General features: G+C 30.1%; 5 protein-coding genes across 6 annotated transcripts; 1 reads left to right on the top strand and 4 right to left on the bottom strand.

The window, feature by feature from the left end:
* Positions 1–6,947: 6,947 nt before the first annotated feature.
* On the bottom strand, positions 6,948–18,943 carry LOC142220702 (acyl-CoA synthetase short-chain family member 3, mitochondrial). Its single transcript, XM_075289975.1, has 6 exons — positions 18,784–18,943; positions 15,398–15,702; positions 14,489–15,171; positions 10,694–11,004; positions 7,655–7,800; positions 6,948–7,577 (listed from the first exon to the last, which is right to left on the bottom strand). The coding sequence occupies exons 1-6, from the start codon at positions 18,821–18,823 to the stop codon at positions 7,068–7,070; spliced, it is 1,995 nt and encodes a 664-aa protein (XP_075146090.1). The 5' UTR covers positions 18,824–18,943; the 3' UTR covers positions 6,948–7,067.
* Positions 18,944–27,858: 8,915 nt separating this feature from the next.
* Positions 27,859–31,852, bottom strand: Dis3 (exosome complex exonuclease RRP44-like protein Dis3). Its single transcript, XM_075289974.1, has 9 exons — positions 31,636–31,852; positions 31,220–31,548; positions 30,708–31,155; positions 30,068–30,646; positions 29,514–30,010; positions 28,660–29,124; positions 28,387–28,590; positions 28,189–28,327; positions 27,859–28,119 (listed from the first exon to the last, which is right to left on the bottom strand). The coding sequence occupies exons 1-9, from the start codon at positions 31,687–31,689 to the stop codon at positions 27,871–27,873; spliced, it is 2,964 nt and encodes a 987-aa protein (XP_075146089.1). The 5' UTR covers positions 31,690–31,852; the 3' UTR covers positions 27,859–27,870.
* A 1,822-nt stretch (positions 31,853–33,674) lies between these two features.
* On the top strand, positions 33,675–41,244 carry ear (ENL/AF9-related super elongation complex transcription factor). 2 transcript variants are annotated; one of them, XM_075289972.1, is made up of 4 exons: positions 33,675–33,808; positions 34,187–34,428; positions 34,493–37,491; positions 40,010–41,244. In XM_075289972.1, exons 2-3 carry the CDS (start codon positions 34,248–34,250, stop codon positions 37,462–37,464), a joined length of 3,153 nt encoding a protein of 1,050 aa, XP_075146087.1. In that variant the 5' UTR covers positions 33,675–33,808; positions 34,187–34,247; the 3' UTR covers positions 37,465–37,491; positions 40,010–41,244. The 2 variants fall into 2 exon arrangements, with proteins under 2 accessions (XP_075146087.1, XP_075146086.1); XM_075289971.1 differs by having other exon boundaries at positions 33,680–33,872.
* On the bottom strand, positions 37,479–55,325 carry LOC142223891 (uncharacterized). Its single transcript, XM_075293727.1, has 5 exons — positions 55,231–55,325; positions 44,341–45,654; positions 42,709–43,360; positions 37,725–37,789; positions 37,479–37,569 (listed from the first exon to the last, which is right to left on the bottom strand). The coding sequence occupies exons 1-5, from the start codon at positions 55,323–55,325 to the stop codon at positions 37,479–37,481; spliced, it is 2,217 nt and encodes a 738-aa protein (XP_075149842.1).
* On the bottom strand, positions 39,398–57,122 carry LOC142220700 (uncharacterized). Its single transcript, XM_075289973.1, has 2 exons — positions 53,904–57,122; positions 39,398–39,787 (listed from the first exon to the last, which is right to left on the bottom strand). The coding sequence occupies exon 1, from the start codon at positions 55,765–55,767 to the stop codon at positions 55,378–55,380; it is 390 nt and encodes a 129-aa protein (XP_075146088.1). The 5' UTR covers positions 55,768–57,122; the 3' UTR covers positions 39,398–39,787; positions 53,904–55,377.
* Between the last annotated feature and the right edge of the window lie 4,154 nt (positions 57,123–61,276).

Genomic DNA, 61,276 nt, shown 5'->3' with positions numbered 1-61,276 from the left:
AATATTGTTTGTATTGTTCAAACATATTATGTTTCACCTTATGGCATATTTAATACAAAAAAAAATTAATGAAATTTTCTTTGTGTGGATATATTTTAAAGGCGCCAATTTGTTACTTCCATTATTTTACTTGCAGCATACTCTCTAGGTCTCTCTTTCAGGCTTGTAGACATTGGTATCTGACATTTTCCTTTTAATAACATAATACCATAGACCAAGGAATGTATAGACATCTCAAGTGAATTCACCATGGTTTTGTTTATTTGCAGAGCGCAGTCATTCCACTCAATTGCGCAGTCAAGTGACTCAATTTCTTTTTGGAAAACAAGAATTACCGTACAAATCAGTCAATTTGCATTACAAAAAAGGTGTGGATGTATAGAATTTTATATGCTTTTACAATATTTGGTGTTTCATCAAGAAAACAAAGGAAAGAAAACAAATTAAAGCCAAATTAAAAAATCACTCAATTGCAGACGTAAAAGAGCCATCTACGGTGTGCAGACAAACTACAGCGCTGTGCATTCATTTGAGATGTCTATACATTCCTTGGTCTATGATAATACATAGTACCAATTCCTTAATCTTCATGTGCAAGTAAATAATTTGGACGGAAACCCAGCATGCATTGATATAAGGCAAACATTAAAATAATTTTTTATTAATTGGTAAGATTTGATTATATATAATTCTATAGAATTTGATCTGATCAGATCTCAGTATTGGCCTAGATCTGATGCCTTATACATATATAATTATTTATTGCCCTATATGTAGATATAACTGGTGTTAGATCTTGTTGTATATCTACTTACATCTAATTATATCTCATCATATCGGGTTAGATAAAAAAGGACAATTTAGAGATCTGATCATATCTAATTGGATCCCCCATTTTTTATACAGGATTTGAAATTTTTAAGTCGAAAATTTTAATGGGGCTTAGCATTAAACTTCCTTACAAAAAAAAACCTTTTATCGCGAAAATAAATTTCCAAACGTTGTTCGTTGGTCTAAAATTTCGTTTGGGATGAAAGTATATCTTTTTCGCGTGTGTTCTCTAACAAGAAAAATATTCATTTGAACAATTCTTCGACTCCCAAAATGATCGTTTTACTTAATCACACCCTACATCGAAAAACAATTCCGTAGTTAAACTAACGCTAAATTTAACTTATTTTGATTGCAAACAAATTATTTGTTTGTAGTTAAATTTTATTATTTTTTTAGAAATTTTCCAAAGCTCAATGAAATTTTCCTTTTTTTAAGAATTTCTCAAACATTTTATGAACTAAACGTGGGTAAAAAGTTCAATGACCATACACATAAGTTCAATATAAACTAAAGCAGAAGAAAATGTTCGTACACCCAAAGAAAAAATATTTTGCTCCGGAACGAAATTTTAGACAAACGAAATTCCCTTTTCGTATAAATTATTTTCGTTTAGAGCAAATTAATCTGAATTTATCATAAGCGTTTAAACGAGAAGAAAACTTTGATTGTCTAAAATTGCGTTCCTCAGAAAGATAAACTCTTTCAGTGTACGATTCCCAAAAATAGTAAGAATGAAAATGGTCATAATATGGCGCCAATGGTTTTGTTCTTTACTTTTAGTTCATTTTTTCTTCTATGAAAGGATGTAAATTCGTGAGTTATAGTTAATAAGTACACCAAGGCATTAACGATTTGTGGAAATCTCAAAATATGGAGTATAATTTAGTTCAATTTTCACAGGACATAGTTCATTCTTGCTATAATACAGTTTACTTTTTTAATGACAATGACCGCTCACCAAGCATTTTAATCGAGTTCGGCATCAGCAATGGAAGGATTATCTTTTAAGGAACATTGTTTTAGTGCCAAGAGAAAACTTCTTTTTTGTACAATTTCATTCCTCAGAAAATTATTATTATTAAATCATAATAAATTATGAAAATAAATATAAAAAAATGAGGGCACTAACAACTAAGGTTTTCGACCTAATACCTCAGAAAAGAAAAATCTTCTTTCTTTATATGCTTAAAGAAAATACATCATACACTCAAAAAAAGTTTTCGTCTATCCAAGATTTTGACCTTCCCTTAAGGATTTTGGTATTGATTCCGAGCCAAAGATGTGGCTTCTGTAAAATAAAGAAATTTTTAGCGACCTATCTGAATTTAAATCTAGGACCAATAAAATTGAAATTAGGATACAGATTTCATTTATCAAATTTTCATTCTCTTTTCGCGGTTAATTAATAAAGGTACTCACGTACAAACAAATGCCAGTTCAAAAATCCAAATTATAACGGATACTTCAAAGTAAAAACTGTTTTCTTAATTCCAAAAAAAAAAACTATAAAGCGAAGACGTTAAATCCTCCCAATAAGTCTTAGCCTATATTTGAAGCGTTTTTATGTTAAATCTAAAGTTTCTTTATTTCAGTTAATTTAAGGATAATTTCTTTAAATCAAAAATGTGTTTCTTTACTTTAAGCAAAATTAGTCTTAGTTCAAAGACATGCAACTTTAAATGAGGAACGCAAATTTACAAAATTTGTGTCCTAAATTTAATGAAAAATATTTTTGAAGCAAAGATTTTTATATTTTAAAAACATTTTTCCTTAATATTTTGTAAATTAGGCATCCTAAAATTTAGGTTGTGTAATCTTTAATATAGGTTGCGTAATCTTTAATATTTTTTTCAGTGTAACACAAGACACTTTTGTTTGTTTAAAATGTTGTCCTTTTTTCTTTATCAATTGATAATTAATATCTCATGTTACAATAGTTTATTATATGCAATAATCCGATACTTAAACAACAGGTATTCCATATACGTTTACTGGTCTTCATGTCGGTACTTAAAGTTTTACAATATGTGTTAACTATTTATTAAGGATAACAAGAAGATTTTCCATTTTTGGGGGGGGGGGGGGGGGTGGGGAGGTCTGTGGTCTTGATGTTCCTTGTTTCATAACATGCCACCACTAGCTCCTTATGTCGACATTAGATAATTGAATTTTGTCTAAATGTGATGATGTCTTGCCATAATCAAATTTACTATCACATATTTCTTGATCTGTTGGAGTTTTTTTTTTATACATGTCGTCCAAGAGTATTTAGTCTTTTGCTTTATAGAAACAAAAGAAAAATTTCAAAGAATATCTTTCAGATGGAATTTGTTATTGCCGTCTTTGCGTATATAGTAAAAAAGTTGTGGAATAGATAAATAGAAACAAAAATGTATGTATTGTTGTACACTCTCAAAAAAATAATGTATTTTGCAAAAATTGCGAAGGGGTGTTACAAAGGACAAACTCTCCCATTTTTAGATTCCGACCTCTTGTTATGCATTGTTATATGCTAATGAAATCAAGAACTGTTGTTTCAGTCTTTGATGGATTTACGCCTGCATCATTCTTATTTCTTATGGGAGCCACCGTGGTGCAATGGTTAGCATGCCCGATTTGCATACACAGAGTCGTGGGTTCGAAAACCAGTTTCTATAGAAAATTTTGTCAAAATTTGTTTTGTATAGAAAATTTTGTCAACATTTGTTTTGTATAGAAAATTTTGTCAAAATTTTATTAGTAGAGAAAATTTTGTCAAAATTTTATTTCTATAGAAAATGTTGTCAAAATTCTATTTCTATAGAAAATGTTGTCAAAATTTTATTTCTATAGAAAATTTTGTCAAAATTTTATTTCATTCGTTTTGTTTGTTATTGTTGGCTTCTCTTCAATCGTTATTGTTGTTTTTGATCTCAGCTTAAAGCCATACATTGACTAAACTACAAGTGTAGCTTAACCAACAGAGGAAAAGTATGCTTGTCAAATTTATTTGGGCAAAGCCCTATAGACTGCAAGATGGTTGGATGTACAGCTGTTTCGGAATTACCACATTCCTCATCAGCATCCTCTACTTGCAGCAAAACTATCAACCAATTATCAGAATAAATTCGGGTAATTCACTCAACCCAAAGTGAACTACACTTGAACCTCCCGAAAAAGGGTTTATTTCTATAGAAAATTTTGTCAAAATTTTATTTCTATAGAAAATTTTGTCAAAATTTTATTTCTATAGAAAATTTTGTCCAAATTTTATTTCTATAGAAAAATTTGTCAAAATGTTATTTCCATACACCCTCAAAAAATCGCTTCTGTAACATATACCCCAAACACATTTTGCTTCAAGCATATATATTTTCAGGATTGGTTCAAATAAAATATTGTTTGTATTGTTCCAACATATTATGTTTCACCTCAGGCATAAACTGGTAGACAAAAATTGTAATGAAATTTTCTTTGTGTATATATGGTTTTAAGGCGCCAATTGGTTACTTCCATTCTTTTACTTGCAGCATACTCTCTAGGTCTCTCTTTCTGAACACATATATGTTTGTAGGCTATTTCTAAATTAATATATGTTTGCATCCAAACATATTATATTAACAAAATTTTTATGTCCCAAACATAATATGTTCTAACATATTAACATATATGTCCCAAACATGTTATGCTAGTTTATGAACAATATATGCTTGTACTTAAAAATAGTGTGTTAAAAAATTTGAGTTCCCAATATATAATTTTTATACCCAAACATATGAAAAACAGTGAGCTTAAGAGAGAAGTTCACCACTGCGGTATCACAATGGACTGAATAATCTAAGTAAGCCTGAAATATCGGGCTGCCACTATACGAGTACCTTACCTAACCTTCTTGTTTTTCCATTTCCCAATCATCTGGAGGGCTCTCTCCCTCTGTATGATATCTCTAATTGTATGGTGGAATTTTTCCCTGACTTTCAGTATCACATCATTTTCGTAAGCCCTTTGATTTCACAGTGAAACACAAAAAATCCAAATAAAAAATCACTTATCCCAGCCGAAATTACTCGATAAAAGGAGAAAAGAAATTTCTGAAGTTTGCTAGATTGGCTGCCGTTCGTTTTTTGTGAGCCTCTAAAGTTTTCCGCCAAATTCGATTTTAAGCACTTTTTTGCAATTTTCGCATTGTCATAGCTCGAATAATGCTATGATCTTTTGCAGTGTTCAACAAAGTTGTAGCTCTTGATTCGGCCAACAAAAGTGCTGAATATATAGTCGGAAAAGTTTCATCTTCAAAACCCTAAAAATATCGAAAAAAATCTTTAAAATATTGAAAGTTTAAAAGAAAGTTTATAATCTTCGAATCAAAATATTTTTCATTAAATATGGGACAATAATCTTGTAAATTGCTGTCCCCCCGTTAAGTTCGTATGGCTTCCAACTAAGAAAAACATTTCTTAAAATAAAGAAAAATATTTTTGATTTAAAGAAATCGTCTTTAATTTACTGATATATTGAATCTGTAAATTTAAGATAAAATACTTCAAATGTAGGCTAAGCCTTTTTTCGAGGTTTTCGCTAACATAATTTGGTTTAAAGATTTTTTGGAATTAGGAAAACATTTTCTATTTTGTATCTGTTATAATTTAGATTTTTAAACTGGCATTTGTATGTACGTACACAGAAAAAAATATCACCAAAATATTTCCAATTAAAAAGTTAATTGAAGTTGAAATTTTTTTCAATTAATAAATTAATTGGTACAATTAACTTTTTAATCAAGATAGAAACATTAAGTTAATTAAGTCAATGATTGAAAATTTTAAAATTTTTAATTAAAAAGTTAATTGATGCAATTAACTTTTAATCAAATTCGGAAGACTAAGTCAGTTAAAAAAACGATGAACATTTTTTTTTAAATTTTTAATGAATTTTTTTTTCAAACAATCAATTGTTAATCCAAATAAAAATTCTAAGCCAATTCAGAATGTAATTGAAAATAGTTACCTTTTTTTAATTAATAAATTAATTGAGTTTTGCAATCAACATCAATTAAATTTTTAATTGAATCAATTAAAAAATTAATTGATATTTGGTAATGAAATCAATTAATTTTTTAATCAAGAATTTTTCTATGCCCAATTAAAACTGTGATTGATACTATCATTTTCGTGATTGAAGACATTTCAATTAAAAAATTAATTGGATCAATTAATTTCGTGATTGAATCAGAAAAAAAAAATTTTTGTGTGTAAATAGCCTTATTAATATATCGCAAGAGAAGAATGCAAATTCGATAAATGAGATCTGTATCCTAATTTCAATTTTATCGATCGTAGATTTAAAGCTAGATAGATCCCTAAAAAATGTCTTTATTTTAAAGAAGCTGTATCTTTGGCTCGGAATCAATACCAAACTCCTCAAGGGAAGGTCAACATCTTTGCATCCAAGTAAACTTTTTTTTTTTAATGTAGGGTTTTAATTATTTTTTAAATGTATTCAATAAAACTTTTTATTAGTTTATTAATTATTGTAATAATTTTATTTTTTCAATGTCTGTGATTGCAGTAGATTCGATTAAAATTTTATTATAAATGAATTAAGTTTTAAACAAATCCTCTGATTAAAACTTAATTGACTTATGGATACAAGCTCAAAAACACTTTTTTTGTGTGTAGAGGAAAATGTTCCCTTAGAGCAAAATTTTCCCAAATATATATGCATTTTGTTGTGTGTAATTTAATATTTGCATAAAATTAGAATAACTAAATTGCTTTACACTATTTTGTCGTCATATGCCTTACGTTAATAGAGAAGCACATTCAAGCGAATATTTTTTTTTGGGGGTTGGAAGTTTATAAAGCCCATATTTAGTATAGTGTATGAAACAAAAGGAAACTATGTAAATTATTTGGAATATTTTAAAGTACATACGGCATGACTATAAACATATTGGTCAAATTAAAAATCAATTTCCATAGGTGGTCTGCGATAATCGAAAATTTTCAATAGAAATTGACTTTACTTTGTTAAGTGTGTTTTGCGTAGGTTCGTAGGTCTAATCGATTAATGTGAAAATTAATTTAATTGGTTTAATTGCATGTATGGGCACATATAAATTAACGATCGTTGAGTTGAATGTACTGTAGAGTTAAATTTATTTATTTATTTTTTTGTTAACATTATAATGGCTATTAATTAAGAATGAATGAATTATAACTAGCAACTAAACCCATTACACATGTAAACTATTTTTATTTCTTATTCGACATTACTGGATCGGGTGTTTGCATGGCATAACCCAAACATTGTAGGGCTCTTCGAATATCTGTGAACACGGTCGGATCCTCAATTGTTGCTGGTAATGTTATCAATTCATTTTTGGCAAAATCAGCCATAAGTTTGCGCATGGTTTTACCTGAACGGGTCCGTGGCAAAGCCTTTACCGGCGCAACTAATCGAAATGATGCTATCGGTCCAACAACTTCACGAATTTTCTGTATTATTTCCGCTGAAAGTTTTGCAGGAGTTTTACGACAATCATCCCTGGGTACATAGAGACATATGGGCACTTGTCCCTTTGTCGGTTCGGGTGCACCAAATACTGCAGCATCTGCAACATCTGCATGACGCAATACTGCATCCTCTAAAGCTAATGTAGATATTCGATGGCCTGCAACATTGATAATATCATCTGCTCTGGCTGTAACAAAAACATATCCTTTTTCATCCTTGTAACCCGCATCCATGGTATCATAATAACCCTAAAGATAGAAATGATGATAAAAAATCGAACTACCATTATTCTTTGCTGTGTTAATCGTCTTTTAAATATACAAACCGGATACTTGGTGAAGTATAGCTTCTTAAACAATTCATCATTCTCATAGAGAGTAGTCATATTGCCAGGTGGCAGTGGTAATTTTATAACAATGCGTCCAAGTTCTAGGGGTTCACATTCCGTTCCATCTGGCTTAACTATTTTAACTGAAAACAAAAATTGGAATATAAGAAATTATATTAGACCCCATTACGTGATTTTCGATTTGAACATGAAATAAAATAATATGAAAGAAAAAAGCAATGAGACCATTCCATTCAAAAAGACCGACATAATTACTGCCTTTTCGGAAGGCCTCTAATTCTTATCATTTTATTTAAACTGTAGTCCTAGAATATAGAATTTAATTTAATAGAATTTAATAGCCTTTTGACACATTTAAATTTAATTTAATTTAATAAAAAACAAAATTAGTTCATTTTAATTAATAATTAAATTTTAATAACCTTTTTATAGCTTTGCTTATTTACACTGAAAAAATATTGTCATGTCCTCAAAATACAAATGCAAATTTTGCTTAGCATAGAAGATGAATTTCTCTTATATAAAATTTATTTCCTTGTCCAAAATCCGATAAACTTTTCAATGATGTCGTTTTATTCTTATGGTTAAGAGATTTGATTAAAAACTGGATATATTTATATGAAAGAAAAAAAATTATTTATATAGAAATTTTTGTCAAAATTTATTTCTATAGAAGATTTTGTCAAAATTTTATTTCTATAGAAAATTTAGTCAAAATTTTATTTCTATAGAAAATTTTGTCATAATTTTAGTTCTATAGTACATTTTGTCAAATTTTTTTATAGAAAATTTTGTCAAAATTTTTTTTCTTTAGAAAATTTTGTCAAATTTTTTTTTCTTTAGAAAATTTTTTCAAAATTTTTTTTCTTTAGAAAATTTTTTCAAAATTTTATTTCTATAGAAAATTTTGTCAAAATTTTATTTCTATAGAACATTTTGTCAAAATTTTATTTCTATAGAAAATTTTGTCAAATTTTTTTTTTCTATAGAAAATTTTGTCAAAATTTTATTTCTATAGAAAATTTTGTCAAAATTTTATTTCTATAGAAAATTTTGTCAAAATTCTATTTCTATAGGAAATTTTGTCAATTTTTTTTTCTATAGAAAATTTTGTCAAAATTCTATTTCTTTACAAAATTTTGTCAAAATGTTTTTTCTTTACAAAATTTTGTCAAAATTTTATTTCTTTAGCAAATTTTGTCACAATTTTATTTCTATAGAAAATTTTGTCACAATTTTATTTCTATAGAAAATTTTGTCAAAATTTTATTTCTATAGAAAATTTTGTCAAAATTTTATTTCTACAGAAAATTTTGTCACAATTTGTTTCTATAGAAAATTTTGTCAATTTTTTAGGAAATTTTGTCAATTTTTTTTTAGAAAATTTTGTAAAAATTTTATTTCTATAGAAAATTTTAACAAAATTTTGTCAAAATTTTATTTCCGTAGAAAATTTTGTCAAAATTTTATTTCCGTAGAAAATTTTGTCAAAATTTTATTTCTATAGAAAATTTTGTCAAAATTGTATTTCTATAGAAATTTTGTCAAAATTGTATTTCTATAGAAAATTTTGTCAAAATTTTATTTCTATAGAAAATTTTGTCAAAATTTTATTTCTATAGAAAACTTTTTCAAAATTTTATTTCTATAAAAAATTTTGTCAAAATTTTATTTATACAGAAAATTGTGTCAAAATTTTATTTCTTTAGAAAATTTTGTTAAAATTTTATTTCTTTAGAAAATTTTGTTAAAATTTTATTTCTATAGAAAATTTTGTCAAAATTTTATTTCTATAGAAAATTTTGTCAAAATTTTATTTCTATAGAAAATGTTGTCAAAATTTCATTTCTATAGAAAATTTTGTCAACATTTTATTTCTATAGAAAATTGTGTCAACATTTTATTTCTTTAGAAAATTTTGTCAAAATTTTATTTCTATAGAAAATTTTGTCAAAATTTTATGTCTATAGAAAATTTTGTCACAATTTTATTTCCATAGAAAATTTAGTTGGAGAAAAATATTTTGCAAAATCTACCAAAACATCAAGAATTCTACCAATCTGCCAAACAGTACAAAAATCGACCATTTTTGGTAGAATTCTACCAATTATGGTAACCGTGATCGTAACAACAGACATCGGACATCGCTAGATCCACGCAGAATTTCACTACGATCCAGAATATATGCACTTTATGCGGCCTGAGATCAAGATTTCGATGTGTTACAAACGAAATGACAAAGTTAGCATAACGCCCATGCTATGGTGCAGGGTATAAAAAAAAAACAATGTACAGTGAAACCTCTGGAAAGTGGACACCCACGGTCGCTTAATTTTTTTCCATAATCGAGAGGTGTCCAGTTATGGTGGGTTAATTTTAATATGTTAATATAGCAAACGTCCCCAGACAACTGTGCACTTTTGGGAGGCATCCGGTTTTCAGAGTGTGCCAGTTTGATAGGTTTCACTTTATTAAGAATTTTTTCTGTAAGAAAAATTTTCCAACTAAAGGCAAAATAATAATAAATAAATGTAAAATAAATAATTATAGATAAACAATTGATTGCCTCAATTAAAGATTTAATTGAGTTTTGCGGCCAAAATGAATTACATTTTTAATTGAACCAGTTAATAGTTAATTGAAATTGCCGAAGAAATTAATACATTTTTTAATCAAGCCTATTTTTTTATTTGTAATTATTTAAGCAATTTAAATTAATAAACTAATTGGATCAATTAATTTCGCAATTGCAATTTTTTCTGTATAGATTTCATTTTTATCCGGCCAGTTTCTCAATGTCTTGTTATTATTTATCGTGCCAATAAAGCTGATCGCATACGAAAATTTTATTAACCGGTAGATTATCCTCCGGCCAACCACTAATCGGAGGATGAGAAACGTCCATTTGTGAGTTTCCTTTTGTTTCAGTCAGAAAATAATGTTCCTTATCGTTGAAAATTTAATCAAACTATCGTCATTGACATGAACATTTCACATAATTTCCATATTACTTACTGTTATATCCCATATATGGAAGTCCTGTGGTAAAAGGCGGCGTATCTAAACTGTGATTGAACCCAAGACATGTAGCAGTTATAGCTGATCCGGTTTCTGTTTGCCACCAATTATTAAGAACAGGTACCTTAAATGTCTTTTCAATCCAATTTTTGGTCTCCAAATCACAATGTTCTCCAGCAACAAAAATGGCTCGTAATGATTTGAGAGAATATTTTTTACCAAATGTACATTCTGGATCTACACGACGCAGGACACGAAATGATGTTGGCACAGAAAATAACGCAGAAACGCCATGTTGTTCGATGATGCTATTGGAAAAGAATGAAATTGAAGGAAATTAGTACAAAAGTTAGAAACATTTTAATTAAATGGAAATGAAATAGAAACATTAGATGATTGGATCTAATAGTCGTATATGGTATCAGATATATTTATATCATCATTAGAAGCCGCAACTTTAAGCAAATAGTCACACTACACTTAAAAAAGTTTACTTGGATCCAAAAATGTTGACCTATCCTTAAGGATTTTGGTATTGATCCAAAGCCAAAAGCCAAAGATGCGGCTTCTTTAAAATAAAGACATGTTTTAGTGACCTATCTAGGATCAATAAAATTAAAATCAGGATACAGATCTCATTTATTTTTCCAAAATTTGTGTCCTAAATTTAATGAAAAAAAAATTGAAGCAAAGATTATAAACTTTATTTCAATTAAAATTTCATTATTTTAAAGAAACTTGTAATATTTTGTAAATTACACGCCCTAAAATTTAGGTTGCGTATTCTTTAATAGCGCGTAAAATATTTTTTTCAATGTAGAGATTGTAGTCGGAATATCGCTACTTTCTATACTCTAAAGCACTATGTGGTCAAGATATAATAATTTTGACAGCCACGTGGTACATGAGGGAGAGAATGTAGATGCAGATCTTTTTGATCGTATGCTGAAAAAAAGCTATTGACGTAATATGTATGATTATGCAATCTAAATATTAGGACACACAATTTACATAATATTAAGGAAAAAATTATTTAAAATAAAGTAATTTTAATTGAAAAAAAGTTCATAGTCATTTCTCTAAAAATGTTTTTCTTTAAATTTAGGACACGAATCTCCTCAAAATAAATAAAAATATTTTTAATTTAAAAAATTATCTACATTAACTTAGATATTTATTTATTTATTTATTCAGTCTTTGGATAATTCACAATATAATCCTTACAGACTCGCTAATTTCTAATTTGTATATATTGAATCTGACATTTGTACATGAACAAAGTTTTCATCTGCACAGAAAAAATATTTTTTGAATTCGATATAGGGACAATTGTTTTGGTTGTGTTTACTGCACTGAAAAAAATATTTACTTGATATTAAAGATTATGCAACCTGAATTGTAGGATGGGCATTTTACAAAATATTAAGGACAAATTTCTTTAAAATAATGAAAACTTAATTAAAATAAAAATAATCATTGCTTCAAATTTTTTTTGTTATTAAATTTAGGACACAAATTTTGGAAATGTTCGTCCCTCCTTTAAAGCCGTATATTTTTTAACTAAGGAAAAATTTCCTTAAATTAAAGAGTCACATTTTGGTTTTAAGAAATCAACCTTAAATTAACTGAAATATTGAATCTTTAGATTTAAGATAAAATGGCTTCAAATATAGGCTAAGATTTATTTTGCGGATTTTGCATCTTTAGTTTAAAGTTTTTTTTTTTTTGGAATTAAGAAAACATCTTTTACTTTGAAGTATCCGTTACAATTTGGATATTTAAATTGGCCTTTGTTTGTACGTGAATAGCTTTATTAATATACCGTGAAAAGAGAATGAAAATGAAAATTCGATAAATAGGATCTGTATCCTAACTGCAATTTTAACTTTATTAGATTTACTACCATTTTCGTAAAGCTCCGTTAGGCTTTAACTGCCAGTTAACAGAAATTAAATTGCTAACCCGTGTAAAAATTGGGGGATCTGATTTGATATGGTCAGATCTGAGCAGATCCGAAAAATGGTTATATCTGGTCAGATCTAAATACTATGAAATTGGATCTGATCAGATCTCAAAAATGAGACACATCTAATCAGATCTAATTTGATATAATTGTATATTATTTGATACAATCGTATCTTTCGAGATCTTTCAACACATAAAAGCCCATAATTTGTATATAAAATGAGATCAATTGTTTTATTTAATAATACAGACAAAAAGTATGTGCATAATAAATATGTTTAATTTAAATTGATCCATCAAAGCTATTTAAGAGTATTGACAGTTGAGTTAGAGTGTTGTCCAAGGGGTTTTTCGTTTGTTTCTTCTGCTTTGGACTTAGACAAACGACTAAAGTATTACAGCGTTAAGGCAATCTGCAATGAAATTAAGTAAAAAAACAATTATTAAACAAATATAGGAATAAACAAATATGGGAATATATTGAACTATGTAAGCAAGTATTAGTATTGTTTTGGATCATTCTTCTTTAAGTTGCAATAAAAATTGCCATATAATTTTATGTTGCTTTTAATACTCACATTTAAAGTGTATTCGGGATTAGGTTAGGTATAGCGATAGGCTGTTATTTTAGGCTCATACATACTATTCAGACCATCATGACATCACAGTGATCAACATCTCACTTATCACTGACTGCTGCTCGATTCAATAATTAGCTCAATAACATGGGACCTCCTTGTTATAATCGAGTCCTATCGGCATTTCACGTTGCGCTGAAACAACTTAGAGAATCTTTGAAGCAGAAATGTCACCAACATTACTGCGAGGAGATAATCCACCGCCGAAATAATTTTTGGTGTTGGTCGGAACTGGGATTGAACCCGTGACCTTTTGAATGCAAGGCGGGCATGTTAACCTTTTTTCCAAATCTAGAAAATAGTAAAACAATATGAAAATGACTACTAAGGAAATAACAAATACAATCTACTTACCTACATAATCTCCGCAATAAAGGAAACGATATACACTTTATCAAAGGAACACATTTAAAACAATTATAGTAAATTTCTTAATTTTCTCAGCTAGTCTGGCGTTAAATTTGTTTAGAAGTGATGCCCCTGACGGCGTTGACATTTGACATAATGACATTGAGGTTTAGACGTGTATTTCAAAAATCTTTTTAACTTGTTCATGATTTTTTTTATTATATTTTGGACCTATTTAACCCCATATATAGTCAGATATGATGTTATATCTACCATATCTTATTAGATATAGTGCTATATATGGCCCTATCCAAGCATATATTATTAGATATGCCAGATATAATTAGATATTATACTATATATGATGAGATCTGCAATTATATCTAACCAGATCTAGCACCATATATAGCATATCTGTGCATATCTAATTATGTCTGAACCAATATCTGAACAGATCCAATTAGATCCAATTTGATATTATTAGATAGGATTGGATCCTCCAATTTTTACACGGGAATATCTTCTTTCCCGTTAACTTTAACTGAATTTTTTTTAACAGTTAAGTTCCTAACTGGCATATGGAATATATAGGGAAGATGATAGATATGTTCATAGAGCGGTTTAAAAGTTCGTTAGCTAACGTAGCACTAACAGAGCTTCATGAAAATGGGGGTTAAAACCAGATAGGTCACTAAGAAATGTCTATTTTAATGAAGCCGCATCTTTGGCTCGGAATCAATACCAAAATCCTTACGGGAAGGTCAGAATCTTTGGATCCAAGTACATTTTTTTTGAGAGCATGAGATCAGATCTAAATTAATACAAAATCAAAAATACATACCGATAATATTGACCAGGATCTGGTGTCCTATCTGGTTTTCCTTCATACATTACACTGGTGGCACCATACAGCAAAGGACCATAGCAAATATATGAATGGCCCACCACCCATCCCAAATCGGAAGCATTCCACCATACATCATCACCGTTAACACCATAAATTTTTTGCATTGTATACATAAGAGACACCAGATGGCCACCGATTGGCCTCTGTACACCTTTCGGTTTATCCGTTGTACCCGAGGTATAGAGTATATACAATGGATCATTTGCTTCGACGGGAACACAATCAATGGCATTGCCCAATGCCAATACTGATGACCATGATATATCTGTTTTAGTATTCAAAGCTGTTCCCATAATTGTTGTACGTTGGAAAATTATGTTCAAATGTGGTTTCCATTTGGACATTTCAATAGCTTTGTGTAAAATATCCAAATAGGGTATAACTTTTCCTGGTTCAATACCGCAATTGGCAGCAATTACAACTTTTGGCTTGGCATGTTCTATTCTAGTGCAGAGTTCATTGGCGGCAAAACCACCGAAAACCACAGAATGGATGGCTCCCAAACGAGCTGTTGCCAACATAGCCATAATAGCTTCTGGAATAAGTGGCATGTATATAACAACTTTATCACCACGATTTACACCCAAATTTGCCATTCCACCAGCCAATGTAGAAATCTAAATGTTATAAAAATTGAAAAAAAAGTTCAAATCTCAAACTTTGAAAGAGCCAAAGTCCTTTTTATCAGAAAGACAAAGTATTAAATATTGGGTATTTGAAAAGTGATATTGGTAGCACTGGAGTAACAGGACTTTAACGACATCTATCGACAAAATGCTAAACGACTTCTTCGGCTCCCCAATATTTAAAAACAAAATCGATATTTCTCGCTTTGCATCTTACCTGATCGTATAGTTCACCATATGTAACATGTCGTACTGTATTCGTCATAGGACTATCATGTATTAATGCCACCTTATCAGCCTTTCCATTCAATACATGACGATCCACAGCATTGTAGCATGCATTGAGATAACCTCCCACATACCACTTGGTAAATGGTGGATTAGAATTATCCAACACACGATTCCAAGGTATAATCCAATCGATTAAATGTCCAGCTTTATCCCAAAACTCCTCGGGATGATTTATAGAATTTCTATAGCAATCTAAATATGTAGGATCGTGTACACCATTTGGCAAACCGTCTATAAGAAATATAAACAACATTGCGTAGTTATAAATAATTTTCTTTAATATCGTTAAAATTATAATTAATTTTCTTTTCGTTCGATTTTGACTCCCTAATAATATTATAATTTTATTTTAATTGCCTAGCTACCTATTACAAATTTTGCGGATTCTATCAGCAAGTTCGATTTTATATCCAATGCTACGATTGACTCCTAACTTACTATAAATATATCACTATAACTTCAATAACTGTGATGGGAAATGCACGAGAATCACGGTTGCCACTCGAGTCAAAAATAATCTACCAAATGTTGAAGAAAAATTTAGCAAAACACTACCAAACCAAAAAGTATTGTTTTGCAAAATTTTATTAAAAAAATTTTTTAAAAATTTTATTTTTATAGGAAATTTTGTCAAATTTTTTTTTCTATAGAAAATTTTGTCAAAATTTTATATTTATAGAAAATTTTGTCAAAATTGTATTTCTATAGAAAATGTTGTCAAAATTTTTTTCTATAGAAAATTTTGTCAAAATCTTATTTCTAGAGAAAATTTTGTCAAAATTTTATTTCTAAGAAAATTTTGTCAAACTTTCATTTCAATGGAAAATTTTGACAAAATTTTATTTCTATAGAAAATTTTGCCAATATTTTATTACTATAGGAAAATAAAGATATTTTCCAATATCTACCAAATCATCAGGAATTCTATAGAAAATTTTGTCAAAATTTTATTTCTATAGAAAATTTTTTAATTTTATTTCTCTAGGAAATTTTGTCAACATTTTATTTCTATAGAAATTTTTGTCAGAATTTTATTTCTATAGAAAATTTTGTCAAAATTGTATTTCTATAGAAAGTTTTGTCAAAATCTTATTTCTAGAGAAAATTTTGTCAAAATTTTAGTTCTAAGAAAATTTTGTCAAACTTTTATTTCAATGGAAAATTTTGTCAAAATTTTATTTCTATAGAAAATTTTGCCAATATTTTATTTCTATAGGAAAATAAAGATATTTTCCAAAATCTACCAAATCATCAGGAATTCTATAGAAAGTTTTGTCAAAATTTTATTTCTATAGAAAATTTTGTTAAAATTTTATTTCCATAGAAAGTTTTGTCAAAATTTTATTTCCATAGAAAATTGTGTAAAAATGTTATCTCTATAGAAAATTTTGTCAAAATCTTATTTCTAGAGAAAATTTTGTCAAAATTTTATTTCTAAGAAAATTTTGTCAAACTTTTATTTCTATAGAAAATTTTGCCAATATTTTATTTCTATAGGAAAATAAAGATATTTTCCAAAATCTACCAAATCATCAGGAATTCTATAGAAAATTTTGTCAATATTTTATTTCAATAGAAAATTTTGTCAAAATTTTATTTCTATAGAAAATTTTGTCAACATTTTATTTACATAGAAAATTTTGTCAAAATTTTATTTCTATAGAAAATTTTGTCAAAATTTTATTTCTATAAAAAAATGTATCAAAATTTTATTTTTATCGAAAATTTTGTCAAAATTTTATTTTTATCGAAAATTTTGTCAAAGTTTTATTTCTATAGAAAATTTTGTCAAAATTGTATTTCTATAGAAAATTTTGTCCATATTGTATTTCTATAGAACATTTTTTCAATATTGTATTTCTATTTTCTATAGAAATAAAATTTTATCAAAATTTTATTTCTATAGAAAATAGAAATACAATATTGACAAAATTTTATTTCTATAAAAAATTGTATCAACATTTTATTTTTATCGAAAATTTTGTCAAAATTTTATTTTTATAGAAAATTTTGTCGAAATTTTATTTCTATAGAAAGTTTTGTCAAAATTTTATTTCTATAGAAAGTTTTGTCAAAATTTTATTTCTCTAGAAAATGATGTCAAAATTTTATTTCGCTAGAAAATTTTGTCAAAATTTTATTTCTATGGAAATTTTTGTCAAAATTTTATTTCTATAGAAAATTTTGTCAAAATTGTATTTCTATAGAAAGTTTTGTCAAAATCTTATTTCTAGAGAAAATTTTGTCAAAATTTTATTTCTAAGAAAATTTTGTCAAACTTTTATTTCTATAGAAAATTTTGCCAATATTTTATTTCTATAGGAAAATAAAGATATTTTCCAAAATCTACCAAATCATCAGGAATTCTATAGAAAGTTTTGTCAAAATTTTATTTCTATAGAAAATTTTGTCAAAATTTTATTTCAATAGAAAGTTTTGTCAAAATTTTATTTCCATAGAAAATTGTGTAAAAATATTAACTCTATAGAAAACTTTGTCAAAATTTTATTTCTAGAAAATTTTGTCAAAATTTTATTTCTATCATTTTTGGTAAAATTCTATCAACTGTGGCAGCCGTGACCAGAATTATTTTATCTTGTCATCACTATTACGCAATAGGTACCTATTAAAAAACTCGACGAATAAAAAAGTTTATTCTTCAATCGACTACTTATTTGGTCCCAAAATTAAAAAAAAAATATGTTTTAACTCTTTATTCATGGAAATGATAAAAAAATCAATTGATGCAACTAAAAAATTAATTAAAACACTTAAATAAATAACACAAATTAATAAAAAAATAAATCACACAATTAATTCGTGTGATATATTTTTATTTCGATTTAAAAGTGAATCAGCTAAGTTTTTAATTCAATTAAGATTTAGTTGAAAAAAAATGGTGATGTTTTTTTTTTTTTTGTTCAATAAAAAGTTTTATAAAACAAATTCACAAAGGCCACAATTCCAAAAAATCTTATGGAATTTTTTTCTTCACATTTTCTCATGAATGATATTTTGTAAACGATTATCCAAAAGTAGATTGGAAATCTCAATAAGTTTGTAATATTAAACATTTGTGTTAAATCTTTGTATTCATTAGGTTTTTTATTTTGTTGATAAATTATTTGCATTATTTTTAGATCTCTTTGTTAATATATATTTTTTCCAAAAAAAAAAAAATGTAATATGTCTTTTTTAATATTTAATTCTTGTTTATTACATTTATTTTGTATTTTTCTTTGTTGTTCACTTTCTACGAATGTATGCTGTATCTCAAAAAAAATATATATATATATATATCATTTTAAATACCATCATAATTGCCATTTTTTTCTGCTATATAGTTATCCATATCCACTAACTGAAGGAGGAAAATTTATTTTAATGCAATTGTTTTATTTTTTTATATGTTTTTGTTTCCTATTCACAACGAACCGTCGAACTCAAATGAAGAAACTTAACTGAAAACTTTTTGATGAAATTTCGTGCATTTGAAATAATACAGAAGAGTTCGGCTAAATGGTCTATATGTAAATGAACCAATTTTTTGATATATTTCAGACGATATTCGTATATATCATTGGTCGAATGTTTCAACATATGTATATTCAAAGTCATAGGCTATTCGATATAAACCCACTGCTTATAGTCCAAAGGTAAGCTAGAATTATTGCTAAAGTAAATAGATCGGCATAAGCTTAGTATCGATTAAAAAGGCGTGCTTTTTGGTATCCGAATTCATTTATTTGTAAAATAATAAGAGCTTAATGTATCCAATATTCTTTTTATTCGCAAATGCTAAATGACTATGTTGTCACAAGTGTATTATGTATCGTAATTTTTATATATTGTATCACTAAATTAGGAAGTAAAAAAATACAAAGAATTTTATTGCTTTGCCTTTAGCCTTGATTATAACACCGATTCTGTTAAAACAAAAAACTAGGTTAAAGCTGTACTAATGTAATGTGCGTGCATCCATTCTTACTTTACTTTCTTAAACTACGCGGACAACAATTCGTTATTTTATTTAGGTTATAAAATGTTACCCAAAGTATTTTCAAGAACCAAAAATCGTATATACCGTCCTTAGAAAATCCTTAAAAGTTCCTAAATGTAATCAGCAAAAATTTTCTTTTGTTTTACGCCTTAATTTGGGACATATTCTGATTTTGGAACAAATAATAGATATATTCCCTTAATTTAATGTTTTTGTTTGTTTCTGCCGTACTAAAATATGTTTAAGAGTAATAAAGTTTATCTGCAGTTTTAGCAGATTTTTTACTGGGCCTACTAACAAATTTCTTTGGGTGTATGCCAAAAAATGCAAAAAATATTCTTCTCAGTCCATATTTACTCGTAATGTACCTCCATATAAACTCAAAACGATGATATTAGCCTTCATTTGTATTTCAATGAAAAATTTCTCAAATTTGTATTTCTATAAAAAATTTTCTCAAAATTTTATTTCTATTGAAAATTTTATTTCTATAGAAATTTTTTTCAAAATTTTATTTCTATAGAAAATTTTTCTCAAAATTTTATTTCTATATATATATATTTTGTCAAAATTTTATTTAAAATTTTTATTTCAAAATTTTTTGTCAAATTTTTATTTCTATAAAAAATTTTGTCAAAAGGTTATTTCTACACAAACAATTCTGTCAATTTTTTTTTCTACAGAAAAATGTCTCAAATTTTTATTTCTATAAAAATTTTTTCAACATTTTATTTCTATAGAAAATTTTCTCAAATTTTTATTTCTATAGAAAAATTTCTCAAAATTTTATTTCTATAGATTTTTTTTTTCAAAATTTTATTTCTATAGAAATTTTTTTCAAAATTTTATTTCTATAGAAAAATTTTCTCAAAATTTTATTTCTATAGAAAATATTCTCAAAATATTATTTCTATAAAATTTTTTCAAAATTTTATTTCTATAGAAAATTTTCTCAAAATTTTATTTCTATAGAAAATGTTCTCAAAATATTATTTCTATAAAATTTTTTTCAAAATTTTATTTCTATAGAAAATTTTCTCAAAATTTTATTTCTATAGAAAACTTTTGCAAAATTTTATTTCTATAGAAAACTTTTGCAAAATTTTATTTCTATAGAAAATTTTGTCAACATTTCATTTTTTGTAGAAAATTTGTACCTCTTAGTTGGAGAGGAATAATTGGAAAAATCTACCAAAACATCAATAATTCTACCAATCTACCAAACAGTAAAAAATCTACCATTTTTGGTAGAATTCTACCAACTGTGGCAACCGTGTTTACGGTTTATCTTCTTACATCGATTGTCTGTTTCCGTGAAAATCCCATTTTTTGGTGGACCACGGTGTTTTCAAGGCCCCAACAACCGGCTGTCAGTTTTAATATTTCATTGTAAAATTTCCAATTTAACGTTAAATTTAGGCCTATACACTCAAATGCCACCTTAACTTTTTTTTAGTTCATGAAAATTTTTTGATTTTAGTTAAATTTTGCCCAATGTGAGTAAATGTTTGTTATTGAATACTTTTTTACTTTACTTTAATGACGTGAACTAAAAATAAGAAAAAAGTTGTATACCAATAATTTTTTACAATTTTAATTTTAAATTTTACTAAATAAAATATATTTTCCTAAAATGAAATGCTTAAATTGAGTTCATAAGTCTCTCAAATGAGTACATTTTACTAAAATTGTACATGTCTTCAACTTCGTATGGTGCTAAACACTTTTTAACAATTTTTAAATGCAATTGTTTCCTTCAACATATGAAATTTTCTTAAACAACTGAAAAAAATCTTATTTTTATAATTTCTATAGCAATTAGAAAACTATTTTAGTTAAAATTTTCTAAAATAAACCTACATTTTCTTTCACGGTGGGTTAATTGTTTTGGGTGTACATCTGGGTATTTTAGTAAACTGCAATGGTGTGAAAGTATACATAGTTGCAACGTATATTAAAATTAAACAAGTATATACATCAGTAAGTTCGGCCGGGCCGAATCTTAAATACCTACCACCATGAATCAAATATAATAGTTTTCATGGAAAATTCTTCGTCATAGCGGGTTGATAAAAGAATTTCGGGGGGATTTGATGACATATATTCTCCCAAGCAGAGCAGTTCAACTAGTACACTTCACGAAGATAAATTTTAAAATTTTACCTATCAAGAAAATATCAGATTCTGGATTTATAAGAAACATTTTTGTTTGAGTTTTATAGGAATCATTAACATCTCTTGTAAGTGTGCAAGAATATAATGAAATAACGCCTGGATTTGAAATCTGTAGATTTTCACCCATTTATTTAAATGATTACATGGTAATTTTACATTCAGTTTCAAGCAATTTTCATTATCGCACTGATCATGAAAATTGCTTCTATACCCTCAAGAAGTGAAATCGATCTATAAGGAGGCCTTACCAATTGGACGTTTTTGTGAGTCTAAAATACAATTTCAGGCAATTTCATAAAAACTACGGTTTTTAGAATCCCAAGGAGTTAAATAGGGAGATCGGTCTTATGGGAGCTATACTAAAACATGGACCGATACTCACCGTTTTCGGCACACCTCTTTATGTTCCTAATATACTTCTAGATTTCAAATTTCAGGCAAAATGGTTGAAAACTACAGTTTCTACAATAAAATCGTTTCTTGCACACCTATTTATAGTCCTAAAAACCTCTAGATTTTCAATTTCAGGCAAATTGGACAACAAGTACGGTTTCTAGAAGCCTAAAAAGTAAAATCGGGAGATTGGTCTATATGTGGGCTATACTTAAACGTTGACCGATACTCACCTTTTTCGGTTGACGTATTTGTGGTCCTACAATACCTCTAGATTTCCAATTTCAGGCAAATGGGAAAAACTACGGTTTCTATAAGCCCGAGAAGCATTAGCGTAGCTAGACAATTTTCCTAGGGGGGGCTACAGCCCCTCTAGCTAAAACTTTATAGACCGAACTTATAGGTTCAACTAATGTTTTATTTCATAAAATTGAATAAAAAAATAGACATCAAAATAACTCGACAATAAATTCATAATAAAGCAACTAAAAGTACCACCCTACGGGAAATTGGTGCAAATTGCCACTGACGGACCTATCACAGAACTGGTACCTGTGCTCCAGTTAGTTGCAATTTTCACATTTAGTGAAATAAAATTATCAGAATAAACTTTTGTTCGACATATTTCAAAAAATTTTTTTTCATTTCGGGTTCGATTAGAAGCCCAAATTGAAAGAGATTTCTAAGAGTTTGTCCGAGACTGGTTCCTGAGGACCTGTTTATGGGTTACTCCTGCTAAATTGTCCCAGAACGTCTCCTTTGTGATGAGTCCAAGACGCGTCCTAAAATGTAAGTTTACTCCGTCAATGACAAACCCATGTTAAAGTGGACGGTCCCTTCCATACGTTTTGATCAGAACTGGGACTGGTCATACACACCAGGGACTAGTCCTGTACCAGTTCTGTGGTTGATCCGTTTCCCATAGGGTAGTTCCACACTTCCCAGCAAAAAATTGGGAGTTGTTCTAAAGGCACAACTTTAAAAGCACTTCCAAAAATGTCCCCACAAAGAAGTTAACTATTTTAACTATCTAACTACACAGGCAGTTTTTTTACTTCATTTTTTTATATTTTAATGCGTAATTTTTTGTTTTCTTTTTTCAAATAGTTTAAAAAAGAGTAAGAAAAAATAAAATGGTACAAATTATTCAAATTTTGCCACAAAAATGCTAAATCCATTATAGAAAAATCGATAATATTTGAAAATATTCGAGTGAAAACGTTTCAAACAAGCGTTAGAACGCATTAAAATTCATAAAAAAAGTATACAAATTATTTATTTGGGAAAATATCACAAAATGTTTAATTCACATTCAAAACACTGAATTCTGATCACACCTTAAGAAGTGGTGCAAATTCATTGCAACGGCTGTTGAAACGGTGGACATTCGTTATATGACAAGTTCATATTACATTCATCGCTTCTCCGCCAATTTTGTACCACTTCCAGACCCAAAAAGAACATTTTCACTTCTTTTTTGGCGACGCTTTTTTGCAGCGTTATTAAGATATTCATTTATGAAAGAATAGTTTTAATATCAATTACTATTTTTTATTCGACTAAATCATAAGTTCAACCACAGCTTTACTTCATAAATATCAGACTTCTACCACAACCCAAGTAATTCAATTGTTCATGAAAGTATTTAGTGGAACTTTGTGCGTTGTACGAGTATATACTTGTTTAATTTTTATAAAAATGTAAAATCGTAAATAGGTTTTCAAATTCTGGGGGGGCTAAAATTTTTCTGGGGGGTCTAAGCCCCCTCCCCAGAGGCCTTCCTACGCTTATGCCGAGAAGTAGAATCTGGAGATCGGTCTATATGGGGGCTATACCAAAACTTGGACCGATACTCACCATTTTTGGCACACCTCGCTATGGTCCTAAAATACCTCTAGATTTCCAATTTCATGCAAATTGCATAAAAACTACGGTTTCTATAAGCCCGAGAAGTAGAATCTGGAGATCGGTCTATATGGGGGCTATACTAGAACATGGACCGATACTCGCCGTTTTCGGCACACCCTTTTATGGTCCTAAAATACCTCCAGATTTTCAATTTCATGCAAATTGGATAAAAACTACGGAGTCTATAAGCCCAAGAAATAAAATCAGGAGATCGGTCTATATGGGGGCTATACCAAAACATGAACCGATACTCACCATTTTTGCTCACCTCTTTATGATCCTTAAAATACCTCTAGATTTCCAATTTCAGGCGAATTGGATAAAAACTACGGTTTCTATAAGCTCAAGACCCCAAATCGGGAGGTATAGCCCATCTTCGAACTTGACCTGCCTGTAGACAAAAGACGAGTTTGTGCAAAATTTCAGCACGATTGCTTCATTATTGAAGACTGTAGCGGGATTACAACAGACAGGCGGACATGATTATATCCTCTCAAAATTGCTCCCTGGTCAAGAATATATACTTTATATAGTCGGAAATCGATATTTCGATGTGTTACAAACGGAATGACAAACTTATTATACCCCCGTCACCATTCTATGGCGGTGGGTATAAAAAATTGTATCCAACCTTTAATTTATCGAATTATTTTTACGTTGATTTTTTGTGGCAATAAAATTAGTTTTTCGTTTTAAACATGCGTGAATTTATGGAAACCGTCTGAACCGGTTATTTGTTCCAAAAAACACCGTCCACCGGTTTTGGAAAAATGTGTGAGTTTTAAAAACCTAGAAAACCTGACTCTCACTCTAGTCGTATGTCTTTGAAGTAAGGCAAATTTTCATTAAGCAAATAAAAACATTTTTGATTTAAAGAAATAATCTTTAAATTAACTGAGATGTGGAATCTTTAGACTAAAGATAAAAAAGCCTCTAAGATTTTTTATTTTGAAGATTTTGGATTTGACATTTGTATCCCAATTTTAATTTTATAGGGCGCAGATTTAAAGCTGTATAACTTCCTAAAATAATGTTTTTATTTTAAAGAAACCCCCTCTTTAGCTCGGAATCCCTACCAAAATCCTTAAGACACGATCAAAATCTTTGGATCCATGTAAACTTTTTTTAGTGTAAATAAGATTGCATACTATGGGATGTTTATTGTATGCCTGATATATGCTTATAATAAAAGCTTGCTATTATATCAGCCTTACCACAACACATGCAATGCGTTCGTAAACGACTGCCTTTTGTATAATTTTTACGAAATACATTATGACATAAAATTCAGCCCGGCCTTACGTTTAAATTAAATACAAATTCTGTGTAAAAGTTCAACCCACAGAAATTTCAGAATACTATATCGAAAATAGTATAGTACACAAAGATTATGAAACCTGCATAATAGTTATAAATTCGTATTAACCTTCACAACGACTTTTTTTGCATTATAATTTTTATATGAAAATTTGTATTGTAAACCCCAGTTTCATATCAATATCAAGCATAAAATAGTAAATGCCAATTTCATTATAACCAATTATTAAATCCAAGTATTTGGTTTCTCAATTGTTATATTGTAGAACCATGTTTATAACATACATATCTGTTTAAAGTGGTGAATACTTTACGCAAATGTTAACAAGAGAAACAAAAATATTATTTAACAGTTTCTATCGGTTGAAAAAGGGCTTTCTCTATAACGTAATGTAGCGAAATAGCATAAACTGCTTATATTTAACTATATTAAAAATTATATCAAAAAAATTACATATTAAAAATATAGATAACCGTTGCGTCGATTGTCATAAATTTTGATTTTGTTGGGTCTTAAATAAAATTCTCTACAACAAAGAAGAATTTCGTTAGTCCCAAAGGAAAGCATGTTTTTGTTGTGAGAAGTCTAAGTATTCCATTTTAGAACATAGTGGCTGCTTTACCTTTTTCAGGTAAAGCAGCCAAAATTTTATTTCTATAGAAAATTTTGTCAAAATTTTATAGAGAATTTTGTCAAAATTTTATTTCTATAGAAAATTTTGTCAAAATTTTTTTTGTATAGAAAATTTTGTCAGAATTTTATTTCTATAGAAAATTTTGTCAAAATTTTATTTCTATAGAAAATTCTGTCAAAATTTGTTTTGTATAGAAAACTGTGTCAAAATTATATTTCTATAGAAAATTTTGTCAAAATTTTATTTCTCTAGAAAATTTTGTCAAAATTTTATTTCTATAGAAAATAGTGTCAAAATTTTATTTCTATAGAAAATTTTGTCAAAATTTGTTTTGTATAGAAAATTGTGTCAAAATTTTATTTCTATAGAAAATTTTGTCAAAATTTTATTTCTACAGAAAATTTTGTCAAAATTTTATTGCTATCGAAAATTTTGTCAACATTTTTTTGTATCGAAAATTTTGTCAAAATTTTATTTCTATAGCAAATTTTGTCAAAATTTGTTTTGTATAGAAAATTTTGTCAAAATTTTATTTCTATAGAAAAATTTTTCAAAATTTTATTGTTATAGAAAATTTTGTCAAATTTTTTTTCTATAGAAAATTTTGTCAAAATTTTATTTGTATAGAAAAATTTGTCAAAATTTTATTGCTATAGAAAATTTTGTCAAAATTTGTTTTGTATAGAAAATTGTGTCAAAATTTTATTTCTATAGAAAATTTTGTCAAAGTTTGTATTGTATAAAAAATTTTGTCAAAATTTTATTCCTATTGAAAATTTTGTCAAAATTTTATTTCTATAGAAAATTTTGTCAAAATTTTATTTCTATAGAAAATTTTGTCAAAATTTTATTTCTATAGAAAATTTTGTCAAAATTTTATTTCTATAGAACATTTTGTCAAAATTTTATTTCTATAGAAAATTTTGTCAAAATTTTATTTCTATAGAAAATTTTGTCAAAATTTTATTTCAATAGAAAATTTTGTCAAAATTTGTTTTGTATAGAAAATTGTGTCAAAATTTTATTTCTATAGAAAATTTTATTGATATAGAAAATTTTGTCAACATTTTTTTTGTATAGAAAATTGTGTCAAAATTTTATTTCTATAGAAAATTTTGTCAAAATTTGTTTTGTATAGAAAATTTTGTCAAAATTTGTTTTGTATAGAAAATTTTGTCAAAATTTTATTTCTATAGAAAAATTTGTCAAAATTTTATTGTTATAGAAAAATTTGTCAAAATTTTTTTTTCTATAGAAAATTTTGTCAAAATCTGATTTCTATATAAAATTTTGTCAAAATTTTATTTCTATAGAAAATTTTGTCAACATTTTATTTCTATAAAAAATTTTGTCAAATTTTTATTTCTATAGAAAATTTTGTCGAAATTTTATTTCTATGGAAAATTTTGTCAAAATTTTATTTCTATAGAAAATTTTGTCAAAATTTTATTTCTATAGAAAATTTTGTCAAAATTTTATTTCTATAGAAAATTTTGTAAAAATTTAATTTCTATAGAAAATTTTGTAAAAATTTTATTTCTATAGAATATTTTGTCAAAATTTTATTTTCATAGAAAATATTGTCAAATTTTTTTTTCTATAGAAAAATTTGTCAAAATTTTATTTCTATAGAATTTTTTTCAAAATTTGATTTCTATAGAATAATTTGCCAAACTATGTTTCCCTCAGAACTGTGACAAGTTCTCTCCGTAGCAATACCTAGGGTATTGCTCCTCGTGTAGACATAATTACATGGATTATATTCGCTGTAACCAACCAAAATAACCATCGTATGGACAAAAAACGGCCTGTCGTGAATGTCAGGACCGATCTCAATTTTCTAGAGCGCTACAGCCAGAGCGTGGTAAAAAAGAGCTTCAGTCACCACTCCAAATACAACATGCTTCCCATCGCATTGTTTCGTATCCGGAAACATATCCATAAAAAAAGATCTTAGAATAATATTTTTCGTTATTTATTTTTATTTTGTTTAGATTTTTTCATTTTCTTTTGCGGTGGAGCCGCTGCATTCATTTCAACATTAGATGTTTCACTTTTTCCAACATTAGCATCATCTTCAATACTAAAACCTTTTATGTAAGGTTTCACCAATTGGAACACTAATTTTTCATGTTGAACATTCGAAGAATCTAAACTCAAACGAACTGTTACCGGATCAAATGCATGGAAAACGACATCACCACAACGTTGTGTATAATCCTAGAGAAGATAGAGAGAAAGCATTTTTTTTTTTCAATGTGCCATTAGAAAACAAGACGCAATACTAACCTCCTCGTTAAATGTAAAAACAACACCACTTGTAGATTTCTTCTGCTCATCTTTCAAAGCATTTAAGAAAATTGTACCTTCCAAACCGAATTTCGGTATTAGAACTTGTAATGCATTTTTACGTACAAATAAAATGTAGCTGTGTAAAAATTTAAATTATTAAACAGCATAGAAAAGGACCAACCTAGTTAATCTTACCCTTCTTCATCCTGAACCTTTCCTTTAAAGAAAAGATGAGTATTGAGAGCCACTGAAGCACGTCCAGCATACTGAGCCATTTTATGACGATAATTTAGATTATGACATAATTCGGCATTAGCATTTTTATCCAACAATTGGGCATAGGTGCTATCAGCCCCTATGGAGGCAGCTAATAAACGATGTACAATTATATCAGAATATCTAAAATAAATTAGGGAAAATATTGGATTAGTTTTAAATCTTTTTTCTGCTCACACTGAACAATTTTACCTTCTAATGGGTGAAGTGAAATGCGTATATATGGAAGCGGCCAATCCATAATGTTCAAATTGATCTTTTTGCAATGTACCACTAATGAAGTATAAGGCTTGCATCATACAACGTGTTGCCAAAATTCGTATCATAGTATTGAAATATGGATTATCGGGTTTAACACAAAGATCCAATGATTTCGAAAACTCCAATCCCGTATCACATACAATTTCAAAGTTCTGATGGCGTGCCGCCTTAATAAGTGGCTCGAAATTACTTATAGGTGGTCGTGGATGTCTTCTTAACATTGCACATTCTGGGAATTCGTTAGCAATATGCTCGGCCACCGTTATGTTAGCCAACAACATGAATTCTTCGACCATAGAGTTTGTATCACGCAATTGTTTTGCCTCAACCTCCAATGGTTCATGAGTTTCACTATCCACCTGGAAACGGATTTCTGGTGAAGCCAAAACCAAAGCACTAAAAAAAAAAGAAAAGAAGAACCGTCGATATCTATTATCATATAGGACAACGAAAATATTTTTCAAATAATTGTAAATTCCTGCATGGTTTTGAGAAATAAAAAAAATAAATAAAATCCGATTTCTACATTTGCTAACCCCAGAGGAGTATATCAGAAAAAGATTAATTTGGGACACCATCAGAGTATGCTTTTGCCGATTAATTAACTATCGCGTACCTTAACGTTAATGTTGATCAAAAGAGCAAATTAACAGTCACTCGATACATGCCAGTGGAACCATGCACGTGACACGACTCATGCCAAAATAGTAAGTTGAATTTAGTGACTTCCCTATTTGTATTTTTTTCTTGTTCTCTTTTACAATTTCCAATGATTACCCACTTACCCATTATCCATTCTTCGCTTTTTCAATATTTTTGCCAATTTATTAAGATTGCGCAATGATTTTGCGATGGCATGATTTTGAGTTTGATCATCTATGATGATTTGTGCCATTTCATAGGTCATAGCTGATTTTGATTTAATCACACTTTTGTGGAATTTTTTTGATATAATATTCGCATCATGATCCATTTCCCAAATACAGGAGAAAGCAAAACGTTCAACACCTCCCAGTAATGAGCAAAGATTAGAACTTAATAGCTCAGGTACCATATCAATACGTTTGCCAACCAAATAGACAGTAGTGCCTCGTGATGCAGCTTCCTTGTCCAAAGCATTGCCGGGGCGTATAAAGTGGCTAACATCGGCTATGTGAACACCGACTTCGAGATTACCATTGGGTAGATCACGACAATGGAGGGCATCATCTATATCAGTACATCCAGGAGGATCAACGGAGCAAATGTCTATATCTCTTAGATCTACACGTTTGGCATAGTCCTAAAATGACACACAATGACAATGAAGCCATAAAGGAAAAATAATAATAAGACCTACCTCTGGTGTTATAACCCATGGCATTTTGGGTAAGTAGCTAAGTACTTCTTCGGAAAACTTGCTATGTGGTACATCATGCTCCAATAAAATAACTTCATTTTCAGTTTCCACGTCACCCAAAGCTCCTAACGATCTAACAAAGTGTCCATGCGGATATCTAGATGATCTAGGCCAAGTATCAATGGCCACTATTATACGTTGATTTTGAAGTTTTTCGGCTTGTCTGGTTTCAATACGTAGTCGAGGTATTTTCCGATCGGCTGGTATGAAAATATGCTTTGTTGTACCCTGCAGTTGGGCAGGCTGTAATATGCCACAGTATTGACGACGTTTACGTCTTATAATACCCACAACCCTTCCAGTTGGCCGTTTTTCACTTCCAGCAGCCGCTTTCAGAGCAGCGGCAGCCAAAACTTCTTCGGCCGGCTCATTTTCTGTTTCTTCTCCCACATCAATAGTATCTGCTTCTTCTAATACAATTTCACTAGGTGCCGACCATTTAGATTCAGGAAATAATTCGATGGCCACTAGATCGCCATCTACGGCACGATTTAAGGACTCCCTTCCTTGTAAAAGTATCTGAAATTTAAAATTATTTAACTCTTTTACATTGTTCAAATAGAGCGAATTTTTAACTTACGGGATTTTCATAGCCCTCAATCGATACAGAACCTTCCAAGTAATTCTCTCTTGAAGCTTGAAATGAACCTTGTAACAGGCGTTGATTGCGAACTCCCTCGATAATCTCATTCATACTAAGATGTACCGGAAACATAGGCTGTTGCGAGTCACGATCTTTTTCAATGTCTTTTCTAGCATATTTATCAATTAGCATTGGATAATCAATAAGGGATTTGATATATTCCTCTGCTGTTGCTACTAATATACCATCTTGTGCAGCTTTCTCCTTATTCGCTGCATCATCGGTAATCAGTACAACTCTTATCATCTGTTTGCCTTTAGATTTTTTCACCGATGATTGTTGTATATCTAAAATGTGGCTATCATACCATGTTGTAGCAAAACGGATGGCTCGATCATTACGATCATTAGCTGTTTCCCCCGGTTTTCTTTCAACATAGGTGTCCCTGGTAAAAACGAAATCAATATATAAAGTTAACATATAAGTTAGCAAAAGGACCTATTACTTACTTATGGTGTTCATTCACAAACACAAAGAAACCACGTGGCTTATGTTGAATTATTTCATGAAATCTTTTATAAATCACTGTACTGCAATGTTTTACTTCTTGCAAGACAGTCGATAGGACAATAACATTGCGCAAAGCCTCCTCTTCCAAAACATCAATTTGATGGAGAACAACATTGGTGTCAAGCACTATATAATGTGGGAAATCAAACAAGCTGCTCCGATTCATACGATCTCCTCTAAGAGGAACTCCATCCTCTTCTTGTTGGCACCGATGACAAATATCAGAACCGCATCCTAAGTCTATTCGCAAATAATGTTCCCGTACAATCTAAATGACATTTAAATGAATATCATACATTTTAAATTAAATTAAAAAGTCTATATATTATTTGAGAAGTATGGTACGGATATTTACCTTTAGTATATTGCCCCTCTTGGTTTTTCTTGTAAATTCTCGTATTGTTTGCATTGCAAAAATAAGTACTATTTATACCAGAGGGATTGGCAAAAATCAATGTCTTCTTAAAAACAATTGCGCGAATTTTGGGTGTCTTTATAAAAAATAAATCCAATGTTTACAACAGGAATGCATGCTTCTTTGACAACCGCAGAGTTTTGACAGCTTCGAACGTTGAATTCGACAGTCAGTGAACGAAAATCAGTTTGGTTGCTTTATAATCAGGGATGCCATTTGCTTGTTTATTGTGTTCGTGAAAATCGCATTAAGGGGACGATCGCGATAATAGGGCTGTTTTCTTTTGGCACTGGATACCCTAAGCCGTGAAGGACTAAAAGAAAACAGAGTACTAATTTATGCAGGACATCCCCAAAAATATGCAACACTGTCATCAGCTGTTTAAAAACAATCAAAGAAAAGAAGTGAAATCTTGCATTTTTAATGTATGAAATGCTTCAATTAGTAATAAATATTTACTGCTGCGATTATTTATGACACTGTACCAACATGAATTTCTTGTTTTTCGAAAAATTAGTCACAATAAAGTGCTATGTTGAATCGAAACAGCGTCACCTTATCAAAATACAATCTGGCAACATCGGCGCGACTTGCACTGATGAGATGTTCTGAATAGCCCTTAAAATGTTGCATCCAGGCTAAAAGAAAACAGCCCTAATATCATGCAAAATATTAGGGCTGTTTTCTTCTAGTACTGTGTTCCCTAAGCCGTAACGCAAAAAATTATGTTAAATGTGATTTGATAGTCGTATAAATGTGATATTTATACGAATTTATAAATGTTTTATCAAATTAATAAACATCTAAATAATCGTGTACACTTTTTCTAATAGTTTGAAGGGGCTCTTATTGGTTTCGTTCTTATTGGCACCTAATAATTGCACTCATGCGATACTTTTTTGTAGTAACTTGGCGTGGTACAACTTCTCAATGGTGACGGCACTTTTGCGAGGAGTTTTGGATATCGTATATGACTGTTTTCGACGTGGTTGGGGATTCTCAGAAGCGCCGTCAAAATTAAAAAATGTTAACAGGGTTAAGATAACAATGGAAACAAAATGAAATGTTGTTATTTTTAGGCAACGGAATGACACTACACTTTTATTCGTCGAATAATTTCGCTACATAACTTTTGCAGAACAATCCCACATGCTGGCCAAACCATAGTTTATGTTTGACAATTTTTGAATGTTTTGAGTGATAATTTAAGCAAAATATTCAAATTATATATACTTCAAGTAAAAGTTTTTGATAATTATCAAAAATTATAAAGTTCTCGAACGGAGCTATTGATAAACAAAGACACTCATAAATTATAAACAACACAGGCTTCAATTACTGTGTTGTTTATAATTTATGAGTGTCTTTGTTTATCAATAGCTCCGTTCGAGAACCTTATAATTTTTGATAATTATCAAAAACTTTTACTTGAAGTCGTTCGTTTATGCGCTTTACAGACTATCAGTTATTCCGGACGACAGTGCTCGTGTCGAACATATCCCATATGTTGTGCACATTATAAGTTAAGTGGGATCGATAATACATTAACCGATTATTTAGTCATCGCCGACCGACACATTGTAAGAGTCTTTACAAACACCGACATTCCGTCCGGAATAACTGATAGTACGTAAATCGCATTACATCAAAAAGCCAGCAAAAGAGAGCCGGAGAGAGACTACATTTGACAGTTATGAGATAAAGAAATTGCAAGTTTTTTGCAAGATTTTAAATAAATATGATTCGTTCTTTTGTTCCTAATGTTTCAGCAGCTGAAATATTGAATGTGGTGGATAACGTTCGTGCACTTTTCAGCAATTTTAAGTACGCGAACAGACCTATTGTGTCATCATTTCGCCACACGAAACATGTCCATATGAACGGCCCATAAGCCTATCGTATTGGTGAAATCGAACTGCGGTATCGATTATCGTTTTTCAAAAGGAATGCAATCGAGACAGAAGTCATATATCGATTAGTACTGAAATGGATATCGCCAAAGAATAAGATTGATGAACATTAATTATGATGGGAAAAGTACACATATTGCCGAAAGATTCTGAGCTAATTCATTAAATTCAATACATAAAGGACCCAAAAGTCCATAAAATTGGTAAGAACCGCAAATTTATTGAGGAAACACAGAAACGAGAATAGCATATGCCAATTTTCTAAATGTAAGTGAAGGCTTCGTGTACTAATTGTTTTCTTGTAAAGGGGAGGGGGTGGACTAAATAAGAAAGTATTTCCAATTGATGGAGATAAAGAAAATCTATTAAACTTTATCTTCGAACCAAAACATTAACATAAAACTTCAATACCACTCGAAGTAGTACTCTTTTTTTCTACAAATCTAATACAGCCACTTTATATTGTGAACTACTTTTAGCATATGGATTTTCCACTGTCCCGCTTAGATCTTACAACTTGTTCCATTTAATGTTGTATTAATTATAATATATATGTTTTCTATATATTTTGTGTATTTTAGTTTCGGTTGTTGTGTTAGGCAAGTTTTTTTTGGGACTGGAACTTTCCCTGCGAGGGCAATAATGGCGGTTAAAGTGCAATTTGAAATTGGCCATACCTCAAAGCTGAAGAGTAAAACGACGGCAGAGGGTTTTACCCATGACTGGGAGTTGTATGTGAAGGGCAGTCAGCAGGGTGATATTAGTGCATTTGTGGAAAAGGTAGTTTTTGTACTACACGATTCTTTTCCAAAACCCAAGCGAGGTAAGTTTTCTACAACACCAACAGTATTTGTTTACACTATTAACATGTGTACATATTTTTTCAGTGTGTAAGGAACCACCATATCTTATTCAAGAATCTGGATATGCGGGCTTCACAGTCTTTATAGAAATATACTTTCGCAACCGCGATGATCCCAAAAGAATATCTTATCAATATGATTTGTTTCTTGTAACATCTGGTCCGCCAAAGCATCATTTTGAAATCAAGACACATATTTTTGAAAATCCTTCAGATGAATTTCGCCAAAAGCTTTTAAGAGGTGGCGGTGTGCCCGTTTCAGGAGTTGTACCATCTAATTCCATACAAACTAATGCTACTTCAGCTGCGGCAAACTTGCCTGGAACAGCACACCCAGACATGCATAAGAGCATGTCTGCCGAGAAGAAACATAAAAACCGGCCTCCCGAAATGAATTCGTTTGCCGATCTTTTTGGCCCTCCAATAACTAAAACTTCTGCTAATAGTTCTACTGGTGGGTCTACCGCTGTGCCAGGTGCTGCAAGTTCTTATGTTGGAGGGGTGAATGCAAAACATTCTCCGGAAAATAAAGCAGTGCAGCCTGCAACAAATGCCGCTATTAGTTTACCAGCTTCTAAGGAAAAATCGTCGAGAGATAAAGAGAAATCTTCTTCAGAAAGATCAAAGGAACGTTACGAAAGAAAGGAGAAACATCACAAACAGTCGGCTGCAAGTCCACACAAAGATGGTAGAAGTGAATCCAAAAAATCGGAAAACAAACACGACAAAAGAGACAAAAATGAAGAAAAATCCAAAAAGGATAAAAATCGGGACAAAGATCGTGAACGTGAAAAAGAGAAGACATCGTCAGCAGCTAGCAGTGCAAGTGCTTCAAGCAATAATGCAAAGAAACCATCCAGTCCCAAGCCATCACGAGAGCTAAGTCCTCTTAAAGCTGCGCCCGCTATTGCAGTAACATCTGTAAATGCAGCGGGTGCTTCCAGCACCACTGCTCGACCCTCATCTTCACAAGGCGGTAAATTGGAAGAAGTTAAGGTGTCTTCAAAATCCTCGAAAGAGTCCAAATCAAAGGAATCTTCTTCGTCATCGAGTGGTAAAAAGTCTAAAAAAGAGAAAAAAGACAAAGAAAAGGACAAAGACAAAGAGAAGGAAAAAGAGCGGCGGCATGAAGAAAAAGAAAAGCAAAAACTTTTGGATGCTTCATCTAAACTTGCTGCACAAAAAGATGAACAAAAGCCGCCACTACCTCTCAATAATGTCAACTCGAATTCTAATGCTAATCCTCTGCCAGCGGCAGTTAGCGAAAACAAACATTCAAAAAATACCATAAACTCGTCCTCTCAACCAGATTTAGCAAAGAAACCAGAAAAAACGCCAAAGACAGAGGTTGCCAAAGTTCAGGAGAAGCTGGCAGGTAATTTATCTGCGCAAACAAACACAATGCCTTCTTCTTTGCCTTCCTCATCAGCTCCCCCTGCTCCATCAACTAACGACAAAAAGGTGTCTTCAAGCACCGTATCTTCATCTTCAGCTGCACCAGAGAAAGATAAACGCTCCCATAAACATAAAAAGAAGGAGAAAAATAAGGATAAGGATAAGGACCGTGAAAGAGACAAGGAACGAGATAAGGATAAAGAGAAAGAACGGGAAAAGGATAAAGATAAAGAAAAAGATAGCAAAAAAGAAAAGGAGGTCAAAGAAAAAATAGTGGAAGAGAAGGCTGTTGATAATTTTTCAGCACCAAACCCACTGCAGCTGCCTAACCTCCCATCAAGCATTACCGCATCCGGACCTGTTGTGAACAGTCCACGTGTTAGTAATACCGAAGATTCATCTGGTATTAATACCACGCCGTCATCAACAACTTCTTCGACCACTACAAGCAGTTCTTCATCGAAATCATCCAAAAATAAAGAAAAGAAATCCAAAGATAAATCGTCGAAAGAAGACAAATTGAAACATAAATCAAATGATGTTGAGCCATCATCAGAGACAAAAGTTAAACAGGCGAAGCTATCATCCTCCTCCTCAATTAATAGCAATACACCACAATCCTCCAATATACCGATAAACCCTTCAATTTCTCCCTTTCCGCCAACTACCACTACAGCGGCATCTTCCAGTACGGTTTCATCCAACAGTGGACATTTAGATCTTAGCGATAATGATAGTGTGTCTCCTACACCGCTGGATACGGCTGCAACAACATCAACCACAGCTCCTATTCTCAATCAGGCTAATAACAATGCATCTAAGGCACCACAAATCATCACTCATTCTGACAGCTCAAACAGTAGTTTTCCCGATCTGAGCATAACAAAATCGCAGAAATCAACATCACAAGATACTCCAAAGCCGATCAATCCTACACCGCCACCTATAAAAGAAGCTACTTCAAAAATAAGCAGTAGCAAATCATCTAAAGAGAAAAATTCGGAAAAATCCTCCAAAAATGAAGAAGAAAAAGAGAAAAAGCGTCGACGAAATTCTCAAGCAGCCAATACCTTTATAGAACCGCCACTAAAACAAATGAAAAAAGATACTAAATCGGTACGTGAGAAATCCAAATCACCGTCCTTACGTAATGCGGGTAGTAGGGCGAGTATCTCAGAGGCAACATCGACATTTTTACAACCTGGGGCTTCTCCTTCGAGCACAGCTGCCGCAGCTCCACTTCCTCCTCCCCCTTTGTCGGCACAGTCGGCTGCCCATTCTCCAGCGTTAAGTGCCACTGAGGCTGTTGGTAATGCTACCAGTGCAACGGCTAGTGCAAGCAATACCAATTCTACACCCACATCCACAACCAATTCGATGGCATCACATCCTTTGCCTTTAGATTATTTAAGCGAATTGCAGGAATTACATCACAAAATAATGACGCTGCAAGACAACGAAGATCTGCAGCATGTGGTTGAAATGATAGCAGCGACCGGTTGTTATGAAATCACAACAAAAACATTCGATTTTGATTTATGCAAGTTGGATCGTGTAACAGTTCAACGATTACAGGAATTTTTTGCATCATCGGTATCGTGACATAGAATTCATGTCTAAGGTGGAAAGGTAAGATTTAAAATATTTGCTCTATTTCGAAAATACTGTGAGAGAGGGACAATTGACTCCAAAGATTTGATAGATTGACTGAAAATTTATTCACAAATATTTTGATAGTATGAGTAATGTGTTAGTTTTTATTGTAAATATTTCCGAAAAAAAAACATACAAACGTATTGAGTTAGAGAAACCCAATTTTAATGGTAACGGTACGTTTTCGTTCGCTTTGATTTTCATCTCACTTGTCGTTTAGATAGAACGTAGAGAAACCGAAATCAACTGATTTTCGTTTTGTAGCAAACGAAGACTAGAATTTGGATATCGGAAATAGACTGTAAATAAATATCACAGCAGCGCCTCTAGTGTAGAATAGCGGATAAGCTTTGCCATAACCCCATTCCCTTTCTCTTATTAACAGCCGTTACTTTAAGTCAGGATAATAGAAGCAGTGTTGGAAAACAAAAAATCTCATTATAAACGCCTGCATTAAAGCTGGAAGTCAAAATTAACTTAAGGGCTTCTCCAATCTGTTACAATAACAACTTGAGTCGATTTGATTTTCACGATATCAAAATTAATAATTAATAATAATTCGCCTTTCCGAAAAGTTATGACAACTAATCGACGTTCCATATTCTCCTAGTGTCGTAAAAGGAAACATTCACTTGATATTCCTCCAACTTATACTATACAGTCCACTTCTCAGTTTGTAACACATCGAAATATCGATTTCCGACTATATAAAGTATATATATAATCTTGATCAGGCAGAAATTCGAAGACGACATAAGCATGTCCGTCTGTCTGTTTGTTGCAATCACGCTACAGCCTTCAATAATGGCGCTATCGTCCTGAAATTTGACACAGATTAGTTTTTTGTTTGCAGGAAGGTCAAGTTCGAAGTCCAAGTTTTGATATAGCCCCATATAAACCGACTTCCCGATTTGGAGTCTTGGGTTTATAAAAACCGCAGTTTTTATCCAATTTGCCTGCAATTGGAAACCTAGATGTATTCTAGGACCATAAAGAGGTGTGCCAAAAATGGTGAGTATCGGTCCATGTTTTGATATAGCCCCCATATAGACCGATCTCCCGATTTTATTTCTTGGGCTTCTAGAATCCGTAGTTTTAATCTAATTTACCTGAAATGTGAAATCTAGAGGTATTCTAGGACCATAAAAACGTGTGCCGAAAATGGTGAGTACCGGTCCATGTTTTGATATAGCCACCATATAGACCGATCTCCCGATTTTACTTCTTGGGCTTCTAGAATCCGTAATTTTTACCCAATTTACCTCAAATCGGAAATCTAGAGGTATTCTAGGACCATAAAGAGGTGTGCCGAAAATGGTGAGTATCGGTCCATGTTTTGATATAGCCCCCATATAGACCGATCTCCCGATTTTGCTTCTTGGGCTTCTAGAATCCGAAGTTTTTATCCAATTTGCCTGAAATTTGAAATCTAGAGGTATTCTAGGAAAATAAAGAGATATGCCGAAAATGGTGATTATCGGTCCTTGTTTTGTATATGATTTAGTTTTATCGGTCCATTTGGTAAGGCCTCCATATAGACCGATTTCACTTCTTGAGGGTATAGAAGGCGCACTGATCATGAAAATTGCTTGAAACTGAATGCAAAATTTCCCGAATTTAATAATTTAAATAATTTGGGTAAAAATCTACAGATTTAAAGATTTCAAATCAAGACATTATTGCATCATTTGCTTGCACACTTACAAGAGATGTTTATGATTCCTCTAAAACTCAAAAAAAAATGGTTCTAATAAATTCATAATCTTATCTAGTCTTCATAGATAAAATCTTTACATTTATCTGTGGAAAGCATACTGGTTGAACTGATCTGCTTGGGAAAATATCTGTCATCAAACCCCCCTGAAATTTTCAAAGGAAACTATTATATTTGATTCATGGTGGTGGGTATTTAAGACTCGGCCCGGCCGAACTTACTGCTATATATACTTGTTTATTGATTGGTTTTTGACTTTAGTATCAACAAATCATTCTTATTCTCAATTTAGGAAATGTCTATACAATCTACAATTCTTCACTTTAATTCCCTTTTCGTTGCTATTATCGTTTTACAAAAGTACAAGACTACTTTGATAGCATGGATCAATCCCAATATAAGGTTAGGTTAGGTTGCAGAGAATCCATTTTTGTGTTGAATTGATGTCCACTTATACCACTATAGGTCCATTGTAATTCGTCGATGTAATATTTCCAGCTTCTTCATTCCGATGTGGTCCCCTTTGAAGTAGTCTCAGAACTTCCACTTGTCCGTCTTCTGTAAAAAATCTCAGTATTGGCTAAATAGTTTTTCATTGACGGTGATCTTATAAAACTAGAGCGCTTATAGATTCTGTTTTTATTCTTGAGGAGATTTATGTGGAATTAAAAAAATATGCTGTATTTGGAGCCACGGGATTGTTAACAATTAACGTGAGAATTATTTTTATATTGAGAATTACTTTAATATTGTTTATTCTTTCTTATCTATATATTACAGAACATCTCTTGTTTTCTCCTTTAATTGACGTTCACATACATTTTTGTCAACAGAAGGGCATTTTGTTATGGAACAATGATCTAAGTAAAAAGAAGCTATAGCGAACGTACACAGAAATATTTAATATTATACCCCCACATAGTAACAACAATACGTATTGCACAAAATTTGTGTTAAATATTATGGAAAAAACACAATAGAAAAAACAACAACAAAATCATATATTATTAATAATTTATTAATGTTTTAATGTAACGGAAAAAAATTAAGAATAATAGACAGAGTACATAAATGTATTTACATGTTACAGCAAAACAACACAAAAAACCAAAAAATTGAACAATTCTTAAAGAACCCCTATTAGATATAAAATAATCTATATAAATATAAAAACGAGAATTTAAATTAAGATTGAAAAAAAAAAAATAATATTTCGAATTTCATTGCCACAGTAAAATTTCGTTAAGAAAATAAAATGATGAGTTATTGCGAATATCAGTGACACAGTAAAATTTCGTTAAAAAAAATAAAAATTATGAGTTAATAGAAGCCCTGATTATCTATAGAACTGCAATTATATACCTTATACATCTCCAAGAACAAATTTTAATAGAATACTCTAAAACGTAATAGAATATGCCAATATTACTCCCCCATCATATCCCCCCCGCCCCCTCAATCAATTGTGCAACTACAATTTTGAAACTCTTTGTTTTAATTTTGGTGTAACCCTAACATAATTCTTCAAAAACAATAATGCCTTTATTGACTCTAAATAAGACTTGTATATTTTTTAATTTTTGTATTTAAATATATACTAGCAAGTATATTTATATACTTTTAAAATGGAAATAATTTACAATTTTATTATAACGAATGAAAATGTTTTTATAAATTGTGTTTGTGTGTCTCTTCCTTCCTTCTATCCATCTATCTGCAAGCCTCTGCTACCCTTTACTTGCACGCAATTATACTTAAGATATTGAAGACTTTTGACTTTAAGCAATTTATTATTAATCTATTTGTCTAAGGTAAAATATATATACATGCATAATACATATTTAGTTGTTAAATATATACATATATGAAAATATTTAGTTGTAATTTAATATTTTCCACTCTTCACTATATTTTCTTTGTTTATTATTCAGTCTTAATGTAGACTCTGTTTGTTTTGGATATTGCAAATGCTCACGCAATAAATTGGATTTTATTTCACTTTGGAAAAAATGGAATATGGAAAGTGTTTTATTTATTTTTATGGCATAGGGTAGACACCAAGTTCACAAGTGATTAGAGATTCTACTGCAACAGAAATTCGAGTTTTTCAACATTTGGAATAACCGACTTTTTTTTCATAGGAAGCTAGAAAATGCCACATTTTGGGAAAATCGTTTTTTGACGTCCACGACTCTTCGACTTTATGATGTTAAATGTGAACTGAAGATATAAAAAGACCGCCACGTTGCTACATCAAATAGGTATTCAAAATTGTATTTTACAGCTCTTAAAGATTCTAGTTCCGGATAGGGGGATAAAAATAGAAAAATAGGGTTTTCATCTAAGACGTCGAAGTCGACTAAAATTCGACTAATCAACTTAAGATATTTTTATTTATTAATATATAAATTTACTTAAATGGACATCTGATGTTACCCAACATTGACCTTTAAGGAATGGGGGAATATGATGCTAATATTTCTCTGGTCAATTAACATCACAAGAAACCCCTAAGTCTAGTAATCCTTTACCAAATCTACTTAATAAACAGTAGCAAATTATCTAAAGAAAAAAAAACGGAAAATCCTCTAAAATGAAGAAGAGGAAAAGCGTCGACGAAATTCTCAAGCAGCCAATGCCTTTATACAGCCTCTAAAACAAATGAAAAATATACTAAATTGGCGAAGGCTCATATTGAACGAAATCGACGCTGTAGTGCCAATCAAATAGCTATGGCTCGTCTTACAGAAGCGGCTAATTTATAGAGGAATAAAATTATGAAAAATGTGCTTTACGAATAAAATTTTTTATAGAAATAAAAGTTTGGGAAAATTTGCTATAGAAATAACGTTTTGAGAAAATTTGCAATAGAAATAAAATTTTGAAAAAAATTTCTATAGAAATAAATTGAAAATTTTTATTTCGAAATAAAATTTTGAGAACATTTTCTATAGAAAGAAACTTTTGACAACATTTGCTATTTTTATATTTTTTTATTTTTTTTTATATTTTTATTTACGACAATACAATAAGCCAGAAAGGCCAATAATAGCGCATTGCCTCTATAACTAATTAATTATATAAAATCTAAAGTAAATTTATCATTTAATTAAATAACAATATTAATGAATTTTTAGAAAAAGTGTAGAATATATAAGTGCAAACCAAATAAGCAAAAATAAAGCAAATAATAAAAATAAAAATATGGCTAAAGGTTCAAATAATATCCACCAATACTTATTCCAGAAAATAAGGATAACTACCATTGGCAATGACAGACATTTTTATTAATTAATTTATTATATAAATCATTCATTCAAAAACCTCTGTAACAGGAATTGCTTAAATTGGTAAACAGTAAAGTTGAAGCACCTCAGTGTTAACGGGAGAGAATTCCAAATTCTAGCAACGGACACTATGTACGATCTCTCGAATGTAGAACAGGAAATCTGAGGTATGTTAATCTGTGGGTTCCTAACAGAATGGGAGAAAATAAATTTCGAGAGTAAATCTGCGGGTGACGATCTCTGAATAGCCTTATAGAAAAAAATCAGTTTACGCAATGAAACATATTGTTCAAAATTACATCCAAGGAATTCTCTAACATAGTCACTGACATGATCAAACCTACGAAGACCGTATACAAAACGCACTATTCTATTGACGATAAGCCTGATCCTGTCTCTATTATAGTGTTGAGTGCATGATACCAATTCAAGGCAGTAGTTCACCTGAGTCATTAGGAACGCAAAACCCATCATATGTCTCACCGGAAGAGGCAAATTCAGACCACAACAGTACAATTTCCTAAGTCCCAATGTGACCCTGGAGGAAACATAATCAATATGGTGACTAAAGTTCAAACAATCATCAATCATCACCCCTAGGCACTTAGTACTGTCAACGAATTCAATATTAGTACCACACATATGAATCCTCGGATATGAAAACAAACGATGACCGGTACGGAACATAACCGCCTTAGTCTTGTCCGGATTGGGAACAAAGCCATTGTCCGTCAACCACTCAGAAAGAGACCGCAAATTATCATTAATCCCTGACTCAAGAACAAGTGAAATTCCCCTAAAGCCAGTAAAGATCAGCTGAACGTCATCTGCATAAAGGGTGATTCTTTTGAGGTTAGGATTTTCATGCATTAGTATTTGACAGATCACGTGGGATTTCAGACATGGTGTCAAAGAGAAAGATGCTCAGTATGCTTTGACATTTCATCATGAATAGACTTACTAACGAGCAACGCTTGCAAATCATTGAATTTTATTACCAAAATCAGTGGCAGAAAATCCGCTTTTTTATCGACAAATTTTGTTCAGCGATGAGGCTCATTTCTGGTTGAATGGCTACGTAAATAAGCAAAATTGCCGCATTTGGAGTGAAGAGCAACCAGAAGCCGTTCAAGAACTGTCCATGCATCCCGAAAAATGCACTGTTTGGTGTGGTTTGTACGCTGGTGGAATCATTGGACCGTATTTTTTCAAAGATGCTGTTGGACGCAACGTTACGGTGAATGGCGATCGCTATCGTTCGATGCTAACAAACTTTTTGTTGCCAAAAATGGAAGAACTGAACTTGGTTGACATGTGGTTTCAACAAGATGGCGCTACATGCCACACAGCTCGCGATTCTATGGCCATTTTGAGGGAAAACTTCGGAGAACAATTCATCTCAAGAAATGGACCGGTAAGTTGGCCACCAAGATCATGCGATTTGACGCCTTTAGACTATTTTTTGTGGGGCTACGTCAAGTCTAAAGTCTACAGAAATAAGCCAGCAACTATTCCAGCTTTGGAAGACAACATTTCCGAAGAAATTCGGGCTATTCCGGCCGAAATGCTCGAAAAAGTTGCCCAAAATTGGACTTTCCGAATGGACCACCTAAGACGCAGCCGCGGTCAACATTTAAATGAAATTATCTTCAAAAAGTAAATGTCATGGACCAATCTAACGTTTCAAATAAAGAACCGATGAGATTTTGCAAATTTTATGCGTTTTTTTAAAAAAAAAAGTTATCAAGCTCTTAACAAATCACCCTTTATAAGTAGGGTCTGACCACGTTCAAATCTAGGCAATCCACACAGTCATCAACAAACATTATGAAAAACAGTGGTCCCAACACAGAGCCCTGGGGCACACCACAAGACAGATCTGCCACATATGAATCACGGTCACCCATACGCACAAACTGAGACCTTTTCACTAAGTATGACCAAACCATCTTACATGCAGATGACGTAAAACCATATTTCGTATGCAGCTTCCTTACTAACATTGAGTGATTCAGACGGTCAAAAGCCTTTGACAAATCCAAGGACACCATAACACAATCATCGCCAGCATTCAGCCTCTCCCTGACATACTCCGTCATAGTTAACAGCATTGCAGCTGTATTGTAACCCTTTCTGTAGGCATATTGATGCTCACCGAGAACTCCACTTGAAAAAACACGTTCAACTATTTGAGTTTTGAGTATATATTCCATTACCTTGGAGAGAGATGGGAGGATACTTATTGGGCGGAGGTTGTCACATACAAATGACTTGCCCCTTTTAGGCACCGGAACAATCCGCGATAGTTTCCAATCATCAGGATAGGTAGAAGTCATTATAATGGAGTTACAAAGGTGCAGAATGTGACCTGAGATGTAGGGAAAAACTATCTTTATAAATTTCAATGGAATCCCATCTGTTCCAATCGCATCAGATTTCACGCTAGCCAAAGCCATATATAAATCAGACATTTCAATACAGTCAAATGAAAAAGTGCCACCCGAGTCATCCATATAAGTCATATCAAAATCAATACCAATACTTCCAGCTCCACCATTTACAACAAACGCCCTGTTAATCTCATCAACATCCACTTCACCTAAGCAACCATTCCTGTCCTCCGAACATCTACTATTAAAGATTTTCCAAATCTCTTTCTGATTTGTCCTATTAATAAGATCTCGATGATGACGCATCCTATACTTCCTAATTAAAGACTTAGCCTTGTTTCTCTTCCTACAGAAATATGCCCTATTCTCCAAAGAAGGTTCATTGCGAAATGCACGATAGGCAGCGTCACGCTCACGTCTAGCAATTACTACCTCTCTTTTCTTCATCCACGGGTCACCTTTTGCGCTAACTCGAAAACTAACAGTAGGAACATGTTCAAAAAGGACTTTCAATAAGGAATTCAAAACGTGAAGCTTCTCATTAACATCATTGGTGAAGTAAAAATACGTAAAATCAAAATCATCTATGTAAGACTTTAAACCCTCAATACTGATAGCATCATAATTCCTGTACTCAATGCATGTAAATGTCCGTGAAAAAGAATACGCAAATGATGCAAAAATCAGGGCATGGTGAGATAGAGATGGAACAGAAGTCTGGCCAGTGAATAACAATTTGTTAACATCACTTATAAGAAAAAAATCCAACAAGGATGTAGAATTTTCTATGAAAATTTCTCAAAACTTTATTTCAAAATGTAGTTTTGAGAAAATTTTCTATAGAAATAAAATTTTGAGAAAATTTTCTATAGAAATAAAATGTAGACAAAATTTTCTATAGAAATAAAATTTTGACAAAATTTTCTATAGACATAAAATTTTTACAAAATTTTCTACGGAAATAAAATTTTGACAAAATTTTCTGTAGAAATAAAATTTTGATAAAATTTTCTGTAGAAATAAAATTTTGACAAAATTTTATATAGAAATAAAATTTAGACAAAAGTTTATATAGAAATAAAAAATATTTTGACATAATTTTCTATAGAAATAAAATTTGGACAAAATTTTCTATAGAAAGAAATGTTTATACTAACCACAGAGATTTGTTCAAAAACTTCCAAAAAAAAGAAATAAAATTTTGACAAAATTTTCTATAGAAATATAATTTTGACAAAATTTTCTATAGAAAAACAAAAATTCGACAACATTTTCTATAGAAAATTTTTTTTTTTTTTACAAAAGTTTCTATAGAAATAAAATTTTGCAAAAGTTTTTATAGCAATAAAATTTTGAAAAAGTTTTTATAGAAATAAAATTTTGTCAACATTTTCTATAGAAATAAAATTTTGTCAACATTTTCTATAGAAATAAAATTTTGTCAACATTTTCTATAGAAATAAAATTTTGTCAAAATTTTCTATAGAAATAAATAAATTTTGACAAAATTTTCTATAAAAAAAAATCATACTAACCACAGAGATTTGATCAAAAACTTCAAAAGAAGATTTTTAATTTGGTAGATTTTTGGTAATTTTTTTTTTCAAATTTCGGAAGATTATTTTTTGAAACGAGTGGCAACCGTGCAGCTATATCTAAATCTGAACCGATTTCAATGATATTTAGCATGCAAAGTAAGAATGTTAATTCTATAGAAATAAAATTTTGAGAACATATTCTATAGGAATAAAATTTTGACAAAATTTTCTGTAAAAAAAAATGTTGACAAAATTTTCTATAGAAATAAAATTTATACCAAAGTTTACGTAGAAATAAAATTTTGACAAAATTTTCTATAGAAATAAAATTTTGAGAAAATATTCTATAAGAATAAAATTTTGACAAAATTTTCTATAGAAATAAAATTTATACCAAAGTTTACGTAGAAATAAAATTTTGACAAAATTTTCTATAGAAAATTTTGAAAAATTTTTCTATAGAAATAAAATTTTGACAAAATTTTCTATAGAAATAAAATTTTGACAAAATTTTCTATAGAAATAAAATTTTGACAAAATTTCCTATAGAAATAAAATTTTGACAAAATTTTCTATAGAAATAAAATTTTGACAAAATGTTGTATACAAATAAAATTTTGAGAAATTTTTCTATAGAAATACAATTTTGACAAAATTTTCTATAGAAATAAAATTTTGACAACATTGTCTATAGAAATAAAATTTTGACAAAATTTTGTATAGAAATAAAAATTTGACAAAATTTTCTATAGAAATAAAATTTTGACAAAATTTTCTATAGAAATAAAATTTTGACAAAATTTTCTATAGAAATAAAATTTTGACAAAATTTTCTATAGAAATAAAATTTTGACAAAATGTTGTATACAAATAAAATTTTGAGAAATTTTTCTATAGAAATACAATTTTGACAAAATTTTCTATAGAAATAAAATTTTGACAAAATTTTCTATAGAAATAATATTTTGGGAAAATATTCTATAGAAATAAAATTTTGAGAAAATTTTCTATAGAAATAAAATTTTGACAAAATCTTCTATAGAAATAAAATTTTGACAAAATTGTCTATAGAAATAAAATTTTGACAAAATTTTGTATAGAAATAAAATTTTGAGAAAATTTTCTATAGAAATAAAATTTTGACAAAATTTTCTATAGAAATAAAATTTTGACAAAATTTTCTATAGAAATAAAATTTTGACAAAATTTTCTATAGAAATAAAATTTTCTATAGAAATAAAATTTTGACTAAATTTTCTATAGAAATAAAATTTTGACAAAATTTTCTATAGAAATAAAATTTTGACAAAATTTTCTATAGAAATAAAATTTTGACAAAATTTTCTATAGAAATAAAATTTTGACAAAATGTTCAATAGAAATAAAATTTTGCTAAAATTTTCTATAGAAGTAAAATTTTGACAGAATTTGCTATAGAAATAAAATTTTGACAAAATTTGCTATAGAAATAAAATTTTGACAAAATTTTCTATAGAAATAAAATTTTGACAAAATTTTCTATAGAAATAAAATTTTGACTGATTTTTCTATAGGAATAAAATTTTGACAAAATTTTCTGTAGAAATAAAATTTTGAAAAAAATGACTATGGCAATACAATTTTGACAACATTTTCTATAGAAATAAAATTTTGACAAAATTTTCGATAGAAATAAAATTTTGACAAAATTTTCTATAGAAAAAAAAAATTGACAAAATTTTCTATAGCAATAAAATTTTGACAGAATTTGCTATAGAAATAAAAATTGACAAAATTTTCTATAGAAATAGAGTTTTGACAAAATTTACTATAGAAAAAACATTTTTACAATATTTTCTATAGAAATAAAATTTTGACAAAATTTTCTAGAGAAATAAAATTTTGACAAAACTTTCTATAGAAATAAAATTTTGACAAAATTTTCTGTTGAAATAAAATTTTGACTGATTTTTCTATAGAAATAAAATTTTGACAGAATTTTCTATAAAAATCGTGGAGCTATATCTAAATATGAACCGATTTCAATCATATTTAGCATGCAAAGTAAAAATGTTAATTCTACTCTCTGTGTAAAGTTTCGCGTAAAACGGAGTAAAAATTTGGCCTCAGTGTATGAGTGTAAATGGGGCGAAATACTTTATATTTACTTCATATTTTTCATATCGTTTCACAATTTATTTTAACATTGGTTCACAACTTTTTTTGCTTACTGTATATGGGAGCAATGTCTAAAAACGATTGCAATCAAATGTGGCACAATTTATGACACTATTTATTGTACACCTATAAAGCATATCAGGGTAAAAGAATAGCTTCTGGATGTAAGTACGCAAAAGCAAAAGATATATATGGGAGCTATATATAAATCTGAATCGATTTCATCCAAAAAGTTGATTGGACCTAGACTTTGATTACAAAAATGTGTTCACAGACAGACGGACATTGCTAGATCGACACATACGACTTTAACGAATGGGCACAAAGTTCAAAGATTGGACACGAAACATTTAAAGAAGAAAAATTTTAAAGCAATGATTATCAACTTTTTTTAATGTCAGATTCAATATCTAAGTTAATGTAGATAATTTTTTAAATTAAAAATATTTTTCTTTATTTTGAGGAGATTCGTGTCCTAAATTTAAAGAAAAACATTTTTAGAGAAATGATTATGAAATTTCTTTTAATTAAAATTTTTTTATTTTAAATAATTTTTTCATTAATATTGTGTAAATTGCGTTTCCTAAAATTCAGGTTGCATAATCTGTCATATTAGGTCAATATTTTTTTCAGTGTACTTATGGCGTTTGACTTACCAAATAAAATAAAATATTTTACTTTTTTAGCAAGCAGTGGCAATTTTTCCTTTTTCGGCTGAGTTTCAGCGTTTTGCTATTTTAGCATATCTTAGCGAATTTCCCAGGATTTATAACAAAAAAAAAAAAAAGAGTTCCAAAAACACTTGTTAATTTCCATTGAAACAACTGATTTTTATTTTTTATTTTAATTTATTCCACTTATTTTCCTTAAATTATATATATTTCTTTTGGTTTTGTTTAATAAAACAATATATTTTTTTTAATTTCTTTGCTTTTAATTTAATGTCAATGTTATGTATGTATATATTTCTCTGCTGTATCTATTCACCGAGATTCCAAACATCATTTTTTTACTGATTTTTTTTCTATACTTTTAAATCAAATGAGATTTACAATATCATCAGGGTGGTATATACATATAAATGTATATATAATTTTTACTTGTTTTTTGTTTTTATATTTTATGTTATTAGAACATATTAACTACATATAATTAGATAATATATATACTCGCATATATATATATTTTTTTGTATATTTTTTCGCATAAGTTTTTAATTTTGGGATTTTTAATAATTATTTTTTAATATTTATTTTTAATTTAAAATAAAATTTAAATATTTATCTGGTTGAATTATATTATTCGGTTTAGCTTTAAAATTAGTTTAAGGTACTAAATATTGAAAAATAAATACTTTATGTTTTTGTTCAGTTTAGTTGGTTTTCATGTTACTTTTCAATTTATTATTGAGTTTAGCAAAAAAAGTAAATTGTTTATTATATTCTTTTTTTTAACTAATATATATATATGTATAATTTTTTTCAGTAATAATTCGTTGGTTTATTTTGAAAGACAAAGATTTATTGTATGTATTATTAGAAGTTCAGTCTAAATTAGAAAGAATTGAGCCAAAATCTTTTGAAGTTAAGTTTGAGGGGGGAAGGGAAAAAGTTTCTTTTTTATATTTATTCGTTTCTGTTTGTTTGTTTTTCTCTTTGAATTTTATTCTTTATATTTTCCCCATAATGCTCAAAAACCTTGTTAATATGGCTTGTTTTATTTGTGTATATAAGAAATGCATTAATACCACCTTTCAGTTTAAAAATTAAACGAGTAAAATTAGATATTTTTATACATGTATATATATAAACATAAAAATAATTGAATTAATAATATTAAACTTAATAATTTGTACGTTGAACTTATTTTCTTCTAAATATCTTTGGAATATATTTGTGCGTAATATTCGGTTTTGTTTTTATCATATTAGAAATGCATGAAGTCAATTCTACTTCGTAGATACTAAAATTGACTACCAATTACAAGGGAAGAATTGAACGTACCCCTTTTTTCAGCACATGTATTATGAAGCTTTATAGATATTGAAAGATTTTTTCGTATGGGATGACAATTTTATCGAACTGAAATATTTAAAAGTATCCCAGCATTCCTAACGGTGGGAATTAAAGATTTTTGTAAAAGCTTGAAATTGACCTTATTTTTTTCGGATTTTTGGGAAGAGAAAAATACACTTGAAAATACTTGAATACAAGACGTCCTCAAGTTTGAGGTATTTTGTACTTTGTTTTTTTTTTGGTACATATTTGGACTCCAAAAGTATCAAAGAACGATATGCTAATTTTTTAATGCTTTATTACTCCAAGGTCATCAATTTCGTAAGTCCGAAATTACCAAAACGTCACACAGAAAAAAATTATCACCTAAATATTTTCAATAAAAAAATTTGTTTTTTGATACAATTACATTTTTAATCAAATTAATGAATTCACTTAGTTAAGAAAATTATTGAAATTTCATTAAATAAAATATTAATAGACTCAACTAATATTTTAATTAAATAAAACAATATACCAGAAGAATCAGAATTTTTTTCTGTGTGCAACACAGAAAAAAAATTCACGAAAAATTTTCCAATTTAAGTCTTAATCGAGTTTTAAAAAATATGCAATTAAAATTTAATTGATTAGTATCAATTAATTGTTTAATTGGATCAATTAATGTTTTAATTGACTTTCAATTAATTGATACTATCATTTCTGTGTTTGAAGACATTTCAATTGAAAAATTAATTGAATCAATTAATTCCGTGATTGAATCAGAAAAAAATTTTCTTGTGTGCAAGTAACCTTTTCTATTGGGACAACTTTACAGAGTAAGGAAAGAACTACAAAAAAATTATCCAATATGGATCCCATCAAAATCTTTCATTACCAAATCTTTCATTACAAAATTGGTAAGTAATTACTATTAAATGGAAATCTTGATTACTTTCACGAGGACATGTCCTATGAGGAAATTACTTCTCTGCATCATTACCAAGAGCTAAATTGTGAGCGTTGATGAGATATGAGAAAAAGATGTTGTGTGCGAGAAATAAACAACAAATATACTGGCTACACAGGAAAAAAATTCACGAACATTTTTCCAATTTAAGTCTTCAGTTTTAAAAGAAATTCGATGAGAAATTTAATTGAATCAACAAATTTTTTAATTGAACAAAAATTAATAGTATCAATTAATTTTTTAATGGATATTATCATTTCTATGATTGAAGACATTTCAAATAAAACTTAATTGGTTCAATTAATTTCGAGATTAAAGACAAAAAATATTTTTATTATGTGTATGTGGCAGTACACCTGAAAATTTGATGTGAAGTAACCGTAACCATCCGGTGATGGTAAGTCATTATTCTTAGACACGCGGTAGTGCTGAGGGTATGGCACAACTTCTCTGGGCAAGCAGTTTTTCATCTCAACTACACTGAAAAAAGCATGCGCGTTTCCAAAGATTTTGTCTTCACTTTAACAATTTTGGTATTGATTCCGAGCCAAAGAAGCGGAGAATACAAGTAAGGATACTTTTAAGACACAATTCTCTTTTAAATTTGGGTTTTGAAGCAAATTTTGATTTTTCGATTTTTTAGATTTTTTTCTTCATATGCTTTCAAAGTGTTTTAGGTTAGATTAGGTTAGGTGGCAGCCCGATGTATCAGGCTCACTTAGACTATTCAGTCCATTGTGATACCACATTGGTGAACTTCTCTCTTATCACTGAGTGCTGCCCGATTCCATGTTAAGCTCAATGAGAAGGGACCTCCTTTTTATAGCCGAGTCCGAACGGCGTTCCACATTGCAGTGAAACCACTTAGAGAAGCTTTGAAACCCTCAGAAATGTCACCAGCGTTACTGAGGCGGCATAATCGACCGCTGAAAAACTTTTTGGTGTTCGGTCGAAGCAGGAATCGAACCCACGACCTTGTGTGTGCAAGGCGGGCATGCTAACCATTGCACCACGGTGGCTCCAAAAGTCCTTTAAAAATGAGGTAACGACAACTTTATTTTCCAAATTCAGGCTCGACTTCCAGTAGAAATTATGCTATGTTTCAAGTAAAAAACATCTTTAAAATAACATGTCCTATTTTTAACGATTTTTTGCTTTGTAGTCAAGTTGAAAAAAGACAACAAATTTAAAGACAATTTCATTAATATTAAAGAATTTTTCTGAATTATTAAAGTCAAGTTGACCTTACCCTAAAAAATTTTTCTTTCATGTTATGATACCCGTTTTTAAGTAAAATCACTTAATTACAAGGACAATACGACTTCATTGAAGTTTATCGGCTTTTGGACAAGGAAAAAAACTTTATATTAGAGAAATGCGTCTTCTATGCTAAGCAAAATTTGCATTCGTATTTTAAGTACATGAAATCTTTGGTCTCACGACAATATTTTTTTCAGTGTACTTATCCAGGTTTTGACGGGGATGCACAGAAGATTACATTCGTTCTTATTGCAATTCGATTTTTGACCAATTATGAACGGTCATATTGACAAAAAGTGAATGCATCCTGAAATTTTAATTATAATTTTTGGTATTTGTATCACTAAACTTTCAACTCAAATTTCACTCAAAAAACAATTTTTGGTCGATGATATGGTAACACTTCGTGTTCCTTTTTTTTGTTTGGTAAAATGTATATTGATTTTTACGTTTTCCAAGGATAATTTCATTTGTTAGACATTCCAACTTTATGGAAGTACTTGTATACAAATTCAATTTTTCAAATTATTTTAAATTTATAAAAAAAAAAAAACAAGACAATACTTCTTTATATTAACATAAAATTTTTAGTATTCTTTCCGGTATTCTTTAACTGTTTTGCTTTGTGTGAGTTTTTATTTATTTTTTATTTAATTCCATAAATATTCCTAATTAATCCTATTCAGAACATATTTTTTGCTTTTGTATCTTTAAAGCCAAACAGCCATCCTACATCATACTTTGTGGGAAGAGTGGGAGAGGAGAGAGAGTGAGGTGGGGGTAAAGATTTTAAATGCTTTGTTTTAGTGTTTTTTTTTTATTTATTTGTATTTCTGGTGGTTGTGGTAGTGACTGATTGATTGTTGATTACAATTGCTATTAAATTCAATATTGTTTTGAAAAACTATTTAATTTATATATATTGTTTTTGTTTTATGTTTTTCCCCCATTTACTGTTTACAAATTACAATTACTAATACACTATTACAAGGTCCTTTTCTGTTTTGAATTCAATCAAATTTTCTTTTTTTAGTTTGTATTTTTAATAAATACCCTCCCTTAATGTTTACTTACTTACTTTTTAGTTTCTCATGATTTCTTATCTGTAGTAATCTGTAGCATTTCATTATCTCAATTATATTTTGTTTTGTAGTATGTGTATTTCATTAAATTCTATGGGAGATTGCTTTTGGTTATCTTTCCTTTTTGATAATTTCGATTAGAATGTATATGGTATATCTCTGTAGGTGTATGTCTGTCCAAACGTCATGATATCTGTAATGATTTGAATAGAACCCGACCAGACCAAGTACTAGAATTGGTGTCGGGCGAGGACCGAACGAATGTTTGAAATTTTCTGATATGCTAAAGTAGGTTTTGGAAATAAAAATAGCTTTACAATTATACGATGGATGTTTATATTTCAGAAGCAATTTTCGTTTTAGTTTAGTATATTCCCGTATTCTCGGGCACTGTAGGAATTTCAACCATATCGGACTCGTACTTTTGTTATTACTAAGCATGAGCTACCAATGCAAACTCACTCGCCGTTGTTGTTACAGAGTATGTTTATGAGGGTAATCTAAACTCAATTTTCCCAGATATAGTGGACTGGGACGAGAACAGAATACATTTCAGAGATTTTAACATCTATACGGATGTGTCTAAAATGGCCGAGAGCACAGACAGTGGTATTTAGTTGCTTCAATTTAAATGCGATATCAGCAATAAAGGTCCAGGACAATACTAACATAAGGTAGAAGGTAGTCAGCCGGTGTCGTAGAAAGCACACGGTTCTCACTGAACAGCAATAACTCTGTGCAGAGTACCTGTACATTATGGCATAATAGGAAGGTTAGGTTAGGCTAGGTTAGATGGTAGTCTGATGTATCAGGCTCACATAGACTATTCAGTCCATTGTGATACCACATTGGTGAACTTCTCTCTTATCACTGAGTGCTGCCCGATTACATGTTAAGGTCAATGCCAAGGTACCTCTATTTTATAGCCGAGTCCGAGCGGCGTTCCACATTGCAGTGAAACCCTCAGAAATGTCACCAGCATTACTGAGGTGGGATAATCCACCGCTGAAAAACTTTTTGGTGTTCGGTCGAAGCAGGAATCGAGTCCACGACCTTGTGTATGTAAGGCGGGCATGCCACGATGGCATAATAGGAAACGAAGAGACAGGTGCACTGGCTAAGCAATGCGCAAGCGGCACCACGGACGTTTTTGCTCCGTTTTCTTTGTATAAATATTTACAGAATCAATGGCAAATATGATAGAAGGGATTCTCCTGCGGGCTATGGGCAAACAAAAACTGATATGGGACGAATAATAGTAGAAACTTGGGAATACTACTTACGATGCAAAGAAAGGGCTAAGAACTTGAGAATAATACTTACGGTGCAAAGAGAGGACAAATTCCGTCAGGAACATAGGCTGTGTACATATAATCTCCATCGGTCTTTGTCTGATGCGATGTAGCGTAGTTGGGCATGTTGTAGATATCGCACGCGTCTCATAAACGTTTACTTCGCTTTATCCTTTTGCTATTTGATGGGCTTTCGCTTAGTAAAAGTGTTGGTCGTTGAAAATTGTTCGTCCCCAGGTTGTCTTTGGTCTGCCTCTCTTCCTTGATCCTTGAGAATTCCATTCGAGGGTCTCGCGACATATTTCATCATATTCCAGTTGTATTTTCTCCTTTTAATTTGTGTATTTATATTGTCTAGATCGGCTATTTTGAGAAGTTCCTCATTGGAGATATTACGTGGCCACCAAATTTTTAGAATACTACGAAGACATCTGTTGCTAAAAGCCTGTAGTTTTGCTTGATGCTGGTGGATACAAGCAGGGTCTTGGATCCATTCAATAGCACAGTTTTGACGCATGCAGTATATATGTTTACTTTGTTTTTCGGTGTAAGATAATTTGATTTCCATATATTTCGGAGCTCGTGGTAAACAGTTCTTGCTTTCTGTATCCGAGAATTTACATCGTCATCAGTGCCGCCGTCTGCTGTAATCACGCTGCCTACACTCTTAGAAAAATATGTTTTTCATATGTTCCGATATAAACAAAATGTGTTTCGGGCACAATTTTTAAGCACAATTTATTTAAGTGCAAACATGTAATGTTCCTAAACTAACACTAAATGTTTGGGACATCTATGTTAATATGTTAGAATATATTATGTTTGGGGCATGAATGTTTCATAAAAATCATATGTGTGAATGCCAACATATATGAATTTACAAATTTCGACTAAACATACATATGTTGTGATATTTTACTCAAAGCGACAGAGAGAGAGTATAGAGAAAGAAATAGAGATGGAAACCGGGAGAGTTGACGAAAGATATCAACATAACACACCGAAAGAATCAAAAGAGAACAATTTCTGTGAAACCGCTTGCATGTTGTTTCGGAAAACTGTTTTATGATAAGGCCAAAAATTTGATATGTTTAAGTCTAAATATTATTTAATTTGAATAAAGAGAATGGACATTCCGAACCAAGAGAATAGACATTTGAAAAACAAACAGCATACGTTTTCGCCTTGAGAGCAGCATTTTATGTATGTGTGGACATGTGTTTTGTTTATCATTTTGGCATTATGGGCACAATTTTTTTCTTGGTTCGTTAAAAGAAATCAGTGGTCTTCATAAAAATAACAAAAAGGGCACTATACTCTTTTTAGAGTTGGGACAGTAAAATGAAATAAGGAGGAAATAGTGAAAAATTACGCAGTAAAATGTATAAAAACAAAGTTTAGTTCCTCTTTATTAATAAGTAGTCCACGAGGAGTTGACGGACACCTTCAAATATAAAAGCGGGCATTAAGTTCGAGTTTTGCAGCTAAAACAATTTAAAAAGTTTATTTTCTTTAAAATGAATTATTAAAGAAAAATAAAAGGCATTTTAGAGCGATGGTATTAAATGCTAGTAAAAAACTGTTCACGCCTAAATAAATTTATGTTTATATTATAAAATTATTTATGTATGTTTATACTCGACTCCACGTTCTTCTTTTGTTAGAGTTTTTGAATTCCTTCCAAATTTTAAAGTTTTGTACCAAAAACAGTTTTTTGTTACAAAATTGTTATTTTTGCAATAAAAAAATAATATTTTATGCAAAAATCAGCCAATTTCGTTTATATCAAGCACTGTTACTGACTATAAATCTTTAATAACCCACATTTCGAAGTTTCATAATAAAAATTTAATATAGTATAAATATAAATGTGTAAATTAAAAAAAAAAAAAAAAAAGTTGTTCGGTCGGACCAGGGATTGAACCCACGACCCTTTGCATGCAAGGCAGACATGCTAACCACTGCTCCACGTGGCAAACAAATGTATGTTTCTGTTAAATAATGTTATGTTTGCATGGGCTCGTGGGCGCTGCAAACTATGCTATATAAATGTAACTTATAACGATAATTATCTGCTGGTGACCATAACAGCTACGTAGCCCAGTGGATAGTGTGTTGGTTTACAAACAGTATGGTCCTCGGTTCGATTCTCCGTGCAGGCGAAAGGTAAAATTTAAAAAATTTATAAAAGTGAATAATTTCTTCAACATTATTTGTATTACAGAAAAAGGTGCCAAGAACTAAAAATTTCGTGGAAGTGAAAATTACGATAATGTTAGGGAATGAGCACAATCGTCCTTGGGAAAAATTCTTCCAAGCATATAATATTTTTGGGCTCAAAATGCTTCCAAACATATCATATGTTCACATAAAACAAACATATTAATGTTTCGGCAGTATCCAATAATATATGTGCTTCCTGCAAAATATGTTTGGAACATATGTTAAAGAAGCGATTTTTTTTGAGGGTGTAGGTAGCAGAAGCTGTCGACGTTCCTAATGAATTCATCATTAAGTAGGAATGATGATATAACTTGAGAATGGCAATGGAGCAACTATCGTCTAATTGGGCACTAAATCCGTCTTGTGCGGATTGATGTCATCGTCAATAACCTAACCTAACCAAGTGTTCTTTATATATTGTGCACATTTTATCAAAATCATTTGCATACAATTTAATAATACAATTTAATAATACAATCTAAAATTTGAACAAAATTTTCTTCTGATTGGGGCATATGTTTAGAGCTTTTTTTTACTTTTTATTCTACAGGATACTGCAATTTTACCAACAAAATAGGTTCAGTTTGTGCATTGCAGAAAAGCTGTTCACATTTTTCGATTCGAAAAAAGTGTTCTCACGTATGAGTCCGCACACCAAACTTTTTGAGAGGAGTGAAGAATGTGTGTTGTGTGGTCTACAGTGCTTTGATACCAAGAACAGGCATGATTATGTCTACAGCAAATATTTCAATGTTCTACCAATTAAATAACAAAGTTAGTATACCCCCACACCATAGTTAGGTTAGGTTAGGTGGCAGCCTTAGCTCACTTAGACTATTCAGTCCATTGTGATGAACTTATCTCTTATATAGCCCCATTACATGGTCGATTTGTATAAAATTCGTAGGCGAAGTGAATGATGTGCCTTTTCAACATAAGGTTTTAGCAAATTTTTATGCTCTGTCCATTAACAAATTTCTTTGATAAAGGCCGCTACTATGTTCAGTTTTACATGATTACTATTTCAAATAATTAATTGTAAAGCATATTGCTTTTCTTTTGCATCTATATTTTGTGACTGTTTAATAGGAATACGTTGGTTTTCATATACATTATTAATTATTTTACAAAATATAACCGCCAAAGTAATGATTTTCAACACGACCTTAACAGACAAATATCTCATTGCACAAATTAGATTCCCATAGAATTGTGCGACATTTCATTAATCAGGCGACCGGGCATATCTCCAACGGACATATCGCCGAAAATATTTATTGGGGGGTTATGACTTCGCTTGGGGCTGTCAAATCGCCCAATTTTAGTTTGGTTTTTATGCCCTCGCCCATCACGGTCATAAGCCCCAAAAATTTTTGGGGGTTATGTATGACCTTTTGAATATAAGGAATGTTCTTAAATTAAAAAAATTATTTTTTTAATATTTCAAAAATGTCAAAATATTCAGTTTTGAGGTAATTGAACTTGAATGTTTTAACAAAAACTATTTTAACTACAGCAGCTACTGTTTCATTCCATACGTAGCATATAGAAGATGATTTTCTTCCCATCGTTTGGTAGATGGTAAGGTTAAATCTCCACAGTTGACGTTTATAAAAGGGCCAAAGTAGACATTGGCCCTTTTAGTTTTGTTTTACAGATGAGTTCATAATGACATTGACCAGCTTTACGCTTATTTAACCCCTTCTGGGTAAAATTTAAGATTGACTGTTTTATAATTATGAAAGAGAGCAAAAAAAGAAATCTAATGCAATGATTAACTCAAAACAGCAAAATATTGACATTGGCCTTTTTAGCACCAAGCCACAGATTTCATATAATCCATTTTGTGGATTTTTGTAAATACTTAGATATGCCTCTTATTGACAAATATCGAATATTGTTTTTATTTCATATGTAGAAGAAGAGGTAAAATTAGCATATCCTGGCTTCATTGTTTGTTTTAACTACTTTTTGCTGGATCGGAATTTTTGACCATTTTCCTTCTCAGCGCCCGACAGAAATGTAAAAGCGGCTAAAATGGTACTACGAAGACCTCTTTCGCTCGTAAAATAGGTCAGTTTCAGCTCAAATACATTTGAATTTACTCAGCGAAAACTAGGTAACCACATCTCATTACAATTTGCATTACCAGGAGTAAAGCTGTCATTACACATTGCATTACATTGTGCTGATTTATAATGACTAACTTGTAATGACAATAATAAATACTTCTTAGTAATTTTCGAATTGTTATTCTCAACATGTAATGCATTTGGCTGTTAATGACTTAATAAAATAGAATAAATGATGGTATTATTCAAATAATTGAGCATTTACTCAAAAAAAAAACTCAAAAAGTTAAGAAATATTCTTCACGAATATTTCATAATAATTAATGACATTTCCATACACACAAAAAAAATTCTGATTCAATCACGAAATTAATTGATCCAATTAATTTTTTAATTGAAATGTCTTCAATCACAGAAATGATAGTATCAATTAAAAAATTAATTAACAGTCAATTAAATAATTAATTGATCCAATTAAAAATTTAATTGATACTACTAATTTGTGTGATTGATTTTTATTTCAATAAAAAAATTATTGAATCAATTAAATTTTTAATTGAATATTTTTTAAAACTCAATTAAGATTTTAATTGGAGAATTTTTTGTGAATTTTTTTTCTGTGTATTATGTTTTAAATAATTGCTTTATTATACCTCATTCCCATTACACTTTCAAAATCAACTTTAACTAGATTTCAACTGTCATTTGCCTTATAAAAAAGGGAGTTAAAATCTACCTTTAGTAGTTTTCGAACCTAATGTGGTCTATTAGGTTTATTATAACGTATAACATGAATTAAACTCCCTTAAACAACCCACTTTTATTTATATTTTAAGTGTGAATTTAATTTGCGTGTAATCTTCTTTAGATGACTTCTTAGATTTTTGTTTATTTCTGCAATATTCGTGTCTAGTCAAGTAGTGTTCATATTACAAAATTACTGGCCATATTTTGATCCATGGTAATCGGCTAGAGAATCTTTGCAATCTTTGGTATATCTACGAATAAGTGATTACATAATAGGTGATTATATGCTTTAAAAGCACTACTTATTTCATGGCCGAAGGTATGCCTGGGGAGAAGTACTTTCCTCCTAGGACATAAAAATTTAATTGATTCAACAAATTTTTTAATTGAAACAAAAATCAATCACAAAAATAATAGTATCAATTAATTTTTTAATTGGATCAATTAACTTTTTAATTGACCTTCAATTAATTTTTTAATTGATACTATCATTTCTGTGATTGAAGACATTTCAATTAAAAATTAATTGGATCAATTAATTTCGTGATTGAATCAGAATTTTTTTTTGTGTGTAGTTACGCCATTTTGAATTAAATACCCTACTTCGTTTAGGGAAGTTTTTGATTTGTATTCCTACATTAATTTTTCCCATAAAATATTGGCCGTTTTGTCCGCCTATTTTTCGGGGCATAAGATAAGGGAGGACATAAAACTGGACGATTTCACAGCCCCAAGGGATGTCATAACGCCCAAAAATAATTTGGGCGATTTGTCCGTTAGGGGATATGTCCGGTCGCCCATAAACCATCTTCAATATTGCTTTGGTAAATTATTTGTTAAAAAACAAAAAAAAAACACTTCTTCTATCATGACCTTTTCAATACATATCCTTTCGTAATTTAATTAGTTATTTCAAGTGAAGAAGAGTGAGAAAGGATAGGTGTTTTTAGTGTTGTGATATATGTTGTAGTGAAATGGATTTGTTGTTGTAGTTGTGTTCGTTTTATTTTGTTTTGTTGCTCGTTTATCATAAAT

The sequence above is a fragment of the Haematobia irritans genome, chromosome 1 (genome assembly GCF_050003625.1).
Source record: "Haematobia irritans isolate KBUSLIRL chromosome 1, ASM5000362v1, whole genome shotgun sequence".
Taxonomy (NCBI): domain Eukaryota; kingdom Metazoa; phylum Arthropoda; class Insecta; order Diptera; family Muscidae; genus Haematobia; species Haematobia irritans.
This window is presented reverse-complemented; position numbering and strand designations above follow the sequence as displayed.

Bases quoted from the DNA above. Each gene is read 5' to 3' on its own strand.
- LOC142220700 (XM_075289973.1), bottom strand. From the start codon at position 55,767: ATGGAAATCAAATTATCTTACACCGAAAAACAAAGTAAACATATATAC.
- LOC142223891 (XM_075293727.1), bottom strand. From the start codon at position 55,325: ATGCCCAACTACGCTACATCGCATCAGACAAAGACCGATGGAGATTAT. The intron at 37,790-42,708 runs GTTAGGAACCCA...TCCAAATTCTAG, and splicing joins AATTTATTTTCTCCCATTCT to TCTTCGTTTGCTACAAAACG. The intron at 37,570-37,724 runs GTGAGATGAAAA...ATAAATTTTCAG, and splicing joins ACGTTCTATCTAAACGACAA to TCAATCTATCAAATCTTTGG.
- Dis3 (XM_075289974.1), bottom strand. From the start codon at position 31,689: ATGCAAACAATACGAGAATTTACAAGAAAAACCAAGAGGGGCAATATA. The intron at 31,156-31,219 runs GTAAGTAATAGG...CGTTTTTACCAG, and splicing joins TTTGTGAATGAACACCATAA to GGACACCTATGTTGAAAGAA. The intron at 29,125-29,513 runs GTAAGTGGGTAA...TTTTTTTTTTAG, and splicing joins AAGCGAAGAATGGATAATGG to TGCTTTGGTTTTGGCTTCAC.
- ear (XM_075289972.1), top strand. From the start codon at position 34,248: ATGGCGGTTAAAGTGCAATTTGAAATTGGCCATACCTCAAAGCTGAAG. The intron at 34,429-34,492 runs GTAAGTTTTCTA...ATATTTTTTCAG, and splicing joins TTTTCCAAAACCCAAGCGAG to TGTGTAAGGAACCACCATAT.
- LOC142220702 (XM_075289975.1), bottom strand. From the start codon at position 18,823: ATGGATAACTATATAGCAGAAAAAAATGGCAATTATGATG. The intron at 7,801-10,693 runs GTAAGTAATATG...TTTTGTTTTCAG, and splicing joins TCCATATATGGGATATAACA to TTAAAATAGTTAAGCCAGAT. The intron at 7,578-7,654 runs GTTTGTATATTT...TTCTATCTTTAG, and splicing joins TATACTTCACCAAGTATCCG to GGTTATTATGATACCATGGA.